Genomic DNA, 71,565 nt, shown 5'->3' with positions numbered 1-71,565 from the left:
CTTAGAAGTCTTCCTTTTTAATCTGTTTCAACTTATCAAGGGGATGGATGTTGGACAGGTATAATTGCCGTCAGTGTATTTTTGTTTATTGGAATTACATGAGGTAGATTTTCAAAAGGAAATGTTAATGTGATTCCAGCATGAAGTCACTTGACACTATATTTTTACACCTAGTGTGTGTGTGAATCATGGGTTGATTGTTGCTGCCTCAAAGATGTGAGAGCCCTTGTATGTTGGGTGGGATTCACTCAGATCTCCTTTTCCCTGGAAGACTGAGGGCACTGTAATACACAATGTATGAAGAAATCTAAATGGAGATGCTGTTTGGTTGACTTAGAACATTGATGTAAGTCACTGTGAGGTAGGTGGTCAGGACATCGTTCTCTGCATTAATGTAAGACAGGAATATTCTGAATTTTAACTAGTTTTTCCAGTTGTTCTTTAAGCAAAATAGGTGGCAGTTCATTAAAACTCTGATGTGTCTTTTAGTTGAGTATTACTTAATGTGGTTGAAATAACGACGTCTTCAGAGATAACTGAGAAAGTACAGACAACTCGCCCCTAAGTGCCTAATTATTGTACATCCATGTTTCCTAAGCAGTGAACCTCAGTCTGCAAACCCATGGAAAACAGAGCTCTAAGATCATTCTATAAGAAGAACCAGAATGCTCCTTAACTGCTTTTATCTATTTTATCCATGGACCGTACAGGTGGTGTGCCATGCTTTATTTAGACTATGTGTGAACTGATATTTTTATAATAAAGGCAGATGCTTTTTAATATACTAACACGATGTGTAATGAATGACTTGTTATCCTGCCACGAATGTTAACCTCTCCCACCTTAGTCATGGTTGTAATCATCAATGCACTATTTGGTGATGCAGTAGAATGACAGCACTAGTAATCCCTTTTCCCTGTGGCCTTCATTCGCAAATAATGTGAGGCTATTTTCCCCATAACTTATATATTGTATCCTCTTTTCCTGATTGCTACTACTGGAGAATTATGATGGTTAAAATAAAGATACAGTAGTGCTATAGAGAGTTTAGCTAAACTACCGTATTGCTGCCTCAGAATCCATGTTGTGTTGCCAGATGTCGCGTCCAGCACAACACAGGCTGGGGGTAGGCGAGAAGAGGCGGCTTTGGGTTAAGCTATAAGAAAGAAGCAGAGACTCAATGCAGTTAAATCTCAGAGGGCCAAGGGTCTCGCAGCCTCGAGAGACTGGAGCCCCTAATCGGGCCAACTGACAGTATTTATTGATTACACACAAGGAAGTTACATTGTTTAAGACACAGTCTGTGAAACTCAACCACTACGTCAGAAAATGACTTCAAACCGAAATTATTTGTCCCCAAAACAGCCGAAGCATATAGTCCCATGATGACTAAGGTGTGGTATGCACCTTCCTACGTGGGAGAGTCTCTCGAGGTAAAACAATGCCAAGAGCTGAGCAGAAAGAGCTTGATCTTATCGCTCTAAAGACTTCTCTCACAATTAGGTGCGAGGGAGCAGCAAGAGTCAGCAGCAGCTTTTCTCAAGCAGGGGGGAAGTAGAGGCAAGGCTCCTTCCCAGATGTTCCAAGGCAGCTCATCAGGGGTCTCAACGGGGTTCCGTCTGGCTTGAGTTGTTCCCCCCGTGGGGAATCGTCTTTGACTGCAAACCCTTCTTTTGGAGACCAAACAGAGAGACACAAGGTGTAACAAACTCAGTCTCAGAGAAGCACAGTCCCACAGACTCTTCTTTCCTTAAGGAAAGGTGCAGGGAGACAAACGGCTAGGCTGTTGTGTGACCACAGTTGCCAAGTTGCTGTGAAGTGACACTGGCCCCTCCCACTAGTGCATACACTACTGTGCAGACAACAGGTCACAGACTCAGAAGTGAATGTAAGTTCCCGTTACTACTTCTCCAGCAGCCCTTGTGAGCATGTCCCCTGCCTGTGAGGGACTTCACCTTGTATACCCCTGGATAGATCCCTGCAGAGCTTACCAAAACCTTGTTATTTTTCGTTTCAATTGACCAATTTAGACCTAGCTGGAGAACCCCAAATCACTTCTCCCATGAACCCTAATAAAGGCATGTGCCCTGGGTCCTGCCCCTGTCTGGTGCATCCTGCCTCTGCCTCCCCATGTGGCCCTTCCAGGCGTGCTTTGTCCTTCCTGCAGGACTGTGAAGATAAGAAACTTGTCTGTTTCAGATTCCCTGTCATTTTGTTGAACTGCGGGCTCAGCATCCAACCAAAGGGGGCTCTACTTAACAAATGCTAATTTATCAAAGTCACAAGAAATATAATTAGAAGCCGTACTTTGGTCCAGGAGGAGGTAACAGTCTGCTCTACATGGGCTTGCAAGGCGGGCATGTCCATGCACCCAACATTCCCCATGTGTACCAGGATTTGTGGGTGTTTATTGGGAAGAAGGGCCCCTAACAACAGGAAAGGAGAACTCTCAGTTTGGTCTCCATGTAGGAGGTCATTGTGACTCTCCTGTGACAGGACAGGGAAGGGCGCCTCTATATTTCAGGGTCCTGCCTGTGGTTGTAATGGTAGCAGATGAATGGTCTCTGCTGGTGCTTTCAACACATATTCACAAGGTACAGTCATGACCCCTCACGTCACTATATGATGAGGAAGAAGAGATACAAATGGCACGTTGTCGGGTGTCATATCTCAATTCAGGGGCTCTTATGTTTTCCCATTACTGTCATGTCTTTAGAAGTTGCAAACCTTTTTTTCTGATACTCCTAGATAACCAATACGTTTTCAACTAGTTTTTTTCCCCTCCTTTTGTTTTCCTGATAGTCAAAGTCAGTCGTTAGATTACGTGTTTCCTGTATCACAGAGCTTCGGTCCACTTCTCCATCCTGACTTCCTACATCTTCCACTAGTGACCTGCAACTATTGAAAGTGTTCCCCTTGTGACAGGACGACATAGGAATGTACTGATAGCCAAGATTCGCATTGGCGTTGGGCTTGGGTCCTGGGATATCAGTGAAGGGGGACAGTGCATTTTTAGGTCCCATCTGGATGCTCCCTCAGCTCTGCTGGAGACCCGGTTTCAGAAAACTCACAAGTAGGATGGAAAGAAAGTCTTGCTGTCTGGAATGCTAAAGAAAGACTTTCTATTCAAAATAAACTAAAGGTTAGCAGATGGGAGCTACCTGTGGATTGAAATGTGTATCGAGTAGGTGTTTCCTTGTGATTAGATCCATATCCTGATTCCCTTTTCCCCAGTGATAACAGGATAGATGATGGGTTCACCCATGTGCATCAGGCGCCCACACGAGCTTGTCCCCTCACAGCTGGTGTTACCTTCATCCACTTGATGCAGGTCCTGTATGCCCCATTCTTCCTCTATAATGGTAACAGTTTTCCTATTTTCACTAATAAGTTTCGGGGGATTTACTGAGTGTTGTGTATAAAGAATGACTCTGGAAACTTCTTTATTCTGAGTTTGTGTTTGCTTTGGAAAATGAAGGCTCTGACCACTGTTTATTACAGATACTGTTTTTACAACTGGAGGTTCTAAATCAGGCCTCAGTCCATTACATTTTCATTTTGTTCTAAAGTCCTGTCTGACATACTCTTCTCCATGATGTCCTTGTAGTATCAGTAGACAATAGAATCAATGTTCACATGTCTTAAAATTCTAAGCTATAACTCAGCACAATAATTTAAAAATTTTTGGGCGGCGGTTACCTCAGTTGGATACAGCGCGTGCTCTTAACAAGAAGGTTGCTGGTTTGATTCTCGCAAGAGATGGTGGGCCGAGCCCCCTGCAACTAGATTGGAAAAAGAAAAACGGTGACTGGACTCGGAGCTGAGCTGTGGCCTCCACAACTAGACTGAAGGACAAAAATTGGAGTTCGAGCTGATGGATCCTGGAAAAACACACTGTTCCCCAATATTCACCAGTGAAAAAATTTTATTTTCGCTGAAGTACACACTCATAAATAATAGTTTTCATGAGTTTATGTCATTGGGTATGTCCATAGTATTTTTTTTAATTAAAGGTTATTGGGGCGACGATGGTTAGTAAAGTTATATAGGTAGGTTTCAGGTATACAATTGTATAATACATTATCTATATATCACATTCTCAGTTCTCCTTCCATCACCATATATTTGATCCCCTTTACCCTCAGCTACCACCTCCATCCCCCATTACCCTTTGGTAACCACTAAACTATTGTCTGTGTCTATGAGTTTTTGTTTCTTTCTTCATTTGTCTTGTTCCTTTGTGGTTTTCAGTATTATATCCTACATATCAGTGAAATCTTATGGTTCTCGACTTTTTCTGTCTGACTTATTTAGCTCAGCATAATAATCTCAAGATCCATCAATGTTGTCACAATGTCACTATTTCATCTGATGGCAGAATAGTTTTTCATTGTGTATATGTACCACAACTTCTTTATCCAATCTGCATTCCCACCAACACTTTCTGAGGGTTCTTTTTTCTCCACAGCTGCTTCAACACTTATTTCTCTTGTTGATGATAGCCATTCTAACTGGTGTAAGGTGATGTCTCATTGTATATTTCAAACAGTGATGTTTGGAAGACATGAAAGCCGTGTAAATGAAGATTTTTCCCTCACAGAAATCCAGAAAAATATGCATGACTTTGCTTGTCAGCAGAGAGAGGAAAAAGAAATGACAAAGAAATGCCTAGAACTCATAAAAAACGTCTTACTGATAGAAGAGATCAACACGGTAGAAAGCCTGCAGGAAACATGCCTATTGAAACCAGACTTAGACGAAGCTTGTAGTCACATCAGCCTAAATTGCAGATATTTTAAATCGAAGTTTCCCTTTATGAAGGTAATGTACCTGAGAAGTCTACCAACAATACTTCCTCCATTTCTCCACTTGAAGGAGTTCCTCCTAGTGTCCAAGCCCACATTTCTAATATATATGTAGGGATAACCTTAGGGATCCTTCAGTACTGACAAATGACCAGAAAACACGCAGGAAAAATTCTTACAAATGTAATGAGTGTGGCAAAGTGTTTAGTGTGTGTTCGGGCCTAACTTACCATCAGCTCAGACTCCTCTATCTTAGAAGTCATCAGAGAATTCATACAGGAGACAAACCACAGAAATGTAACGAGTGTGGCAAAGACTTTAGTGTGGGTTCTTTTCTAATAGCTATCAGTCCATCCACAGTGGAGAGAAACCTTAAAAATATAACGAGTGTGGCAAAGGCTCTAGCGTGACTTCAAGCCTAACATTTTATGGGATATTCCATACTGGTGAGAGACCTTACAAATGTACCGGATGTGGAAGGCTCTTAGGTGGAAGGACTTAAACTCAGGATTCACCTAGTAGTTCATACTTGCAAATGCAGTGAATATGGCAAAAGTTTCAATTAGAGCTCACTCTTTAGTAGATAGAAGAACATACATTCTGGAGAGAAACCGCACAACTTAATAATGTGTGGCAAGGTTTTCAGAGGTGCAATGAGTGTGGCAAAGGCATTACTTTGAGTTCAAGTATTAATCACAGCAGAGACCCCATAGAGAAATTATGGAAATGCATGTGGCAGAGCCTATTTCCAGGTCTCAAATTAACTAGACATCAGAATGCATGTCTTTGAGAGAGCCACACAAAAGTGATGTGTGTGTTAATGCTTTTACCCAAAGATCAAAAGTGTGGGACATCAGAGGATTCATGCTGGAGAGCGACCTTACAAATGTAGTGAATGTCATAGGCTCTTCACTAGGTGTGTCTGCCTTTGGAGTAACAACAGAGTTCATGCAGGAAAGAAACCGCACTAATATTCTGAACATGGAAATACTTCTAAGAAACCATATCTACAGGATTCATTCAGGATTTCATAGTGAGGAAAATTCTTACAAACGTAATGAATGAATGTAGTAAAATTCTAAAACAAGTCTCACAATTGACTACACACTCAAAAATCCATACTAGAAATAACTAAGTGTCTAGTTCTCTGAGGATAACCTGGGACATTCCATACTGCTGAAAAATTACAAATCAAACTGTTTTAAAACTCAGGACATTCTGTATATTACAGGAACAAGGGCGTGTACAAACAGTCCATTATTTTTAGGGTTTGTAATACTTAGTTATTTGAGTTTTCTGGAAAAGACTGCATTACTATTTATGAATTTTAACGTGAAGTTAAAAGTCTGTTGAAGTTAAGCATTTCTTACAGGCCTTTCATGATGATCCCTGGGAAGCAATCAATACAGTGCAAGAGCCTCCTTGATTGGGCATATATCCATGACCCCTGGAAAAACAAGGACACTGAATATCAGATTCATGATTGTAGGAATTTGCATGAGGGAAGGCAGAGAGTAATGTAAAACTACGTTATTGGGCTTCATACTCACTAGGTTCAGGGTGCCCATCTCTGGACAGGCTCCTGTAGGTCACAGGAAAGAATGCTCTACCCCCTGAGCATGAAACAGCAGGCCGGACTTTATGGGGATGGGCTTTCGTTGGAGGAGAGTGATAGTTTAATGGGGGCGATTATGTGGTAGAAATAATGCAGAAGAAATGGTGAGTTTGTCCATTGAATGGCAATAACGGCTCTATATCAAGAGTAATGAAAAATGTGTCTTATTCTCGGAAATGATAGAGAACAGTTATCTGACAGGGGAACTTAATCAAAAGAACCAGAACAGTGTGTGTGATTCACACTGAAATGCTGGCATTACCTTTTGCCCGAGTATTGGGAATGGATCTTAGGGCTCATGTTTTAATGAATAAAGTTAATCATTTTTCATAACCTTGAATGAATCATGTTACTTGTACCGACATTGTTTTATCCCACCTCCGTAGGGTACTCCATAACAAACCAGCAGTGCACCATTAGGCGCTCAAGTTTGAAGGAATTGATAACAATTTCTTTCCATCGTGCGATCAAGGAACATACAATTTAGGGGTCATGTACTCATAAATTGCACTTGAGTTATTCTCTCCACACTCTGGCCCTTGACATTTACGAGGCTATAATAAAAATACATTAGCGGTGCAATTTCAGCTGGTCAACTTCATTGATTTATTAATTTCATTGTTAAAGTCTTCTACGTACTCATTTTCTTTCTAATTGTTCTATGTATTGTTGAGCGAGAGGGCATTAAGTGTGGATTACATTTTTTCTTGTTACATCATGGTCACTTTTTTTCAAAAGTCCTGGAAGTACACACTGTTCCCCAATGAAGTCCTATTCTCCTTCCCCAATAAAATCTTTAACAACAACAACAAAATATATATATATAATGTGGGTGCAAAAGATCTTACCTAAAATAAAGGTAATGAACACAATAGTCTGTAACCAATGAGCGAGGTGCAGAAAAGCCCCGCCCCCCCAACTGTGGCCCCACCCCTTCCCCTGGGTCCGGTCCCTCCCTCCCGCGGGCCTCGCCCACTCCTGGATACAATACCCTCCCCGCCCATAACCTTAGCGCTCAGCGCAGGTCCCGCCTGCAGCCCAGGTTTTCACGTCGCGTCCCCGCAGAGTTTGTTGCACAACCGGAAGCGGCTAAAGCAGAGAGAAGGTCGGGTTGGCGCCGTGACTTTCAGTTTTCGTAGTTTAAACCTGAGCGTCTCAGTCCACGGCCCCGCACACGTGACGCCTGGGGGTCACTACGGACGTTGAAGTCCCCGCACCAGCGCCCCACACAGCGGTGAGTCCGGCGTCCTGGGGAGACGCCCAGACCTTTTCGCTGCCCGGTGGAGGCTCCGCGGGGGTTTCCGGGTAAACTGAGGCCGTCCTCCCTCTGGTCTCTCCGCCTTCGGGCCCTTAGACCCCGCCTGCCGCGTTGTTTTCCTGCTTAAAACCCTCCACCGGGCGGCCCTCCACGCGCGGTGTGAACTCCCGAGATGGACTCGGGAGATGGAGTCCAGCCGTTGGCGCCCCTCCCCCAGCCCCGCCACGCGGCCCCTGGAGCCCCGCCTCCTCCCTGGGCTGGGGTTCTGCAGACCCTCTTCGCCGCCTACAACCCCCCTCACCCCAGTTTAATAAGAGGCCCCGAATCCCAGGAAAAGGACACTGTTCAGGGGGGTGGGATTTAGGAGGGAACACCGCGGGGTGTCACCAGGTCACCCCCTCACGCGGGGAGGGGCTTTGGGTGAGCGGTGACTGTGAAGGGCCGGCCAGGAAAGCGGCAGAACGAGGGTGTGAGGGGGTCCCGAGAAGGAGGCAGAATGAGATGAGTCCACAGGCGAGAGGGCTGAACGATCTGAAGGATCAGTGCGGGGTCGGTAAAGGAGGTAGAACAGAGCACGTGGGAGGGAGTTGTAAAGCGACGGTGAGACAGAACGAGTGACTCGGGGAAGTAGCCAGAGGACAAGGAAAAGGGAGCAATACAGAGGGAAGGGGGAGCTGCAGAGAGATGAAGGGGAACCTAAAGGGAGAGGGGCCCCTGGTTAGCAGCAGTGGGGGCAACAAGGGACAAGGCGCTTTAGAGGAGAGAGGGGTTAGGAGAAGAGTTAGGGGAGCCGAGTGCAGGAACAGAAAGGGGTTGGGGGTTGACAGCACAGCAAGTAGCCTCACTGAGAGCTAAGCTGGGGGTGTCAGTGAGTCCCCGCACAGGGGTGTAACAGGACAGACAGTGTTACAGGGGAAGAGGAGGGGCACATGGTCGGGGAGAAAGGCAGAAATACGCGGAGATTAGAAATACGCGGAGATTGGGGAACAATCAGACAGATTGGGGAGAAAGAGCAACTAAAGGTTAAATAGGTTTCAAGAGTTTCACGGAAAAAGTACAGGGAAGGGAATAGAGAGAATGGAGAAATCAGGAGAGGAGAGAGGAGGCAGGAGAGGACCGCAGTGGAGAGATCCAGGTCGAGAGGGACACACAGACCATAGGCAGGAATACCTAGTAGCAGAGGAAGAAGGGGAGCCCCCAGCTGGTTGAGTCGTGAGCAGGTGGGATGTGGGCGATCAAGTCGTGATATATGACATGTGGCTTTATAATCGATTCAATTTTACACGCGCTGCATTTTCAGTCACACAGATGAAAACAAGAATTACACAACTCCAGTTTTTAAGGCTTGTGAATTTGATAATTAATTTCATCATTGGGTGGCTTTCACGTGGAATCCTTATGCAGCCAGAGAAGGGAAACCTGTGTCAGTCAGTCATGGGTCCCTTCTCATTTCCTGGGATGGCATGAGTGACGTGACCTGGGTAGCGGGGTAATGTGTTGAGGTTGTGGGCACAGGAGTGCACACTGTTCTCACGGCTGTTGGAATTTGTAGACGTCTGTGTGAGGGGAGGGCACTGGAAGACAGGAAAGAAAAAACTCACAGTTCTGTCTTCACGTAGGAGCTCCTTGTCCCTGACTGTGTCCTGGGACATAGGACAGGAGAGGGTGACCATCTCAGCATTTCAAGGTCCTTCTGCCTGTCAGTTGGGAGGAAGCAGATGAAGGGCCTGTGCCCACGCCCTTGAAGGCACATTCTCAAGCTGCAGATGTGATTCCTCCCCAGAACATCACCTGAGGGAACAACCCAGAGCAGGAGGAGGACGAGGACGAAATGGCTGCTTCTCGGGTAAGCGTTCCGTCCTGGGTCACAGGTTATGTCCACTTTTCCTGCTAAAATCCGTGGGTTTAGAACCTGCCACATTTAATTCTCTACTTCTGATATTCCTACCTAACGATGTTCTTCACAACTACTCATTGTTTCCTTTTCTTCTCATGAGAGTCAAGGTCAGCTCTATAGAACATTTGGACTTTCTTCCAGAGCCTTGTCTGCCTTCTGTCCATCCAGGCTCCCTGAGGACATAAGAAATTCTCACCGTGAATTACTGACCCTCAACTACTGAAAACATCCCCTTTATGACAGAGCCACCTGGGAAGGCGGTTGTGTCCAAGGTCCCTGTTGGACGGGTGTCAGATGCCCAGTGTCTTGAAGAAGGGAGGTGTAGGTGTATGTCCTGTGACTGCAGCGTCAGGGCTGTAGAACAGGGGTAAGAATGTGCATGAGCACCCAGGATGCCTCAGTGCACAGAAGAGCCTGGAAAGTTCTGAAATACAAAGAGTATTTGTAAGAGACTTGCTCGCTAGATCGGTAATATTGACTTACGGTTTAAATGCACTGTTAAAGTTACAGAACTGGGGAGTTATATGTGCATTGAAATTTCCATACAACGAAAGTTTTTATGATCAGTATCACATTATGATTTCCTTATTTGTTCGTTTTTGCCAGTAACATCACAGCAGTGATGGTGTGTCCTTCCCTGTGCCTCGGTCAGCTGATACCCATTTGTTCCTTCTTTCCAGGCTTTCTTTCGAGGATACCCATTTGTTCCTTCTTTCCAACTTTCCAGGCTATTCTGTGCACCTGATTCTCACTTGGTTGAGGTCCTATCTTTACTATAAAGTTAACATTTTTTTCTTTATCATTAACAAGGGTCTGGAAGGATTTATAGAGAGATGTGCAAATCATCACATTTCATCTGGAAACTCCCTTTTTTCTTAGTTTCTCTGCTTTGGAAATTGCAGGCCCTCAGCTTTCTTTACTAGAGATAATTGCCTTTGGAGTGGAGGCTTTCATCAGTCAGGCCTTGTTCCTGTAAATTTTCATTGTATGCCACACTCATATCACAGACATTCTCTACTTCATCTCTTTTTGTGTTCTCAAGAAAGTTTACGAGAATCATATTATTAAGGTGTTGAAGTGTGGGAAGTTTGTAATGTATAGCTCAGCACAAAAGATACGCAAACTTTTTTCAAAGAAACAGCAGCTCAAACTTACCTGTTATTGTGTGTTCCTCTCTCTATTGTGTCTGTAAAAGGCAGAGTATCACCCACAGACATTTTTGAGTTTTACAGAATTAAAATAATTGTGATTTCAGTGACATGAAAATTTCCTTCTCTCTCACTTTTCATGTGGGCACAGTTCCCATATGTCTGTCCGTCTGTCTGGGTGCATAAAATCTTAACGCTATTTGAGCCGTTGTTTCTTACTTAAGTTGTTTCTCTCTTCTGAGTTACAGAAAGTGCTATGAATGTTCATTATGGTTGTCTATTCATATTGGTTTCTGTGGTTTAAAAAATTTTAGAGACAGTTTAGAGTAAAACCCAAGCTCTACCATTTACTGGATGCTTCACAAAATATTCTCATAGAAGAGTAAGAATAATATTGTTCTTAGATTACTTATGTGCATTATGAAATAATATATAAAAACAATATTCTCTATTAAGACAGTTTTCAAAAAGGACAGTGTTCTTATACTTCTGTGAAAAGTATAAATTCCATAAAACTCTGTCACGGCAAAGTCATATATGAATTTTTCCGTTTCCTTCCTCTGTGCTATTCAACAGTGTGGCACGTGGACCGGAGACATTGGCGTCACTAGTCAAAAGTGATTTCGTTAAATGTGGAAACTCAGCCTCCCTACCCCGGAACTCCTTAGTTCCTTGCTGTTCACGTGAAAATTTGAAAAGTACTTTACATTTCTAACTCACCATGATATTTCCAGCCGAGAAATGTACACAGTGTATCCTGTATGATACAACACTCAAAAATCCATATGCTTGTGTTGATGCCTGAAAATTTATGTTACAGAAAAGGAAAGTCTGTACAGTTGTTTGTGGATCATAACGTCATCCTCCTATCTCAGAGTTAAAAAATATATTACAGAATATTACTGTCAGTGACCTACCTTACTGTTTAATTCCGGACACTCTCCTATGTCAAAAGCAGTTCTCTTAACTCTGTTTTCATATTGAGTCACGTTATGACCTTGCCTGTGTCCATGTGGTAAATGTGTGTTTTGTTTCAGGGACGGTTGACATTCAGGGATGTGGCCATAGATTTCTCTCAGGAGGAGTGGGAATGTCTGTACACAGCTGAGCGGAAACTGTACACGGACGTGATGCTGGAGAACTACAGGAACCTGTGCTCCCTGGGTGAGGGTGACTTCCTTCCAGAACTCCTACCCCACCGCAGGGTTGTGTTTCCTTCATCAGTACAGCGTCTCCTGGGAGCTTCTGCTTTGTGTGGTAGAGTTTCAGATCCCGGCTCTGAGGAACAAACGAGGGGTTTGGTGGTGTAGAAAAGAAGTCTTCATGATGCCCTTGGAGTGGAAAACAGGATGTGAAAACATTCCAAGTTGTCTGGTAAAGGTGCTGTCACAAAAGAGTGTTTTGGGGAATCATTTTCTAGAATATTCTAACTTTCTGCAATATCCTTTCTTCTCAGCTGAGCACGTGCTGGATAGTAAATTGGAGAATCTCCATCAAAACTCATGTTCCTTTTTCTAATAAACAGGTCTTGCTGTCTCTAAGCCATACCTGGTCATCTTTTTGGAGAGAATGAAGGATACCTGGGATGTGAAGCGAAAAAAGACAGTGTCCATCCACCCAGGTAGGTGGGAATGAAGGAGGCAGATGACACAGGTGACAGGCCCAAGGTCCCGGAGGAGCCAGACCTTAAAATGTGGTTTGGGAAGCTCTGCTTCAGTGGATAGGATGTGAGGAGCCCAGGTTTCTGTCTGTAGCTGTCACAGAGGGACAGTCCTGTCCAACACGTCCCGGGCTCCACATCGTCTAGGGACTGTCCTCCTGCTCAGTGATTTGGGTGCCACTGCAGTGAGGGCAGACGTCCTCCCCCTGGACTGTGGGGTCCGCCCTGGTGTGGCTATTGTTCCATTGCCTCGGGGGCCGGGGGAAGGCTGTGCTCTCTGCTGAGGAATTCTCCCTGAAGCCATATTTAGAGTTCCGTTCTTGCCTCATGTAAGGAGTTTGTGAAGGAAGTGGTGGAGGTTCTGGGATTAGGGTCAGAAATTCCAGGGGCACTGGAGACACATGTCTCATGTTTTCTGCTCTATAATTTCTAATCCTAAAGAGGTTTCAAACGTGACCCTGCAAAGGTTCAGACTGAGTAATTTCATCTCAGCACAAAGCACCTCCCTATAGTGCGAAGCTGTCAATCTCAGTTTCACTTTGCAATATCCTTTTGCTTTGTATTAACTAACATGAGAAATTTCGAGTCTGTACTCTCCAATTCTCCCTGTTAGAATAGTTTAACGTATCTGTTTACCTCACAGGATTCTTAAATGAATTCATGCCTTAGGGGAGCTTAGAACATTGTCCATCATAATAGGAAGGTCTCCATTGTCCCTGATTTCTTAATGACTGTCCTGTTATAAGTCTGTCTTGTTTAGTCCAAAGCTGCCTGGGCCTGTGTCTTGTATGTTTTCACTTTCTGATTAGATGGAGAAGTGCTGATACATGTGCTAGAATGAACTCCCCTGGTAAGAAGTGAGTTGTAAAATTATTAGGTTCCCATATTTCAGGATATATTTACTTCCTTAATTTCAGTTTACTTCAGGCAAAACGTAACCATGAGGTTTGTCATCTGCCTTCCTCAGCATGTCTCTCAGTAATGGTGTACGTTAATCTCAAATATTGATTTTATAGATCACTCATTCTCTGATATTTTACAACTTTTTTGTTATTTATTTAGGAATGAAGGGTTTTTTGTTCTCTATATGACGGATTATATATAGCCTATATATTTCCTGTAAGAATATTAGCAATATATTAATAACCTAACACATTTCTCCAATGTCATTTCCATGCTTGTTTATTAGTAGAGCTGTTTATGAGTGATTCTAATGCATTGTCTGTGAAATTTTCCGGCCCTAAAACACATATTCCAACGATTCAGAATGCTTGCTGTTCATGGGGCCACACTCACGGTGGAAACTGAGTTCTACAGAAGGATTCTCTTCAATAGTACATCTGTGTAGTGTTCAGAATTCGTGGGCTCCATTGCCTCTTATTCTCATTTTGCAATTCCAGAACAGTGTGTTTCCTTTTTTATGGCAGTTCCTCAAATTGAGTTTACTTGCATTTTTGGTTGTTCCATATATATTATGAATGTGAATGAGAGTTTTCAACTCAGTACGCAAGACAATGTGGGGTTTGATTCACATAGGAATGAAGCATATGTCTGTTGCCATTAAAATTATGCCCATGTTTGTCTTGATCAGTTCATCTCAACTTTGTGCATGACTCATCTTGTTTATTTCTTTCCTTAGTTAATGGTCATTGCTTTTCTTACCCTGCATAATTAAGTAGCTGTGGTAATAGTCTCAATTTCACATCTATTTACTGTTGATTTTATATTCTCTTTGTGAGAGAACCGGTTTTTTGAATTCAAGGTAATATTTGAAATGTTTTATAACTGTATGTTTTGTAGATATTTTTCATTTTCAATTTTGGTGAAAATGTGTGACTAAAAATCTACCCTCTTAACTATAGTCCAGTCATATTAAGTATATTCACATTGTTGTGCAACTGATCTCTGGAAATTTCCATCTTGCAAAACTGACCGAGTACCTATTATACAACCACTTCGTCATTTCCCTTCACCCCAAACCCCTGGCTACTATCCTTTTTGTTCTATGAAGAGGACTGTATTAGGTGACTCACAAAAGTGGACTCTTACAGTATCTGTGTCTTTGTGATTCATGAGATTTATGTAAATGTCCTCAAGGTTTGTCTGCGTTGTGTCAGGTGAGAGCATCTGTTTCTTTTTGAAGGATGAATAATATTCCATTGTATGTATATCCTACATTTTCTTCACCCGTTCATCTATGGATGGCCATATGGGTTACTTGCATGTATTACAGGCTTTTGTGAACAATGCTACAGTGTGCATGTGTGTGCACACGGCTCTTGCAGAGCCTCCTTTGAAGTCTCTTGGAAATGTGTCCAGAACTGGGATGGCTGCATCATAGTATGTTTCTAATTTTGTGGGAAGCCTCCATATTGTTTTTCATACTATTTTCATCAATTGCTATTTCATCCATCCGTCCAAAGGGGTCCAGTTCCTCCACATTTTTGCCATCACTTGTATTTTCTGTTTCTTTGATAGTGGTTAGCATAATTCATGTGTGGTGATGTTGTGTTTATTTTAAATAGCGGATACAAATATTCATGTTCTCGTATAAGCATAACGAACTTCTGGAAAGACATGGAACTGAAATCAGTTATTTCGGAGAAGCAGAGGTCTGAGGATGACTGTTATGTTAAACCCAGTTTTAGTTTCACAGCTAAATTGAGTAGAAGTTTGCGGAGAATTCCCACATGCCTCTCCCGTATACACAGCCATCCCTTCCCCATGTCTGCTGAGGGATACATTTGTTACATAGATGAAGCTACATTGACGTCTCATTGTCAGCTCGAGTTCATAGTCCACCTTGGGGTTTACTGTGGGGCTGTCTGTTCTGTGTGTGTGGACACATTTATGATGACATGTGTCGTACAGTGTAGTGTCATGGCCCTGAATAGTCTCTGTGCTCTGCCTGTTTAACCTTCCCTCCCCTAAAACGTGGCAGGTAGTGATTTATTTACTGTTTCCATCATTTTGCCTTTTCTAGAATGTCATAGCTGGAATCATACATTATGTGGCTTTTTCATGTTGGCTTCTTTCACTTAATATGTATCTAGATTTCTTCCACGTCCTGTCATAGCTTGATAGCTTATTTCTTTATAGTGATGAATAATATTCCATTGTCTGTATGCACCACAGTCCACTTAATCCATTCACCTCTTGACAGACATCTTGGTTGCTTCCTAGTTTTGGAAATTATGAACAAAGATGCTGTGGACACACACACGTGAGGGCTATTGGGTGGATAAATGTTTTCAAGTCTGTGGGTAACTACTGAGGAGCACAATTTCTTGATCTTATGGTGAGAGGATGTGTAACTTTGTACGAACCACCAAACTGTACCCCAGACACTGCAGCATTTTGCGTTCCCACCCGCAGTGAGTGAGAGTTCCTGCTGCTCCATGTCCTCACCAGCACTTGGTGTTGTCCGTGTCCTGGGTTCTGGCCCCTCTTAATAGGTATGTACTGGTGTTTAATTTGCTGCGTGTTTAATTCTTGTTGTTTTCATGTGTATTTTCCTGGTGACATATGATGTGGAGCATCTTTTTATATATCAGTTTGCCTCGTGTATCTTGTCTAGTGTGGAGTCTCTTTAGGGCTTTGGCCCAATTTTCAATCTTGTTGATATTAATAGTTTTCTCATGGAGCAGTTTGAAGTGTTCTTTGTATGTTTTGCATAGTAGACCTTTACAGGTGTATCTTTCAAATATTCTTTTCTAGTCTGTGACTTCTCATTTTGTACTGTTGATGAGGATGACTCATTCATTTTTGCTCCTTAATATTTGGTTTCAAACGTGGTAGATCAGAACTTCATATTACAGATTGCAAAAAGAAAAACTTGGTCAAGAATTTGCCTTGATGTAATATGTAGATGATGTGTTGCAGAATTATACACTTGAAACCTATGTAATGTTATTAACTATTGTCACCCCAATAAACTTTATTTTAAAAAAATAATTTGCCTTGGAAACTATCTGAAGTGTATGAAATTAAGTTTACTTTGTATTTAATAACATTTAAATTACAGTTCTAGCTATTTGTTTATTCCTGGAATAAACACATACTGAGTCACGTTCTGATGTTGAAGAATTTACATATAAATTTTCTGATAGCATTGTGTCCCCTCTAATGAAATCCTTTTTTTTAAAATTAAAGTTTATTGGTGTGACCATGGATAGTAAAGTTACATAGATTTCAGATGTACAATTCTGTATTACATCATCTATAAATCACATTGTGTGTTCACCACCCAAAGTCAGTTCTCCTTCCATCACCATATATTTGATCCCCCTTACCCTCATCTCCCACCCCCCCACCCCCATTACCCTCTGGTAACCACTAAACTGTTGTCTGTGTCTATGAGTTTTTGTTTCTAATTTGTTTGTCTTGTCCTTTTGTTGTTTTTGGTTTATATATCACATATCAGTGAAATCATATGGTTCTCTGCTTTTTCTGTCTGACTTATTCGCTTAGCATCATACTCTTCAAGATCCATCCATGTTGTCACAAATGTTCCTATATCATCTTTTCTGACTGCTAAATAGTATTCCATTGTGTATATATGCCACAACTTCTTTATCCATCTATCGAAGGACATTTTGGTTGTTTCCATGTCTTGGCCACCGTAAATAAATTTGCAGTGAACATTGGAGCACACGTGTCTTTATGTATAAATGTTTTCAGGTTTTTTTGGTAGATACCCAGGAGAGGGATTGCTGGGTCATATGGTAATTCTATTCGTAATTTTTTGAGAAACCTCCACACTGCCTTCCATAGCGGCTGCACCAGTCTGCATTCCCACCAATAGTGTATGAGGGTTCCTTTTTCTCCACAGCCTCTCCAACACTTGTTACTATTTGTCTTGTTGATGATAGCCATTCTGACTGGGGTGAGGTGATATCTCATTGTGGTTTTTATTTGCATTTCTCTGATGATTAGTGATGTTGAGCATTTTTTCATGTCTATTTGCCATTTATATGTCCTCTTTGGAGAAATGTCTCTACAGTTCCTCTGCCCATTTTTCAATTGTGTTGTTTGTTTTTTTGTTGTTGAGTTTCATGAGTTCCTTGTATATTTTGGATATTAGCCCCTTATTGGAGGCACTGTTTGCAGAAATCTTCTCCCATTCAGTTGGTTGCCTCTTTATTTTCTTGATGGTTTCTTTTACTGTGCAGAAGCTTTCAAGTTTGATATAGTCCCATTCATTTATTTAAACTTTTGGAGTCAAATTCATAAAATGCTCTTTGAACCCAAGGTCCATAAGTTTAGTACCTATGTTTTATTCTATGCAGTTTATTGTGTCAGGTCTTGTGCTTAAGTCTTTGATCCATTTTGAATTAATTTTGGGACATGGTGACAGATAGCAGTCCAGTTTCATTCTTTTGCACGTGGATTTCCAATTCCCCCAACACCATTTATTGAAGAGGCTGTCTTTTCTCCATTATATGTTTTTTGCTTCTTTGTCAAAACTTATCTGTCCATATTTATGTGGTTTTATTTCTGGGTTCTCAGTTCTATTCCATTGGTCTGTGTGTCTGTTTTTCTGCCAATACCATACAGTTTTGATTATTGTAGCCCTGTAGTACAGGGAAGGCGGGCTTCTCCTCTGTTAACAGTTATCCTGAGTCATAGGGCGCCACCTCTGTGGGGGGATGTGGAGAGCTTTTGAAGTTCCAAAGCTCTTCCTGCACCAGATTCAGAACCCATGTGTTTCAGCAGTTCTGTTTACTCCTGCAGGGATCCGCCCAGATAGGTGCGGCCAGGGGCGGGGTGGGTTGTGAGAGGTGGCCCCGAGCAATGGTAGCAACCACCACCACCACCACGGCCAGTCCTCCTTCCACAGCTGCCTCCCCTTTGCTGGAACTAGTTGGGCTGCGAATCTGTGTCTGAGGACTACACTCAGAACTGCAAATATTCTGTTCTTTTGATCTGACACTTCTACTGTTCCACTTCCAGCACCGGGCAGGTGGGGGCGGGGCGAGCTCTGGGAGGGTGGCTGTCTCAGTGCCTATGGCTTCCCATTCTCTGCTCGGCAGTGAGGGCTTAAACCACCGTTTTCAGCCTCTTCCCTCAGTCTTTTCTCCGAGGTCTCTGCCATGAGCGTTGGGTTCAGCCGTGTTATATGCTGTCCCCTCAGCCCTGTGGGCCATAAACGGAGCCCTAGCAGTCCGAGTTCTTCCCTCTCCCGCAGCTGCGGTAGCTCTGGGATGCAGCGAGCTCGGAGCACTGAGCTAGGTCTGCGTCCTGCGCCCGCGGGGCTCCGTCTCCGCCCTTCTCCCTTCCCTCCTCCCTTCCCTCCTTCCCTGCTCCTGCAATTCGCCCATCTTGAAGTTATTTCTGTTGTGCGCCTCTTAGTCTTCCCTGTCTGCTGTGCAGGCAGTCTTTTGTGGAGTTGTAGTTGTTCAATTTGTTGTAAATTCTAGGGGAGATTTCAAGAGGCTCAACTCAAGCCGCCATTTTTATGATTAATGAAATCTTTTAATTCATTCCTAATTATACAGAACCATCAAAGATGACCCATTGTTTTCCTTTTTTCCCCCACTCTTTTGGTGTTTATTGCATTATAAAATATAATACATGACTGTTATCAAAATTGAAACAGTATAAAGATATTAAAGTTTTCATTGTGGTCCAAAATATCAACTATTTTATTTGTTTACTTCTGTTATTATAGTTGATATAACAATATTACATTAGTTTCAGTTGTATGACATGGTGATTCTTCATTCACATGTCTTACAAAGTGATCACGCTGAGTCAAGGACCCATCTCTCACCTAAGAAATGTGTCACGGTATTGTTGACTGTATTTCATATGGTATATTACATCCCGTGCCTTACTCATTTCATAACAAGACATTTATATCACAATCTTCTTCACCATTTATGCCTTATGGCCCTGTCCCTGTCGTCGCTGGCAAACATCAGTAAATTGTCTGTATCTGTGAATTTTTTTCTGATTATTTTTGTTGTTTTTCTCTTTTAGTTTTTACATTCTATATAAGAGCAAAATTGTGTGGTAGTAGTCTTTCTGTGTCTGACTAATCTCACTTAGCATAGTACCCTCTAGGTCCATCTATGATGTTGCCACTGGCAGGATTTCCTCTTCCTCCTGGCCGAGAAACATTCCGTTGTGGACATTTATCACATCTTCTTCATCCATTGATCTGTCAATGGCCAAGTAAATTGGTTTCATATCTTGTTTATTGTAAATAATGTTGCAGTATACCCCTAAAGGTATATAGGGGTGCATATACCTTTTCAAATTTGTGTTTTGGTATTCCTTGTAATATAAATGCCTGGAAGTAGAATTACTGGGCCATGTGAAAGCTGTGTTTGTCATTTTTTGAGGAAGCTCTCTACTGTTTTGGCTGCACCATTTTTTATGTTAATACAATGTTGTAGCTTCATGTTGAATTCACCCTTTTATCATTGTGTTGTGTCCTTTCTTGTGTTGTAACAGTTTTTTACACGTACTGTATATTTCTCTGATTTAGTATGGTCACCCGTACTTTTTATTGGTAACCGTTTCTATGACATACTTTTTCCCATACTTTTAGTTATGTCCTATGTCCTCACATCTAAAATGAGTTTTTGTAGACAAAACATGTTGGATTTTATTTTATAATCCATTCAGCCAACTTATGTCTTTTTATTGGGGAACTTTTATCTGTTTCTACTTAAACTAATTATTGAGAGGGAGATACTACTATAACCATTTTAGAATTGTTTTCTACACGTTTTGGAGCTTCTTGTCCCACTGTTCCCCTCATAACTTTGTTCCATTTTGTTTCTTTTTTATTTTGTTTTGTGGCAGTGATATGTCTCTGATGTTTTTCTCTTTGTGGGTCTGGTATACCTATTTTTTGGTTACCTGGGTGTAACTTAAAACATTTTAAAGTTATGAGAGTGTATTTTGAGTTCCGTTCAGGTAATTAATAGCTCTGTTAATTTAGGGCCAGTGTCTGGAGATTCAGTTTGTTTCTGTGACTGGGCCGTGTTTTTCTTTTCCTTTCTATGCCTTGTGATCTTCTGTTGAGCTTTGGGAGCAGAAACAGCCACCATCCCAGGCTTTGTACTTGCTTTGTACAGGAGAACACAAATAACAGGCAGCTATGCTTGAAATTGTGAGGCCTATCAATCCTGTTCTAGGGATGTGTGTTCTCTGTGTTTTTTACGTGTAGTTTTCCCTGTAAAATGTTTTCCGTTTCTTCTTCAGAGTATCATCCTATCCTTGATGTTTGTCTTCAATACTGTTGTCTTTGTGGTGTTTGTACAATTACTCACCATTTTTCTTAGTGGCTACCACAATGCATTCAGGTTGCACTGCCATTCCCTGAGCACTTGGTGTCATGCAGAAGATAAATGAGTCCCTCAGGCAGCTCCAATGAAAGGACACCTTTGGACACACGGTATACTCAGCTGTTTCCCTCCTAAGAAGAAACTGGGAATTGGCGTTTCTCACAATATTGCCATGGTGTGCCAGGGAGGATTAACTGTTATTATCAGCAAATGTAAGCAAGTTTTCTTTCCTTTTTGATGTGACTCTCTCCTGGGCATGCTGTGAACTCTGAACTCCCTTGTGAAATTATCAATACTGAACCATGGAGAAGTGAAGTTTTGGTGCTGGATGTTATGCCATCTTCCTAAGTACTATAATAAGTATTAAATTCGTATGGTAGAAATTGCCTGTCTGTCAAAAGAGTGATCGTTTGTTTGGTGTCTTTCAGCTATGTCTTCTGCGGACACCCAGGGCTTGTTGCCAAAACTGAACATAGAAGATTCATTCCACAGAATGCTTCTGGTAAGATATCGAAGGTGTGACCTTGAGTATCTACCTTTGATGAAAAAGTGGGAATGTGAGGTGATTGTCAAGGGTGGAAGGGATATTATGATGGACATAATGAAACTGGCACCATTAATCATAATAAAATCTCTGTGGCCAAAAGCCATCAAATATATAAGACATCTTGGGAAAACCGTCACTTTAAGGCAGTTACCTTTGCAGAACAACGTGTTTCTAAATGTGAAGATAGAAAAGAGTTTTCTAGGTATATATTCTCTGTAAGAAAATGTGGAATATCTGGCAAGTCCCATAACACATGGTGTGAATAATCATTTGAGTCATTTAAAATGTAAGATTGGATTAAACAGTGAGTCAAAATTTCTAAAAACCAGAGATTTGAAAATGAAGATAGAAATTCTGAATATCCTACATCTGACAGTCCCTTAACCAGGGATTCATTATTCTTTCAACAAGAAACAATTCCTCCTTATTTCAAATTCTATTATTTTCATGAATGTGGGAGGGTTTCCATACAAGCATCATGGTTCCATAGGTATCATAAAGTAATTAGGAACACCTTTACATGTTTAATGAAATTGGAGCCCTCACTAGAGATCTTTTTGTCTTTAATGATTACCAGAGTACATGTAATGGAGAGAGAAGTTATCAATTCAATGAATGTTGGAAAAACTTTAAACAAGGGTCAAACCGTAATAAGCATCAGAGAATTCACTTTCCAGAGAATCAATGTAAATGTGGGAGTGTCTTAGCTCAAAGCTTAAATCTTATACATCAGAGTCATCCTATTGTAGAGAAGACAATCAAATATAGTGAATGGGACAAATCTTTGAACCAATCTTTAAATCTTACTGAACTTGAGAATATTCACACTTTGGAGGAACCTTACGAATGTAATCCGTGTTGGAGAGTCTTTCCTCCATTGCCCAGTCTAAAGAGACGTAAGAAAATCCATCCTGGAGAGAAGCCTTACAAGTGTAGAGAATGTGACAAAGCCTTTAACTGGCGTTCAAATCTTACCAGGCATGAGAGAACTCATACTACAGAGAAACCTTACAAGTGTGAGCAATGTGGCAAAGCCTTTACTCAGCGTTCATATTTTACTGTACATGAGAGAATCCATACAGGAGAGAAACCTTATGAATGCAAACAGTGTGGTAAAGCCTTTAATCGACGTTCACATCTTACTGTACATGAGATAATCCATAGTGGAGAGAAGCCTTACAAATGTAGAGAATGTGGTAAAGCCTTCTTTCGGAGTTCAAGTCTTACTCAACATCAGAGAATTCATACAGGAGAGAAGCCTTACAAATGTGGAGAATGTGGTAAAGCCTTCTTTCGGCGTTCATGTCTTACTCAGCATCAGAGAATTCATACGGGACAGATGCCTTACAAATGTGAGGAATGTGGAAAAGCCTTTATTCACTGTTCAGAACTTACTACACACGTGAGAAGTCATACTGGGGAGAAACCTTACAAATGTGAACAGTGTGGCAAAACCTTTTACCGCCGTTCAAATCTTACTGCACATGAGAGAATTCATACTGGAGAGAAGCGTTACAAATGTAGAGAATGTGGAAAAGCCTTTATTCATTATTCACAGCTTACTCAACACATGCGAATTCATAATGGACGGAAACTTGAAAAGTGAAGAATTTGGAAAACCTTATTGCTGGACCTACAGCCTCCCTCAATAACGGAGAATACGTACTGGAGAGAAATTCTCCATTTCTAATACATGATGAAAGCCCTTCATCCAAAATATATACTTCAGAAGATCCCACCAAATTCATGCTACAAAGTGACTTTAAAGATGTAAAAAAATATGGCTAAGTGCGTAATTGAAAATCAACTCTGAAATATCAGAGAATTGATATGAGAAAGTAGTAAGTCAAGGACACTTTTGACAGATAAGTGTAAATAAGAGTACTTATAATAAATAAGCAAATGTTATAAAACTTAGAAATCTTCCTTGACAAAGAAGCAAAAAACATACCATGGAGAAAAGACACCCTCTTCAATAAATGGTGGTGGGAGAATTGGATAGCCACATGCAAAAGAATGAAACTGGACTGCTATCTGTCACCATGTACCAAAATTAATTCAAAATGGATCAAAGACTTAAGCATAAGACCTGACACAATAAACTGCATAGAAGAAAACATAGGTACTAAACTTATGGACCTTGGGTTCAAAGAGCATTTTATGAATTTGACTCCAAAGGCAAGGGAAGTAAAAGCTGAAATAAACTAATGGGACAATATGAAACTTAAAAGCTTCTGCACAGCAAAAGAAACCATCGACAAAATAAAGAGGCAACCAACTGAATGGGAGAAAATTTTTGCAAACAGCGCCTCCGATAAGGGGCTAATATCCAAAATATACAAGGAACTCATGAAACTCAACAACAAAAATACAAACAACCCAATTGAAAAATGGGCAGACAACCTGAAGAGACATTTCTCCAAAGAGGACATACAAATGGCAAATAGACATGAAAAAATGCTCAACATCACTAAGCATCAGAGAAATGCAAATAAAAACCACAATGAGATGTCACCTCACCCCAGTCAGAATGGCTATCATCAACAAGACAAATAGTAACAAGTGTTGGAGAGGCTGTGGAGAAAAAGGATATCTACCAAAAAAATCTGAAAACATTTATCCATAAAGACACTTGTGCTCCAATGTTCATTGCAGCTTTGTTTACGGTGGCCAAGACATGGAAACAACCAAAATGTCCTTCGATAGATGAATGGATAAAGAATTTGTGGTATATATACACAATGGAATACTATTCGGTGGTAAGAAAAGATGATATAGGAACATTTGTGACAACATGGATGGATCTTGATGGTATAATGCTAAGCGAAATAAGTCAGACAGAAAAAGCAGAGAACCATATGATTTCACTGATATGTGGTATATAAACCACAGACAACAAAAGAACAAGACAAACAAATGAGAAACAAAAACTCATAGACACAGACAATAGTTTAGTGGTTTACCAGAGGGTAAGGGGGTGGGGAGTAGGAAATGAGGGTAAAGGGGATCAAATATACGGTGATGGAAGGAGAACTGACTGAGTGAACACCCAATGTGATTTATAGATGATGTAATACAGAATTGTACATCTGAAATCTATGTAATTTTACTAACAGTTGTCACCCCAATAAATTAAAAAAAAAAAAAAAAGAAATCTTCCTTGTTAATCTGTTTCAATTTATCAAGGATGTTGGACAGGTGTAATTGCCATCAGTGTATTTTTGTATATTGGCATTACATGAGGTAGTTATTCAAAAGGAAATATTAATGTGATTCCAGTATGGAGTCACTTGACACTGTAGTTTTACACCTAGTGTGTGTGTGTGAATCATGGGTTGATTGTTGCTGCCTGAAAGATGTGAGAGCCCTTGTATGTTGGGTGGGATTCACTCAGATCTCCTTTACCCTGGAAGACTGAGGGCACTGTAATACACAATATATGAAGAAATCTAAATGGAGATGCTGTTTGGTTGACTTAGAACATTGATGTAAGTCACCACGAGGTAGGTGTTCAGGACATCGTTCTCTGCATTAATGTAAGACAGGAATATTCTGAATTTTAACTAGTTTTTCCAATTGTTCTTTAAGCAAAATAGGTGGCAGTTCATTAAAACTCTGATGAGTCTTTGTAGTTAGTATTAATGTGGTTGAAATAACGACGTCTTCAGAGATAACTGAGAAAGTACAGACAACTCATCCCTAAGTGCCTAATTATTGTACATCCATGTTTCCTAAGCAGTGAACCTCAGTCTGCAAACCCATGGAAAACAGAGCTCTAAGATCATTCTATAAGAAGAACCAGAATGCTCCTTAACTGCTTGTTATCTGTATTTTATCCATGGACCCTCCAGGTGGTGTGCCATGCTTTATTTAGACTATGTGTGAACTGATTTTTTTTATAATAAAGGCAGATGCTTTTTAATATACTAACACTATGTGTAATGAATGACTTGTTATCCTGCCACGAATGTTAACCTCTCCCACCTTAGTCATGGTTGTAATCAACAATGCACTATTTGGTGATGCAGTAGAATGACAGCACTAGTAATCCCTTTTCCCTGTGGTCTTAATCTGCAAATAATGTGAGGCTATTTTCCCCATAACTTATATCCTGTTTTCCTGATTGTTACTACTGGAGAATTACAATGGTTAAAATAAAGTAGTGCTGTAGAGAGTTTAACTAAACTACCATATTGCTGCCTCAGAATCCATGTTGTGTAGCCAAGTTGCCTTGAAGTGACACTGGCCCCTCCCACTAGTGCATACACTATTGTGCAGACAACAGGTCACAGACTCAGAAGTGAATGTAAGTTCACGTTATTACTTCTCCAGCAGCCCTTGTGAGCAAGTGTCCCCTGCCTGTGAGGGACTTCACCTTGTATACCCCTGGATATATCCCTGCAGAGCTTACCAAAATCTTGCTGTTTTTTGTTTCAATTGACCAATCTGGACTTAGCTGGAGAACCCCAAATCACTTGTCCTATGAACCCTAATAAAGGCATGTGCCCTGGGTCGTGCCCTTCGCTGGTGGGTCCTGCCCTTGCCTGATGCATCCTGCCTCGGCCTCCCCATGTGGCCCTTCCAGCCGTGCTGTGTCCTTCCTGCAGGACTGTGAGGATAAGAAACTTGTCTGTTTCAGTTTCCCTGTGCACTTTTGTTGAATTGTGGGCTCAGCATCCAACTGAAGACTCTGTGCTTAACATATGCTAATTTATCTCTCACAGGAAATATAATTAGAAGCCGCACTTTGGTCCCAGGGGAGGTAACAGTCTGCCTTACATGGGCGTGCAAGGCGGGCATGTCCATACATCCCACATTCCCCATCTGTACCAGGATTTGTGGGTGTTTGTGGGAAAGGAGGGCGCCTGACGACAGGATGGAACCCTCCGTTTGATTCCATGTAGGAGCTTATTGTCCCTGACTCTCCTGTGACCGAGGACAGGGAAGGGGGGGCCTCTGCGTTTCAGGGTCCTGCCTGTGGATGTGGTGGTAGCAGATGAATGGGCTCTGCTGGTGCTTTCAACTCAGATTCTCAAGGTGCAGGCATGACTCCCCATGTCACTGTATGAGGAGGAAGAAGAGATAGAAACGACAGGTTCTCAAGTATTATGTCTCAATTCAGGGTTTTTATACACCCATTAATGTCATGCATTTAGAACTTGCAAACCATAACTTCTTACGAAGTTCCTAGCTAACCAATATATTTTCAGCGTTCTTTTTCTTCTTATGATAGTCAAGGTCAGGTCTTTAGATTAATTCTTCCCTATGTCCCAGACCTTCTGTCCACTTCTCCATCCTGACTTCCGACATCTTCAACTACTGACCTGCAACTCTTGAAAGGGTTCCCTCTGTGACAGGACGACATAGGAATGTGTCGATTCGCACTGATGATGGGGTTGGATTCTGGGATATCAGTGAAGAAGGAGAACATTTCGTGTTTAGGTTCCATCTGGATGCTCCCTCAGCTCTACTGGAGACCGGGATTCAGAAAACGCACAAACAGACATGATGGAAAGACTGTCTAGAATGCTAAGGAAAGACTATTTAAACTAAAGGTTAGCAGATATAGGAGTTATATGTGGCTTAAAATGAGCATAAAGCACCTGTTTCCTTGTGATTAGATCCATATCCTGATTCCCTTTTCCCCAGTGATAACAGGATAGAAGATGGGTTCACCCATGTGCATCAGGCGCCCACACGAGCTTGTCCCCTCACAGCTGGTGTTACCTTCATCCACTTGATTCAGGTCCTGTATGCCCCATTCTTCCTCTATAATGGTAACAGTTTTCCTGTTTTCAAACTAAGATATTGGGAAATTTACTGAGTGTTCTGTATAAACCATGATATTTACTCTGGAAACTACTCAGTATGTCTTTGCTTGATTTTGCTTTGGAAAATGAAGGCTCTGACCTTTGTTACAGATACTGGTTTTTCAACTGGAGGTTCTAAGGCAGGCCTCAGTTCTGTAGGTTTCCATTTTATTCCAAAGCCATGTCTGACATACTCTCATGTCTTTGTTGTATTTTCAGAAGAAGTAAGAGTCATAATTAATAGATGTTCAAGTGTCTGCAAATTCTAAGATAGAACTCAGCACAATTTAGAACCCAGCACAATGATAACTAAAATATTTTCAGTGACGTATGCACTCAGAAACAATAGCTTTTATATGAGTTTGCATCATTGGGCGTGTTTGTCCCCATAGTATTTTGTAAACACACAAAAATTCATCCACAAATAGATGCATATATTTAATGGAAAATATTTAATTTCAGTGACATTAAAATTTTTCCACTGTCACTTTGACCATGTACATCATGACTCACCCCTTTTTTGCCTCTCCCCCAGTTCAAGCCATTGTTTCTCAGTCTAGTTGTGTAGGACACAGCTCCCTGGCCCATGTTGGTATTATGAGCCTTGCGCTCCAACACACTCACCCCCCACGAACCCTAGCCCTTCCCACCCCCCAGCTGAGGCAGTCTGTTGCCAGTCATTGGTCGGCCACTCACAGCAGCTCACGGCAGCTCTCGCCGGCTGCTGGCCACTCACACTGGCCACCAGCCAATCATAGCGGCACTTGGTAGCCCACGGCAGCACTCAGCAGCTTACGCCAGCTCCAGCTGCTCAGGGCAGCCCTGCTCCAGAGAGAGCTGTTGTTCACAACCTTAGCTGTAGAGGGCGCAGCTCACTGGCTCATGTGAGAATTGAACCAGTGACCTCGGCATTAGGAGCACGGCGCTCCAACTGCCTGAGCCACCAGGCCGGCCCACATCATGACTTTTTAAAGATATGGGTGTACACATAAAATGTAAAAGTTATTTGATCCATTCCATTTTGGTACATTGTTGTTTCCATTACTCTTTTCACTTGCAAAGTCTGCTATGATGATTTGTTGATGATTTTCTCTGAATATTGGCCTTGTATGTATCTTCCTTGTAGATAAATTCTGTGTCAGAAAAACTAGGTTAAATCCTATGTTCTATTTACTGGATATTGGACAATTTTTTTTTTTAAAGATTTTATTGGGGAAGTGGAAAAGTGCATATTTCCAGGACTTTATTGGGGAACATTGTGTTTTCCCCAGAACCCATCAGCTCCAAGTCAAGTTGTCCTTCGATCTTAGCTGTGGAGGGTGCAGCTCAGCTCCAGTCAACGTTTTCAATCTAGTTGTAGGGGGCGCAGCCAACCATCCCATGTGGGAGTTGAACCGGCAACTTTGTTGTTAAGAGCACGCGCTCTAACCAACTGAGCCATCCGGCCACCCCTGGACAAACATTCTTATTAAAGAATAATAATATTGCTCTCCTAGAGTATTTTTCTAGATTTATGCATTAATATCTGAAAAAGCGAGAATAATGTCTCAAGCTATCCAGTGTTCAGAAAGGAATGATCCCCCATTGTTGCTATTACAGAAGAACCTGTTCTTGCTGTGAAGCCCTTTCCTTCCCAAGTCAGTCATTACATCTTCCCATGCGTTTTACTGCTCTCGTATTAAAAAGTGTAACCCTGATACCTGACGGTAGGTTTGCTAGGGAAACTCCTGTAGAGGAATCTGCTTTTATTGTAAAAAGACAAGTCACCTCAAGGATTGTAGAAAACTAAAATAGGATTTAGAAAAAGAAAGGAAATAGAGGCAAGCATAGAGCTGCTCCCAGGACTGTGAGAGCATTTCACGTTCTTACTAATACTCAGGCTACTTTATCTGTTAACACCACCCAACTAAGTTGCCCTCTCCCATGGAGTAAAGCTTCTGTACAAATGGTAAGGCATCAATCAATGTCTGTTTAACTCAGAACCTATTCCTCTCCAGTTAGGAAATGCTAAGGGGCAACATCTATTTTTACTACTCAAATCTGCCCCAATTCACCTGATAGTATGAGACTTTCTAACCAATGATACTCACATATCCTCCCAGAAGGGTGAAATGTATTTAGGACTAAATGAATCAGATTGGGAAAATAATGATTTTAAAAGAAACTATATGAGAGGAAACTAGTCTTGATACTGATAGAATGTTTGTTACAGGACATTCCAGTACAAGTTTAGGCTTTTTCCAGTACAGATATTGATGCGGAATATTAAGTCAGCCACTCCTAGTAAAATAACTGTTGACAATACTTTGCCTCTACCTAATATTTGCCGATATCCTTTGAGGCCTGATATACCAGCTGGCATTAGCTCATTGTACAAGATTACCTTTAAAAGGGGGGCTTATAATTCCATGTAGGAGCACCTGTAATTCTCCTATCCTTCCCGTAAAGAAACCTGATAGGACAGGATGGAGATTTGCACAGGATCTCAGAGCTATAAATAGATATTCTGTGTTTCCAAATCCACATACCCTATTATCAGCTATTCCTGTGTGTATTACCAATATTTTTCAGTGATAGATTTATGTGGTGCCTTTTTCAGCATTCCTGTAAAAAAAAAAAAAAAAAAGACAGGAAATACCTCTTTGCTTTTCCACCTGGGAAGATCAGAGTTTACTTGGACAGTAATGCCCCAGGGGTATGGAGAGACCCACCTATTTCTCTTAGATACTAAAAGCTGATTTGAATAATGTTGAATTTCCCAGAAATTCTACTCTAATCCAATATGTGGATGATTTATTCTTACGCTCTAGAGATCAGCCCAACAAGCTTAATTAATTGATCTCACAGGAGCTTGTAAATTAGCCAAAGATCAAATAGCCAGTATTTACACTGATAGTTGCTATACCTTTGGTGTAGCTCACAATTTATTGTGGAAGAAGTGAGGCTTCTTAACTTCCTCAGGGCAGCCCATAAGAATGAAAAAAGAGGTTGCAGAATTTAAATTAAATGTCATACAGCAACTGAAACAATTGGCAATTATCAAAATTCCAGGACATTTTAAGGCTGCCATGATAGAAGGAAAAGAAAATAATTTAGCTGATAGTGCAGCTAGCCCGGCAACAATAAACAGCCAAATTATCCAGACTTGAGAATATTTCTTCTCTCTATTAAATCAATAAAAGACTTTTACAGTTCCAATGGGCAGCTGCAGAATAAAAGAAAATATGGCAACAAAGGGGGAAACTTTGACCCAAACAGATATAGCTTAGCATGTACATGAGCTAACACATTGGGGTCTTGGAAAAATGGTTTCATGGAATAAAGAATATTATTAGAATCCTCCTACTGTAGCTCATAAGGTGTATAGCAGATGTTCTATCTGTCCAAAATATACCCCTGGAAAATCGCTCCATGGGTCCCAAGGACATTTCCCATCTCCTTTAGGTCCATTTGAGGTACGGTAATTAGATTTTATCCAAATACCACCATCTCAAGGATACAAATATGTATTAGTCATGATTCGTATGTTGTCTCACTGGGTTGAGACATTCCCTTGCAGGACAGCAACAGCCTTAATGGTAGGCTTAAAATAATAATAAAGAATAAATAATAATAAAGAATCCTCAACTAGAGAATTCCCTGTGAGTTACTTGGTAACTGAGGGACTCATTTCACTGAGCCAATGATACAAGCTATTTGTAATATTTGGCTTATTTTACAGGATTTTCATTGTGTTTATCACCCCAGTCCTCTGAATTGGTAGAATGTACAAATGGTAAATTAAAACTAGGTAAATTTTCAGAAGTTTTCAATCTCCCTTGGCTAAAAGCTCTTCTCAGAGTGTTTCTCAACCTGAGGTATTCCTTTTGGTAAACACAGCCTTTCTCCTCATTAGTCATTGTTCACATTATGCAAAGGGACATATGAACCAACCTTGCTAAAAGGAGACATTCTACATTATTATCAAGGGCTTATCAATTATCTTAAAGAAATTACTAAATTAGTAACTGATACACTTCAGTGTGCTCCTGGGAGACGAAAACTTCAAAGACCATGACTCACCACCAGGAAGTTTTGTCCGTTGGACAAGATAAATTAAAGACTTTCCAACCTTGTCGGAAGGGACCTATCAGTGGGCATCAAAGAGTCCTCAAAGATGAGAAGCCACTGACATCAGGGTTAGACAGCTTTCCAAAGATGTCGAGAAGGCCTGTATACTTGCATAATTGATATTGAACTTAACCATTTATTTGATTGTCTTTACCTGTCTGCTAATATTAGTAATAATGATAGTTATGCTTGTTCTTTAGGCTTTTCTCAAACCCTGTACTTATATAGCCCAACTGTTAATAATTGCTAAAGGCATATAAGGTACGTTTTTTTATCAATAATATTTTTTACGGTTTTGAAATTTAGAAAGAATGTTATTATAGAAGGAAGAAAAGGGCTGTGTATATTTTTGAGAGAAGTTAAAAGGAAGTAGTGTGACCTAGTAAGTTGATTATTTCTGAATAAGGAAGAGGAGACAAACTGAGGATAAGTGAAGGTGTGGACTGGCCAAATAATTCTCCAGGTAATCCACCAAAAGAAACAGAACCACCAAGGAGTGCATATATGCACATCGGCCAGTCTCCAATCCGACTGTCCATGTAGAGAAATGTCCAGGGCCCAGCATGGCTTCCCCCTTTATTTCCATCCTTTCCCCAGAAGTTTCCAGAGTTCAACAGGAAGTAAAGACTACAGAGTTAACGAGGAGCCCAGCTCCACCCATAATCTTCCCAGCTCTGCGGTTAAGCATCTTAAGAGGCCAATTCACTTTTATTATTCCCCCTTCTTGATCAAGATCTTTTCTCTAAAACCATCATTGATGAACAGTCAGGTCTTCTACTCTCAGGTTTTTCAGTGTCCAGCCTTTTGTCCCTCGATGTCTGTTTAGCCTCTAGTCCCTCAATGTCAGAAGGGCCTCTTCTGGGTGTCGTCTATTACATCATGGGGAAGAGTGCATGGATTGGGAAACAGCTGGTGTCCAGTGTCAACCACTATCAGAAGCAGAGCTTAAATAGATCAAAGTTAAAGATAGAACAACATAGCAACCTAGCTTGTGTGGCAGGTGTAAACCAGGAACTCAAGCTCCTTAGAGGTCACCTGTTTTAAATATTGACAGCTTTAGCTTTAGGTTACCAGACTGTATGCTTTTCCAGTCAGGATTTGGTGCCTTCTTTAGGTGTGACACATGTATCCAAGAAGCTACTCACTGCAGTTTAGCTGCACAGGGGTTAATCAACAGTACCTGGTAAGGGCCCTTCCAGCATGGCTGGAGGAAATCCTTTTTGAGGTGTCTTTTTTAATAAACAATCTCCAGGTTGTAAAGTATGAATTTTTAGTTTTTCATTTCTCTGGAGTATATGGTGAAATGATTGTTTGACTAAAGCATGATTATTGTTGATAGAATCAATTAAGCCTTTACAATACTCAAGTATGTCTCCTTTCACCAACTGTGGATCAAGAGAGGCAAGGGCCAGATGCATAGGGCGTCCTATGATTATCTCAAAAGGTGAGAGCTTATGAGTCCCAAAAGGAGTAGATCTGAGATTTAAAAGGACTAATGGCAATACTTTGGGCCAAGGTATTTGAAGAGATTCCAAAGATTTTGCTAATGAGTCTTAATAATACCATTAGTGCGTTCAACCAATCCTGAAGATTGAGGATGGTAAGCACAGTGAAAATGTTGTAGGACTGACCAAACAGCACAGACTTGCTTTAGCACCTGACCAGTGAAATGGGTTCCTCGATCACTATGTAGTTCAAGAAGAGTTCCCCATGTAGGAATAATCTTTTTTAACAGTACTTTAGTCACTGTAGATATATTAGCTTGTATGCAAGGGAAAGCTTCAGTCCAGTGAGAAAATATACATATCATGACTAAAACATAGTTGTATCCACGAGATGGGGGAAGCTGTATGAAGTCTAGTTGTCAGACCTCAAATGGTCCATTTGGCAATTAAAAATGTCCAGGGGCAGTGTGAATAGGCTTCCCTGAGTTATACTTTGGGCAGGTGGGACACCTGAGGTCGACACTTTTTGCAGCCTTATTAATATTTCCACATCAATATTGGTGCAGGAAAGCTACCTTCTTTCAGTTGACCAGTGGTTCAACATATGTATAGTGGTTAAGAGTGGGAATTTTTTAGAGTTTCTGGTAGGACTAGGTGTTATTGGGTCCGAACCAGAGTCTCTTCTCTTTATTAAACCGACAATTGTTGGATTTCCAGTTATGTGTTCCTTCTTCAGAAGCTGATTGTTGGGCTTCTCTGGCCAGTTTTTCTAAGTTATCAACTGGAGAAGCTTCTCTCTAGACCATGACAGAGGTTTTATGGCTGTTGATGCCTTTAAAGGCAGCATTTTTAGCAGAAATATCAGCCAGGTGATTTCCTTTGGCTTCCAAGGAGTCAAGTTTAGAATGCCCCGGAATCTTAATAATGGCTAAAGCATCAGGTAAAAGTATAGCGTCCAAAAAAAAAAAAAAAACCAAACAAAAAAAGCATAGCGTCCAATAACTTCTGTACTTATGGACCATTTTTAATTTTGTCTCCATTGGAGGTAAGGAAACCACATTTCCATAGCATTCCAAAGTCGTGGGCGACCCCAAAGGCATATCTGCTGTCAGCATAAACATTGACAGTTTTGCCCTTTTTTAAAATGCAGGCTCGAGTGAGGGCATATGATTCAGCCTGCTGTGCTGAAAAAGCCATGGGCAAAGGTGCTACCTCAGTGACTTCAGAAGGAGTTACAACAGCATAACCACCACAGTACTCACCATTGTCGTTTTTTAAGTAAGAACCATTGGTAAACCATAAAAAAATTAGCTTTACCCAGAGTTGTTTTCTGCAAATCCTCACGAGGAGTCAGGAAGTGATCATTTAACGTCAGATAGTCATGAGGAGCTTCCTCACTCTCGGAAGGAAGAAAAGTAGCTGGATTAAGGTTGTTACAATGTGAAAGGGTTATATGGGAAGCAGTTAAAAGGATTTCATAGGAAGTAAGGCGGCTGACAGATGCTGGGTGTCACGAGAATTCAGGAGAACTTTAACTGCATGAGGCACAAAAATGGTTAAAGGGGATCCTGCAACAGTCTTCTCTGTTGCCTTAACCAGGAGGGCAGTGGCAGCAATGGCTCTGAGGCAAGGAGGGTACACCTGAGCCATAGGGTCCAGTTGTTGGCTATAGTATCCTAAGGGTTTATGTTGATCCCCATGTTTCTGAGTGAGCACCCCAAGGGCATTTCCTTCCTTTTCATGCACAAAAAAGAAGGAAACCTGGTGGTTAGGATGTCCAAGAGCAGGTGGGTTTATTAAACTCTCCTTTAAGGTCTTGAAGGCCACATCATCCTGTTCTTCCCATGAAATTGGGTCAGGACTGTCATTCTTTAATAGGACACATAGAGGTTTTGCCAGAAGAGAAAGACTGGGGATCCAATTCCAGCAATAGTTGACTAGTCCAAGAAAACCTCATAACTGACGCTCAGTTTTGGGCCTCGGAAAACTTAGGATGCCATGGAGCCTGACTGGATCCAGGCGCAGACCATGTTCCGATAGCAGATGTCCCAAGTATTGAACCTGAGCTTGGGCAAGTGTAATTTCTCTTTAGAGACCTTATGTCCCTAAGGTCAATAGTGTCAACAAATGGATGCCATTATCCTTTGACGAAACCTGAGAAGAACAAAGAAGTAAGCCATCCACATATTGTAACAAAGTAGAACCTTTAGGGAAAATTATATCATCCAAATCGGTCTTCAGAATATGTGAAAAGTAAGAAGGGCTGTCAGTAAATCCCTGAGGCATTCCAGTCCAGGTAAATTGCTTTCCTTCCCAAGTGAAAGCAAAAAAGTATTGGTTATCTTCATCAACTGAGATGCGAGCGAATGCACTGCATAAATCAATAACTGTAAAGAATTTACTTCCTGCTGGAATAGATGCCAGCAGTGTATGAGGGTCAGGAATGATAGGATGTTGAGGGATAACAATGTGGTTTATCGCTCGGAGGTCCTAGACAAACCCCTACCCTTGTCCACCACAGGTAAGATAGGAGCGTCACAAGGGCTAGTGCAAGGAATAATAAGACCCTGAGTTATGTCAGCTTCTATTATGGGCTTTATATCTTAGCCTCTTTACTTATCTGATATTAATTGTGGGCAGAGGCTTTAAGGGATAAATTTGAACCTTGATAGGAGGTGCACTGTGAATCCTGCCAATATCAATTGAAGATTTTGTTCATAAAGAAAATGGTAGTTGGTCCAATAGGGACCATTGATCAGTTCTCTCAGATTCAGTTACTTTACTATCAGAGACAGCAGAAATAAAAGATGCTGAAATGTCATGTAATTCACCTGATTGATGATTCTGATGGTTACCATCAAACTCTAACCTTATTTCTCCTGTTGTTTAATATTTTCTGTTAAAAAAAATTTTTTTTATTGGGGAATAATGGGGGACAGTGTGTTTCTCCAGGGCCCATCAGCTCCAAGTAGTTGTCCTTCATTCTAGTTGTGGAGGGTGAAGCTCAATTCCAAGTCCAGTCGCCGTTTTCAATCTTTAATTGCAGGAGGCGCAGCCCACCATCCCATGCGGGAGTTGAACTGGCAACCTTGTTGTTGAGAGCTCGTACTCTAACCAACTGAGCCATCCTGCCACCACTCTGGAAGCTCAGCAGCAGCTCGTTGTCTTCAAAGTTGTAGAGGGCACAGCTCACTTGCCCATGTCGGAATCGAACTTGCAATCCTGTTGTTCAGAGCTCGTGCTGTAACCAACTGAGCCATCCAGCTGCCTCTATTTTTCCTTTTTTGAGAAAAGGATATTCCAGCATGATAGTTCTCTAAGAAGTCTCTGCCTAATAAATGGGTAGGGGCAGAAGAACTAAGGAGAAAAACAATGTTCATCTCTTAAGGGACCTAGACAAAAGGGAATAGGTTCAGATAATGTGAACCTGTTGAGGTTTATTTGAAATCCCCACTATGTGAAATGTCGTATTATGCTGAGGCAGGAGCCGGTTTATAACAGTGGGGTTGAACACTGAAAGTGTAGCACCGGTGTCAATAAGAACAGAAATTGTTTCCTCCCCAATTTGAAGAGAAGTCTCTTTGAGGACTGGAAAAATCCCCTGTAGTTCTTCAGAGCCCTGTCACTGGGAATTAGGAAGGCCTGAAAGAGGTTGGTCAGGAGGCAGAGAGCATCTTGTATGCTTAAACTTATGGCAATCCGTTTTCCACCGTTCTTGCTCCTTGCACTGATGGCAAAAAGTTGGAGTTCTCTGGTTTCCCACAGGACCTCCCATTTGCCTTTGCTGAACCAACTGAGACAGTCAAATGTCTTGGCAATTTTACTTCTAGGTGGCCTGCCTAGGGTATGAGTGAGCTCATCTGCCAAATTTACCAAGTCTAAGGTAGGCATTCTTCCCCATCCCATCCTGGATCTCTTAACCAAGTCGGAAAGGTCTTCATTCAGCCCATTGACAAACAAAGAATGAAAAGCTGTCCATGTGTGGCCAGTATCCGAAAGAAGACCTGAATTTTCCTTAACAATGACCTGGACTATTTCATAATAGTCATTTACAGATTCCTCAGGCCTTTGTGAACAATCCTGAATTTTGTTCCAATCAATAGCCTTTGGAAAAGCCTCGGAATTGCTCGATGTAGTTTCCTAGCAAGTTCCCTGGCTTCCTCCCAATAATGGGAGGTTTGCTTTTTTAAATCCCTTTCAGGATGTACCCATCCAGCAATTCTCATCCAATGTCTGGCTTGGACTTCACCAACCAACATATTAATTAGCTGATATAAATCAGAAAATCCAGGCCGATAAGCTTGAATAGTAATATCAAATTCCTTAGCAAAATTATTAGAATCCTTAGTTACCTTAGGAAATTTCTGTACTATAGCTCATAACTCAGCTTTGGTCCACGGAATGTAGGAGATGTGGGGTTTACTAGGATCCCCAGAGGGTTTAATCTTAAATGGAAAAGTACTGATAGGTTCCAAGGAAGAAGAGAGAGAAGATTCCGGAGAAGATGCTGCCGGGGGGGTGAATTGAAAGTGGAGGAGGTGGCAATGAAGAACAAGATGGCTTCAGAGGTAGAGTTTGAGACAAAGGAGGAGTGGGGGAAGGGCAAGGCAGTGTAGAAGAGGGAGGACAGGAGGTTTCAGGTACCATTTTATTTCTTTTTAAATTTTTAACAGTCTCTGTTAACTTTGAGACTTTATTTTGTAAAAAGGTAACTTTAGATTCACAGTCTTCTTCAGAGGCCTCCATATACCACTCCAAATGGGCCTTTCCATTCCTCTTTCTTAGTTTCAGTGCTGTTAGTATACAATCTAGCATTTAGAAACTCAAGTTTGGGAATCTCAAAAGTTCCCCAAAGTGACCACTGATATTTATAATTATCCATAGTCAGATCTGTCCCTTTAGTTAAATATATGCATGAAGATTCCCCAGGGGTTTTAAACATACACTGGACCAGTGTCCCGGGAGGAGGGACAGTTATAGAAGGCTTAGACATCAGAGATCCCATTTTTTTTTTAACATTGGGCCCCAAACAATTCACTACTCAAATAATCTGCAGGTTCTTTAGCTCACCTCTAGAACAGTCTGGTCACTGAACTAGGCCGAAGGCTTAAAGCCAGTTCCAGGAAAATAACCAACTCTTAGGGAGTTAAGTTACAGGCTGAGCTGGCACTGGGCCGAAGTCAGTTCACAACTCAAGCAAACCGGGAATATTCAGCTCACCTCACTCTCACCTTCTGGAACAGTCTGACCACTGCAAATCAGACAGAAGGCTAGAGCCAGTTCCAGGCAAATAACCAACTCTCTCAAGGAGTTCAGTTCTTGGTGAGCTGGGTGGCACTCCGTCAACTTTCTCAATGAGACAGCATGATCTAATACTGGCTAAAACTGACCAATTTCAGTAGAAATAACCTTACCCCCCAAGGGGCATTAGGCAAAGGCCAGCTTTTATCTCAAAGGACAGCCTGCTTTCTGAAGAAATCAAGCCAACATGCCATGAGTAGACAAAGAAATAAGCCTTAAAACTTACACACACACACGCACGCATGCACAGCAAGAAACGAAAACAAAAACAAAAATACCTTTAAAATAATTCCTGAAATAAAGCCTGGAGAACACCAGATGCAAAAAAAACCGGTTGGCTCAACCCAGGAGAGAAACCCACCTCAGGCTTCTAAGCCAGGGAACGAAGGTCGAGCCAACACAGCTCATTTAGGCACCATAGCTTCACTCACCGGTCAGAAAGCCCTCGGAGTTCCATTCCTCTCTGGGCCCCATGTTGGGTGCCATTAATGTCAACTGGCCAAATAATTCTCCAGGTTATCCACCAAAATAAATGGTTTACTCAAGAAAAGAAAAAGAAACAGAACCACCAAGAAGTGCATGCATGCACACTCGCCAGCTGGTCTGTCCATTGGCCTCCCACATGGGAAAAAGGTTGAAGGGCCCAACATGGCTTCCCCTTTTATTGGCATCCCTTCCCCGGAAGTTACCACAGAGTTCAACAGGAAGTCAAGACTAGAGCATTGTGGGGACAGAGCCCCAAAAAGCAGTTTCCAGGCTCTCAGCCTCACATAGAAAGGTGCTGGTTCAGGTAGTAAATGGCCATCAACTGTGATCAAATGGCCAGCAGCTGTGGCTAGTTGGCCGTCAGCTGTGACCAGTGAGCCATTGGCCATGAATATAACTGCCGTGGCTACACTAGCAAAAAAAAGGGGGGAGCTAACAAGAAGATGGTGGCTGAGTCTGCAAGCGGCACAGTAAGGGTTGAGAATTGTGTTGCTCCTGGTTCCTGTGTTTCCAACCCAGCCGCCAGTGAGAGTATAGTGGTGTGACTCCCTACCTATGGTTCCGTGGGTGTTCCTTTTTGGCCTTGCCGTGTCCTGCGTTCTTGTGTGGGGAGTGGGAGCTGAGACCCCGCAGGACGCTCCGCATGACACTTGGCGTAGTCGGCAGGATCCCCGAGCAGGCCACCCTGCACGACACATGGCGCAGCGAGCAGGGTACGGTGTCGGCCAAAGCTCTCCGAAGGACGGTGGAGCAGTTTGTACCTATGAACACTCAGCCTCAGGAAAACCAGGAGGAGCAGCTGCCGGAGAGCTGGACCCCGTGGAGGGGTGGGAAGATGTGGACGGTTCCCCAACCAGCAAAGGCGGAGAAAGCGAAGGTCCTTGCAGCCCTGTGAGCTGGGAAGTGCTTGCTGAGGCAGCCCGGATGCAGGACTTGTAGTCCCAGGAGGAAAGGCTTGCTGAGTCCTCCGTGGGAGCTGAGGGTGAGGTCAAGGTCATCCCTCACCCCCAGGACAGCCCTGGCAAATGACTATGGACTATGGGGAATTGCCTTCCATCCCTAATTTAATGGACAGCTTGACTGTTTGGGAACATCCCACCATGTAGTGGAACTGGCGGATGTTTGCTTTTGTGTCTTGACCGGCCACCATTGAGAATATATAAGCACCTTGACTGTGAGCCGCTGTTGTTCCAGCACAGTGCCATGAGAGGCCCAGAGAGAGTGGTAGTGCCCTGAGAGCCCTGGCTGTGTCCAGGAAGTCTGGCTGAGCCCAGAGAGAGTGGCAGTGCCCTGAGAGCCCTGGCTGAGTCCAGGAAGTCTGGCTGTGTCCAGAGAGAGTGGCAGTGCCCTGAGAGCCCTGGCTGAGTCCAGGAAGTCTGGTTGTGTCCAGAGAGAGTGGCAGTGCCCTGAGAGGCCCTCGTGTGCCCGGGGAGACTAGTGGTACCCTAAGAAGTCCAGGAAGTCTGGCTGTGCCCAGAAGTACTGGTGGTGCCCTGAGAAACCCTGGCTGTACCCGGGGAGACTAGTGGTACCCTAAGAAGTCCAGGAAGTCTGGCTGTGCCCAGAAGTACTGGTGGTGCCCTGAAAAACCCTGGCTGTGCCCGGGGAGACTAGTGGTACCCTAAGAAGTCCAGGAAGTCTGGCTGTGCCCAGAAGTACTGGTGGCGCCCTGAGAAACCCTGGCTGTGACCAGAGAGCTTGGCTGTGTCCAGGAAATAGCATTCACCTCCAGGCTCCTCGTACAGGGCCCCTCGCGGAAGACGCTTGTTGCGTAGATTGTGAGGCGAGAGCCTGTAGGGGTGGAGTGTGGGGACAGAGCCCCAAAAAGCAGTTTCCAGGCTCTCAGCCTCACATAGAAAGGTGCTGGCTCAGGTAGTAAATGGCCGTCGACTGTGATCAAATGGCCATCAGCTGTAACCAGTGAGCCATTAGCCGTGAATATAACTGCCGTGGCTAGGCTAGCAAAAAAAAGGGGGGGAGCTAGCAAGAAGATGGTGGCTGAGTCTGCAAGCGGCACAGTGAGGGTTGAGAATTGTGTTGCTTCTGGTTCCTGTGTCTCCAACCCAGCCGCCTGTGAGAGTATAGTGGTGTGACACCCCTACCTATGGCTCTGTGGGTGTTCCTTTTTGGCCTAGCCATATCCTGCTTTCTTGTAGAGGGAGTGGGACCAGAGACCCCGCCTGACACCCCGCACGACAAGCATTAACGAGGGTCCCAGCTACACCCACAGTCCTCCCAACTCTATGATTAAGCATTTTAAGATGCCAGTTCACTTTTATCAAAGTTAGTGGAAAAGAAATATTGAGAAAGGAATTTTATATATGTAAATATTAGAACCCAATTATGCTTACCTCCTAAGTCAATATAAACTAACTATTAATATATTAATTCTGATAGAAGCGGAAGTGGATGTGTATTTAAAAAGGGGGGGGGGCAGCCGGTTAGTTCAGTTGGTTAGAGCACAGTGCCTTTAACAAGGTTGTCAGTTCGATCCCCATATGGACTGCTGTGAGCTCTGCCCTCCACAACTAGATTGAAACAACTACTTGACTTGGAGCTGATGGGTCCTGGAAAAACACACTTAAATACCGTAAATAAAAGTTTTTTTAAAAAATGGCCCTTTATAATGGCTGCTGAGGCACAGAAAATTTATTTACGAAACTCTTGCTCTCCTCCTGGTCTCTAGAAATTTTTAGGTAGTAATTATAATTTACACCATTGTGTTCTTATAGCTTTAGCCCCTATTTAACCTTAAAGTTACATTTCCCAGTTATACAACTAGCAGAAATCAGGTTAATAAATGCCACTGAGTGCTTCCAATGTAAATTAGATAGGCCATATTAAATAAAAAAGGTGAATGGTTATGTCCCCAATCTATATGGAATTCTGAATTCACCCAATTCTGGCCTATCGTATGCACCCCTGTTGCAGAATCCAAGACCGGAAAGAACCCAAGCGGCCTCAGAGAGTTAGGAGAGTCAGCTTTATTACGCTGGTGGGCTCAGCGGAATCCTTCCCAAAAGACTGAGCCTCTAGCAAGGTTTTGAGCAGGTTTTTATGGGTTAGGGACTTCCTTTGTTAAGGTCCGGAATTGTCCCCCTCAGACAGACAGAGAACACGCACAATAATGCAAGTCACACAGCGAGGTTTATTTCCAGCCGGCTGGGGTCCGAGTCTCTGCCCGACGCAGCGGGTTTTAACAAGGACCCCAAACACTTAAAGCCAAGGGTTTATATAGCATTTTCAAGGCTTTCCATAGCTTGAGAGAGTACTAGATAAACTTACAGGACTTACATAGCTTCAAAGAGTATAAGATTTACTACAGGACAAGGAGACCAGGAGTATAAGATAAGCTACAGAACTTGCATAGCTATAAGGCGTATAAGATAAGCTACAGAACTTCTAGTCTCCATGCTGCAACTGCCCACATCCTGGAATTTTATAATTATGTTGTTTCAGGCTAGGGGCTGTTAACCCTGACCTTAAGATAGCAGTTCTCATGCTAACAGTCTCTTATACCTTGAGTCAGGGAAGGGGTAAGTGTCCTCTGGTGATTGGCTCAAGGTGTGGCTCGGAGGGGGTTATGCGGAAGTGGGCTGGGGCTTCGGCTGGGGACTTGTCTCTCCGCTCGGGCCACCACTTTAGGTCGGTTCCATGTGGCAGGGAACCATTTTAAGATCAGTTTCCCCATCACCCGAACAAACAGCAACATACGGAATATGGGAAGAGGACATTTTTATTGGGAAGGGTTAGAAAATTCTTGTCATACTGATTTCTACTGTAATGACACCAGGTTTGTAGTAAATACTCTGGGACTAAGTGTAATACTAAAATCATAGGCAAATTAACTTTGCCTGAAGTTAAAAAACCCATGATAATATTGATACTGAAAATCCAATGTATTGGGAAATTGAACTTAATTCTCCCCATGAAGTCCTTTCTATGGAAACTAATTGGCCAAAAGAAAAATGTGTACTTCTAGGTCCTGAAATAATCGAGTCTTCATAGGTGTTTGCTTCCCTCAGACTCATACTTGTCTAATGTTGGACATTTTCTGCTCCTAATCGGTGTTACTGGTTTAATACCATTGCTCTTGGTCCTAGTTTGTACATGTTGTACTAGATGCAAAAAACAATGGTCCAACCTTCAGCAAGACAAAGGCTGACACTTGCTAGGAATGAGCCTTCCTAATACCGTGGGACCACACTATCCAACCAAAGGTTGGTCATCAATGCATCCTTCAGATTGATTTATGACCAAAAGGGGAACTGAGGATGGAAAAGAGTTCACCAGTTTAATCCTGACAAGGTCGGGAGACTGAAAACAAACACATAACATGGCGTGAACCTAAAAAAAAAATCATAACTAAGGTGGCTCATGGCGGGAAGTCACATCTTCAGCCTGAGGCTCCCTTCATAAAGTCTTCACTTTAAGGGAAGTGTCACCTTAAGTGTCTATTGTTGTTTTGCACCTAAGATGACATCCTTGGAATGTCAGTGATCCCTTTTTCCAGACCAGAGCAGGAAACTACAGAATCCCTCATTATTATTCTTGTCCCTTGATTAACATCTCTATGAGAACTATTAACTGTCCTGTACCCACCTAAAAGATAGTTTTTACTAAGAAGTACCTATCTCTCCAATTTACTTTTATCCAATCCCAGAGATTTCCCCACTTTGTATCCTCCCACCCCCTTAATCTACCACCAGTGGATTTCATGTAACCCTCCTCCTTTGATTCTATGTATAAAATAAGCTGCAAACCATAATTTTGCGGAGCATTTTCTCTGTTGAGATTTTACTTCTTGGCAAATCTCATGAGTTTCACTCAAATAAAATCTTATAAGCTTTCTTTGAGGCTGGATCTTTTTCCTCGACAGGAGAAATCAGGCGAGGACAGAGGGGGACAGGAGAGGACAGCAGTGGAGATAATTCAGGACAAGAGGGACACACAGATCCATGGACAGGAATACGTAATAGCAGAGGAAGAAGGGGAGTCCCCACCTGGATGAGCAGTGAGCTGATGGAATGTGGCTGATGAAGTCATGATATATGACTTGTGGCTTTATAGTTGATTTCATTTAAGTCACACAGATGAGAATGAGAATTACAAAACTCCAGTTTAATAATACTGTACATTTAATAATTAATTTCATCACCCAACGGCTTCCATGTGAAACCCTCATACAGCCAGAGGGGAGAGACCTATGTCCGTCAGTCATGGGTCCCTTCTCATTTCCTGGGGTGCATGAGGGACGTGACCTGGGACGAGAAATGACTACTCTGTCACCACACAATGACTTTTCAAGGAATATTGAAAGCATTGCATCCTCTTTTCTTTTACATGGAATTTACTTTTTCCTTTCTACCTCTCCTACATTTGATTCACTGTTTTAATAAAAAAAGCAAATTGAGATAAATCTTAGTCTGCCTAATTTCTCCTATTTTGTAATAGTCATTAACTTCTGAAATAAGCTCTGGTGACATTGCATTACCTGCTCTTATTTTTTTCTAAATATGAGGTAATCTCAATTTTCTTTTAAACTTTGACCCTAGAAGTAATTACAGTAAAAAAAAAAAATCTCAAATTGATTTCCCTTCTAATAACATTGTGTCTAGTTTAGATGAGAAGCCCTGCATTCTTTCTACTCTTTATCATGTTGAAACATCCACTGGTACTTGTTAATAATATTAGGCTTCTTCAGTGTGTAGCTGGTGAGGATGTTTGTGTGAGAACCTAGTTCGGTGAGTTAGTCTGATATTCAGCAGCTTTTGTTTTCCCTTAACGGGATTTGTTAAATTAGTGAGCTGGGAGCTACCAAGTAGCTGTCCCCTCAAGTCCCTCTTGTCCATTCTCTGATTGTGGAGTGATGGACGGGACAGACCTGAAAGTTGGTTCCCATGGAGCCCATCTATTCGTGGTGAAGTAATTTGATCAGTGTATTTCCATAGTTAACCCTTTTTTCTAGTTTTCAGCACCAAAATGTGTGTTCATTATTTTATAGTTTTTAACTAATTCTCTGTGATTTCCTGGAAAAGAGGAAGGAAATCCACCTAGGTAGCCAGCCCTTGTAGAAGTTTCCTCCCCAACCCCTCACACTCCCTAAAGCTCTCAGGTGTGCAGAGTCTGAGATCTGTAGCCCAGTGTGACAGGAAACAGGTCCCGGAGGCAAGTCAGCTCCCCCAGGGAGACTTAAAGATGCCATTTCCTGGGCCCCCTGCAGACCTGCAGAACCATAACTGCTTAGAATGGGCCCTGATCCCCCGGGACCTGCATATTCGTTGCAGCTAAAAGATTCCCATCTGGTTCCTCCTATGTCACCTGGGAATTTCAAGGAGTGATGTGACCTGTGCCCTCTCCTTGGGAGTAGGACAAATCGTCTGAGTGGAGCATTGTTGTTATTTTAGTGAGGTTTCATGTGACTCTCAGGTGAGGACAAAGATTAACTGTGGGCTCCTGGACAGGGTTCTGAGTTGAGAGCAGGCTTTGGCCAGGGGAGGTAATGTGGTGCTATGTTCGGTGTGTGGGGTCCAAGAGAGAAGCCCACATTCTCATTGCTGTGGGAATTTGTAGACGTCTGTGTGAGGGGAGGGCACCGGAAGACAGGAAAGAAAAAACTCACAGTTCTGTCTTCAAATAGGAGCTCCTTGTCCCTGACTGTCCTGGGACATAGGACAGGAGAGGGCGGCATTTTCAGCTTTACAAAGTCTTTCTGCCTGTGAGTGTGGCGGAAGTACATAAATGGGCCTGTGCCACTCCCTGGAAGGCACATTCTCAAGATGCAGATGTGATTCCTCCCCAGAAAATCTCTTGAGGAAACAACCCAGAGCAGGAGGAGGACGAGGAGGAAATGGCTGCTTCTCGGGTAAGCGTTCCGTCCTGGGTCACAGGCCATATCCACTTTTCCTCCTAAAATATGTGGGTTTGGAACCTGTCACCTTTAATTCTCTACTTGTGATGTTCCTGCCTAGCAAGGTTCTTTTCAACTACTTACTTTTTCCTTTTCTTCTCAGGAGAGTCAAGGTCAGCTCTGTAGAACACTCTGCCCTTTTCCCAGAGCCTTCTCTGCCTTCTGTCCATTAGGCTCCCCGAGGACTTGAGGAATTCCCACTGTGAGTTACTGACCCTCAACTACTGAAAACATCTCCTTTGTGACAAATCCACCTGGTAATGTGGTTGTGTCCAAGGTCCCTGTTAAGTAGGGTCAGATGCTCAGTGTCCTGATGAAGGGAGGTGTAGGTGTATGTCCTGTGACTGCAGCGTCAGGGCTGTAGAACGGGGGTAAGAATATGCACAATGACCCAGGTTGCCTCAGTGCTCAGAATAGCCCGGAAAGTTATTTAAAAAAAAAAAAGGGTAATTGCAAGCGTCTTGCTCACTAGATTGGTAAGAAAGACTTACTGTTTAAATGCACTATTAGAGTCTCAGAACTGGGGAGCTATATCTGCATTGACATTTCCATAAAACTAAAGTTTTTATGATCAGATTCACATTATGATTTCCTTATTTGTTCATTTGTGCCAGTAACGTCACAGCAGTGATGGTGTGTCCTTCCGTGTGCCTTGGTCAGCTGATACCCATTTGTTCCTGCCACCTGATTTTCACTCGGTTGAGGTCCTGTCTCACTATGAAGTTAACATTTTTATCTTTATCATTAATAAGGGTCTGGAGGGATTTATAGAGAGATGTGCAAAAACCATCACATTTCTTGAAACTCCCTTTTCTTAGTTTCTCTGCTTTGGAAATTGCAGGCCCTCAGCTTTCTTTACTAGAGATAATTTGCTTTTGGAGTGGAGGCTTTCATCAGTCAGGCCTTGTCCCTGTAAATTTTCATTGTATTCCAGACTCAGGTCACAGACATTCTCTACTGCATCACTTTTTGTGTTTTTAAGTAAGTTTACAGAATCATATTAGTAAGGTGTTGGAGTGGTACATCTGTAATGTATACCTCAGCATAAATGATACAAAATTTTTTTCAAAGAAAATTGTGTGTTCTTCTCCCTATTGTGTTTATAAAATACAAAGAGTATCATCCACGGAGAAATTTATGAGATGTACACAATTAAAATAATTGTGATTTCAGTGACGTGAAAATTTCTTTCTGTCACTTTTAATGTGTACGCAGTTCCCGTATGTCTGTGTGCCTGTGTGCATAAAATCTTAATGCTATTTGAGCTATTCTTTCTTCTTACTTGCTTAACTTGTTTCTCTTCTTCTGAGTTACAGAAATTGCTATGAATGTTCCCGAGGTTTGTCTATGCATATTGGTCTGGACCTTTTTGATAAATTCTAGAGATAGTTTGGAATAAAACCCAACCTCTACCATTTACTGGATGCTTCACATACAAGAGGAAGAATAATATCTTTCTCAGATTACTTATGTTCATTATGAATTAATATCTAAAAAACAAAACGCTCTCTAGTATACAATAAGTTTTCAAAAAGGACTGTGTTGCTATGCTTCTATGAGAAGTGTAAATTCCATAAAACTCTCAATTCTATCATGTATGAATTTTTCCGTTTCCTTCCTCTGTGCTATTGAATAATGTGAAACGTGGGCCAGAGATATTGGTGTCACTAATCAAAAGTGATTTATTTTTATTTTAAAATATAATTTAATGTAGAGTATATAATATACAAATAATTACCAAGTTAACTTAATGACAGTTCACTACTGTAGTATACTGCCTGGAAGTAATTAAGCAGAGGTCATTATTACCATCTTCCAACAACACAAATAATGGGAGAGTTAAGAGGTATCAAATTAGGACAAGCTCTCTCTCTCCACATTATGGTGAAGCTGGTCTGATTCTCTGGAAGACTTGCTTAAGAATGAATCTACTATGGTTTCATTTTTCTCATTTTTTGTCACTGCGGACTTCTTGATGTGCAGACACACTGTCCATCTTTGGCCACCATGGAACAGCCGTCCACATCCGGCTCAACTTCTTCAAAAATAGCAGTTGTTGATCTTCAATGATCTTTGTTGCTTCTTTAGTTACTGCACCTTTCAAAACACTGTTAGTGTTCCCTGTGGGCTGGGCAGGAGATACTTTTGCCAATGACACCACACTGGTTATAACTGGCGTTGTATTTGTCCTTGCAGAAGGCAACGCCACTGAAACAGTTGGTGCCTTAGAAATATTTACTTTTCTTTGTGAAACAGGGTCATTCGTAATTTGCTGATGACAAAACTCCAAGACACAAAATAGGTTACAGAAATGTTTGATGTTTCCTTGCCATTTTTTATGGGCTCACTTAGTTTACCCTGTCGTTTACAAGCATCACATTTGGCCATCTGATAAAACAGAACTGTAAATTTGGACATGCAATCTTCACAACAAAACTCTTCTAACTTGCCCTCTAATCGATTTTCTACCAAATCAGGGGATGTCTGGGAACAATAACTACACACCCTTCAGTAGTTTCCCAACTGTTCTCCAAAGTCACGGGCAGACAGGTACTTGGAAACTTCACTACAGAAAGGCTTATCAACCCCCAAGAACCGTACAGTCTCCTTTATAATTTTCTGTAGTTTACAGTAGTCACACATTGCTATAGCTTTTTCTTTTTGTGGTCAACAGAGCAACTCTTGCCACAAAACAGAAACATTTTACTCTTGTAGAAAAGAAGTTCAGATTTTGTGGCAAACAGATGGTTGCAGTGCTGACACTTGAATTTAACAACTGCATGGGCAGGAGCAACTTGCTGGGCCTCTGCGGCAGGAGACGGGAGGCCCGCTGCTTCAGAGCCACTGATGACACTGGCGGAAGTGGCAGAGGTGCTACCTCCTCCTGCTGACACCGCCGACCCAGAGGGCGGGCTTCCTTGGCCCTGAGACAGGGGCACTGCTGAAGAGTTTGTTCCTTTTGGCTTGTTAAATACATTCTGGAAAGCCACCACACAACTGGAGCTGCAGAAGCTGTATATAGTTCCATTGGACATGGCTAGGTGATACTGAGGGATTGCGGAGGTTTTACAACTATGACACGAAACCTGGACTCCTGAAGAAATAACTGTCTTAACTCTGTAAGCAGATAAACAATTAACAGAGCAGAAAAGTTCTGTTTTTCCTGAGTCATTCGTAGTCTCAATCATGTCAGCTGAGGGCCTCAATGATTTCCCCAAGGCATATGGAGGAGTCTGCGCTGAATTCTGCTTATACGCTGTGACACTGGTTGAAGTGAAAACCTTCTGGGATTGCAGGGACCAGAGCTACTATAGCAATAACTCCCACAGTTCTCACATTTCATGATAAGGTTGTTGGTAGAGTGAAATTTTGGAAACAAGCATCACTACAGAGACCTTGTACCACACTTTGATATTTAATTTCAAATCGAATATCAGCATTCTTCTGACACATGCTGCACTTAGTTGAAATGCTATTGGTATATATGGTAACAACAGGTTTTTTCTTTAGCTCATAAGAAGAAAGGCATGACTGGCTGCAGAAATCTTTGTTGGGAGAAGAATTTTCAAATTGGGTTGTGATCACATCCTTTGAATTTAAAATGTCTCAAGAGGACTGTCATTAACTGAAAACACAGCACTAATTTTCAGTTCACTTTCTTGAGTTTTTGGCTTTGGGGCATGTCCATACTCTTGAGCATTGTCAGGTTCTTCTTTAATTTTGTCCGGAAGCCCCTGTTGTGGTGCCATTGCTTTGCTGCATTCACCATCCAAAGGTTCTTTCATTCTAATTTTTTATGTAAAGGAATTCCCCAGTCTACACTAATAGAGTTCTTCTTGGTAATGGACAGCTGGGCTCTGAAAGCGGACCACCTGCCCCTCTCAGGGTCTCCACGGGAGCCATGCCCAGGAAGGAGCCCCGTTGAGCTCTGCTCCACCTTCGCCTTCAATCGCCTGCCAGTGCGCCCCCGCCCGATATCTGCACCACGTCAGCCACGCTCAAAAGTGATTTTGTTCAATGTGGAAACTCAGGCCCCACCCCAAAACTCCTCAGTCGGAATCTGCATTTTTACAACAGTCCAGTTTCTTGTTGTCCACGTGAAAATTTGAGAGGTATTTTGCATTTCTAACTCACCAAGACATTTCCAACCACGAAATGTACACAATGTATCCTGTATGATACAAGTACAACACTAAAAAATCCATATGCCTGTGTTGATGCCTGAAAATTTATCTTCCAGAAAAGGGAAAGTCTGTACAGTTGTTTGTGGATCATAGGTCATCCTCCTTTCTCAGAGTTGGAAAATATGCTAGAGAATATTACTGTCAGTGACCTTACCGTTTAGTTCTAGATACTCTCTTAGATCAAAACGAGGTCTCTTAACTCTGTTCTCATATTGAGTCAAGTTATGACCTTTTCTGTGACCATGTGGTAAATGTGTCTTTTGTTTCAGGGACGGTTGACATTCAGGGATGTGGCCATAGATTTCTCTCAGGAGGAGTGGAAATGTCTGCACCCAGCTGAGCGGAAACTGTACATGGACGTGATGCTGGAGAACTACAGGAACCTGTGCTCCCTGGGTGAGGGTGACTTCCTTCCAGAATTCCTACCCCACCGCAGGGTTGTGTTTCCTTCATCAGTACAGCGTCTCCTGGGAGCTTCTGCTTTGTGTGGTAGAGTTTCAGATCCCGGCTCTGAGGAACAAACGGGGGGTTTGCTGGTGTAGAAAAGAAGTCTTCATGATGCTCTTGGAGTGGAACTCAGGATCTGAAAAGTTTCTATGTTGTCCAGTAAAGGTGCTGTCACAAAAGAGTGTTTTGGGGAATCATTTTCTACAATATTCTAATTTTCTGCAATGTCCTTTCTTCTCAGCTGAGCACGTACTGGATTGGAAATTGGAAAATCTCCATCAAAACTCATGTTCCTTTTTCTAATAAACAGGTCTTGCTGTCTCTAAGCCAGACCTGGTCATCTTTTTGGAGAGAATGAAGTTGGCCTGGGCTGTGAAGCGAAAAAAGACAGTGTCCATCCACCCAGGTAGGTGGGAATGAAGGAGGCAGATGACACAGGTGACAGGGCCCAAGGTCCCGGAGGAGCCAGACCTTAAGATGTAGTTGGGGAAGCTCCGCTTCAGTGGATAGGATATGAGGAGCCCAGGTTTCTGTCTGTTGCTGTCACAGAGGGACAGTCCTGTCCAACATGTCCTGGGCTCCATATCCTCCTGCTCAGTGATCTGAGTCCCATTGCAGTGAGGGCCCACGTCCTCCCCCTGGACTGTGGGGTCCGCCCTGGTGTGGCTATTGTTCCATTGCCTCGGGGGCCGGGGAAAATCTGTGCTCTCTGCTGAGGAATTCTCCCTGAAGCCGTTTTTAAAGTTCCGTTCTTGTCTCATGTAAGGAGTTTGTGAATCAAATGGTGGAGGTCCTGGAATTTGGAACAGAAATCCCAGGGGCACTGGAGAGCATATCTCATGTTTTCTGCTTTATAATTTCTAATCCTAAGAAGGTTTCAAACATGACCCTACAAAATTTAGACTCAGTAATTTTATCATAGCACAAGGCACTGCCTTACAGGGAAGGGAGAACATCTCAATCTCGGTTTCATCTCAAAATGTCCTTTCACTTTGTGTGAACTAACATTATACATTTTGAGTATCTGCTCTCCAATTCCTCCATGTTAGAATAGTTTAATGTATCCTTTTACCTCACAGAATTCTTAAATGAATTCATGCCGTGGGGTAGCTTAGAATATTGCCCACCATATAGGAAGGTCTCCATTGTTCCCTGATTTCTTAATGACTGTCATGTTATAATTCTGTCTTTTTCAGTCCAAAGCTTACTGGGCTTGTCTTGTATGTTTTCACTTTCTGATTAGATCTTTGTCAGATTAGTGGTTTTAGTTTTAGAAGTGCTGATAACAAGGTGCTGAAATGAACTCCTTCAATAAGACGTTAGTTGTAGAATTGTTAGGTTCTCATAGTTCGGAAAGTATTTGCTTTCTCAATTTCCATTTACTTCAGGCAAAAAGTAATCATGAGGTTTGTCATCTGCCTTCCTCAGCATGTTTCTCAATATTGCTGCACTTTAATATCAAATGTTGATTTATGGATCACTGATTCTGTGATGTTTTACATTTTTGTTATTCCTTTATTTAGAAATGAAGGGATATTTTGTTCTATATAATGCATTACAGCCTATATATTTTCTGTAAGAATAGTAGCAATATATTAATAACCTAATAATTTCTCCAATGTAATTTACATGCTTATTGATTAAAATTTTTCCTCAGAGCTATTTATGAATGATTCTAATGCATTGTCTGTGAAAATTCCTGCCCTACAACACATTCAAATGACTCAGAACGCTTGCTCTTCACGGGGCGACACTTACAGTGGAGGCTGAGGTCTATACAAGGATTCTCTTCAATAGTACATGTGTGTAGTGTTAAGAATTCGTGGAACCCATTGCTTCTTATTCTCATTCTTCAATTCCATAACAATGCATTTCCTTTTTTATGGTAGTTTCCTCAAATTTAGTTACTTGCATTTTGGTTGTTACTTACATATTATGAATGTCAATGACAGTATTCAGCTCAGCATACTTAAGACAATGTGGGGTTTGATTCGCATAAGAATCGGGTGTATGTGTATTGCCATTAAAATTATGTGCATGTTGGTCTCTATCATTTTACCCCGACTTTGTACATAACTCATCTTGTTTATTTCCTTTGTTAGTTTGTGGTCAGTGCTTTTCTTACCCTGTGTAGTGAAGTAGTTGTGGTAATAGTCTTAATTTCACATCTATTTACTGTTGATTTTATATTCTCTATGAGAGAACCACTTTTTTAAATTGAAGGTGATTTTTGAAATGTTTCATAACTATATCTCTTCTAGATATTTTTATTCATTTTCAATTTTGGTAAAGACATGTGACTAAAACTCTACCCTCTGTAACTGTACAGTCCAGTCATGTTAAGTATATTTACGTTGTTGTACAACTGACCTCTGGAAATTTCCATCTTGGAAAATAGACTCAATACCCATTAAACAACCACTTCCTCATTTCCCTTCACCCCCCGCCTTCCTTTTGTTCTGTGAGGAGGACTGCATTAGGTGACTCACAGAAGTGGACTCTCATAGTGTCTGTGTCTTTGTGATTCATGAATTTTACTGAAATGTCCTCAAGGTTTCTCTGTTTTGTATCAGATTAGAGAATCTGTTTCTACTTCAAGGTAGAATAATATTCTGTTGTATGTATATGCTACATTTTCTTCACCCGTTCATCTATCGATGGCCAATTGTGTTGTTTCCACCTATAACAGGCTTTTATGAACAATGCTACAGTGTACATGTTTGTGCACATGGCTCTTGCAGAGCCTCCTTTGAAGTCTCTTGGAAATGTACCCAGAAGTGGGATGGCTGCATCATAGCACGATTCTGTTTTTAAGTTTTTCAGACACCTTTATATTGTTTTTCTTCTATTTTTTTTTTTTTTAAAGATTTTATTGGGGATGGGGAACAGGACTTTATTGGAGAACAGTGTGTACTTCCAGGATTTTTTCCAATTTAAATTGTCCTTTCAATCGTAGTTGTGGAGGGCGCAGCTCAGCTCCAGGTCCAGTTGCCATTGTTAGTTGTAAGGGGGCGCAGCCCACCATCCCTTGTGGGAGTCGAGGAGTCGAACTGGCTACCTTGTGGTTGAGAGCCCACTGGCCCATGTGGGAATTGAACCAGCAGCCTTTGGTGTTAGGAGCACGGAGTTCCAACCACCTGAGCCACCGGGTTGGCCATATGGTTTTTCATAGTGTTTGTATCAATTTTTATTTCATCCAACTGTGCATAAGGTCCAAGTTTCCACATTTTTGCCAATACTTGATATTTTGTGTATCCCTGATAGTGATCATTTTAATTGGTGTGCGGTGCTATTGTGTTTGTTAAGCAGTGGATACAAACATTTATGTTCTTGTATGAACGTAACGAACCACTCAAGTCCCATGGACCCGAGATCACATATTTCAGAGAAGCAGAAGTCTGAGGATGACTTTTATGCTAAGAGGAGATTTAGGTCACAGCAAAATTGAGTAGAAGTTACAGAGAATTCCCATAGGCCCCTCCCACAAGCAAACCTTCCCCTTTTCCATGCCCCAGAAGTGTTTTCTTTGTTCCATAGAGGTAGCTACATTGACATGCAATTGTCAGCCAGAGTTTATAGTTCACCTTGGGGTTCACTGTGGGGCTATCCATTCTGTGGGTGTGGACACATTTATGATGACACGTATCTACCACTATAGTGTCATACAGACTAGTGTCACAACCCTGAATATTCTCTGTGCTCTGCCTGTTCATCACTCTGTCCCATAAACCCTGACAACCAGTGATTTTTCAACTGTCTCCATCAGTTTGCGTTTTCTATAATGCCATAGCTGGAATCATAGAGTATGTGTCCTTTTCAGATTGGCTTCTTTCACTTAATATGTGTCTAGGTTTCCTGCACGTCTTTTCGTGGTTTGATAGCTTATTTCTTTGTAGTGATGAATAATATTCCCTTCTCTGTATGCACCACGTTCACTCATCCATTCATTCAGGTCTTGACAGACATCTTGGTTGCTTCCTAGTTTTGGAAATTATGAATAAAGCTGCTATGAACATGCATGTGGGGACTCTTGTGTAGATAAACGTTTTCAACTTTTCGGTAACAAGTAAGGAGCACAGTTGCTGGCCAGTATGGTTAGTGCATGTGTAGTTTTGAAAAAAGCAGCAAACTGTACCCAAAAGGCTGCAGCATTTTGCGTTCCCACCCGCAGTGAGTGACAGTTCCTGCTGCTCCACGTCCTCACCAGAACTTGATGTTGTCTGTGTTCTGGGTTCTGGCCCCTCCTAGTAGGTGTGTAGTGGTGTTTAATTTGCTGTGTGTTTCATTCTCGTTGTTTTCATGTGCATTTCCCCGGTGACATATGATGTGGAGCATCGTTTTACATATCATTTTGCCTTCTGTATCTCTTGTCTAGTGTGCTGTCTGTTTAGGGCTTTGGCTCATTTTCCAATCGGGTTGGTAGTTTTCTCATCAATCAGTTTTAAGACTTCTTTGTATGTTTTGCATAGCAGACCTTTACAGGTATGTCTTTGCAAATATTCTTTCCCAGTCTGCGGCTTCTCATCTTCTACTCTTGATGAGGATGACTTGTTCATTTTTGCTCCTTAATAATTGGTATCAAACATGGGAGATCAGAACTTAATATTATGGACTGCAAAAACAAAAATTTGTTTAAGAATTTGCCTTGGGAAAAATCTGGAGAGTATAAAATTAAGTTTACTTTACATTTAATGACATTTAAATTATAATTCCAGCTGTGTGTTTATTCCTGGAATAAACACATAATGAGTCACGTGCTAGATGGAGAAGAGTTTACATACCGTATTTTGCCATGTATAATGACACTTTTGCCCAAATTTGTGAGGAAAAATAAGGATGCATATTATATATGGGTAGTACTAATCCTGTATCTACCTGTATCTACCTGTAACCACTTTCAGCAACTCTTGTAATTGCAGAAGTCAAACGTGACTTGTATTCACCTTTTGTTATCAGTATATGTTGAGTATTACAATTTTAATACAGTTTTCCTTTCTTAAAATGTGTATACAGTTTTTTGGCACCCTCTGTATAAATGTTTTTAATTCATTTATTTATGCTTATGAGTTAAAATTGTAAGTCTAGAAATCAATAACCATATCTATATGCAAACTAATACCCTGGAATATGATAATCAGTTTTGTTGAACTTACAATGAACTTGCAAGGAGGAAGAATTCTGGGCCTTCTATGATGGGTAAATATCATAAATTTGCACATAAACTTTCTTGTGCCTTGTATCTGTTCTTGTGTTTTGTAATTATTTGTTACATAAAATTTCTTGTACCATAATATGTTAAAAAAGAAATGCTAAATTCCTTTTTAATACAAAAAACCCCACAAGAACACAAATGTAAACAAATAAAAATTTGAATTAAAAAATTAAAAAGACAGATATTTTCCCCTGAAAGTTTGGGCCAAAAAACATGGGTGCGCATTATACATGGAAGCACATTATACACAGCAAAATACGGTATAAATTTTCTGACAATGTTATGCCAACTCTAATGAAATCTTTTAATTCATTCTTAATTGTACAGCCATCAAAGATGGCCTTTTTCCTCAGTTTATTTTTCATTATTGGTGTTTTTTACATTATAAAAATAATACATGATTGTTACAAATATTGAAACAGTTGAAAGATATTAAAATTTTATTGTGGTCCAAACTGTGATAAACCATTGTATTTGTTTACTTTTATTGTTAAAGTATAGTTGACATGCAATATTATATTAGTTTCAGTCGTACAACATGGTGATTCTTCATTTACATATCTTACGAAGTGATCACCACAGTGAGTCAAGTATCCATCTGTCACCTGACAAAGGTATCACAATATCATTGACTATATTCTGTATGCTACCTTACATCCCTTGCCTTACTCATTTCATAATTAGACATTTATACCTCTCAATACCCTTCACCTTTTTTTGCCTTTATGGCCCTCTTTTCTCTAGCCTCTATCGGTAAATTGTATCTGTGAATATTTTTCTGATTGGTTTTGTTGTTTTCACTTTTAGTTTTTAGATTCCACATGTCAGCAAAATTGTATGGTATTGGTCTTTCTGTGTCTGACTAATCTCACTTAGCATAGTACCCTCTAGGTTCATCCTTGATGTTGCCACTGGCAGGATTTCCGTCTTCCTCCTAGCTGAGAAACATTCCATTGTGGACATTTATCACATCTTCTTCATCCATTGATCTATCGATGGACATGTAAAATGGTTCCACATCTTGTTTATTGTAAATAATGTTGGGGTGGATGTATGGGTGTATATATCTTTTCAAATTTGTGATTTGGTATTCCTTGTATAAATGCCTGGAAGTAGAATTACTGGATCACGTGGTAGCTGTGTTTATAATTTTTTTGAGGAATCTTCATACTGTTTTTTGTTTGTTTTCTTTTTGTTTTACTTCCGTACTGTTTTTGCTGCACCGATTTTTACATGAGTAAAATGTTATAGCTTCATGTTGAATTCACGCTTGCATCATTATATCATTCTTTGGGTTGTGACAGTTTTTGACATTTACTGTGTATTTCTCTGATTAGTATGGCCACTCCTACTTTTTATTGGTAACCGTTTGTATGGAATACCTTTTCCCATCCGTTTAGTTATGTCCTATAGCCTCACATCTAAAATGAGTCTCTTGCAGACAAAAGGTGTTGGATTTTATTTTTTAATCCATTCAGCCAACATATATCTTTTGATCGGGGGAGTTTTATCTGTTTCTATCTAAAGTAATTAACGAGAGGGAGGGACTACTACAACCATTTGAGATTGTTTTTTGCAATTTTTTTAAAGCTCTTTGGTCCCACTTTTCCCCTCTTACCTCTGTTCCATTTTGTGCTTTTGATTTTTATTTGGTATTGACACGCTTCCGACTTTTTTCTCACTTTTTGTGTGTCTGGTATAGCTATTTTATTGTGTTTACCATGGGGGTAACTTAAAACATTTTAAAGTTATGACAAAGTATTTTGAATTCTTGGTCAGGTTATTAATAGCTCTGTTAATTCAGGGCCAATGTCTGGAGATTTAGTTTGTTCCTGTGATTGGACCGTGTTTTTCTGTTCTTTCTATGCCTTGTGATCTTTTGTTGAGCTTTGGGAGCAGAAACAGCCACCATCTCAGGCTTTTTACTAGCTTTGTACAGGAGAACACAAATAATAGGGAGTTATGCTTGAAATTCTGAGGCCTGTCAATCCTATTCTAGGGATGTGTGTTCTCTGTGTTTTTCGTGCGTAATTTTCCACTGTAAAATGTTTTCCGTTTCTTCTTTAGAGGCAGTGGTACCTTCCTATTCTTGATGTTTGTCTTCAGTACTGCAGTCTTTGTGGTGTTTGAACAATTACTCACCGTTTTTCTTTGTGGCCACCACAATGCATTCACATTGCACCTCCATTCCCTGAGCACTTGGTGTCATGCAGAAGATAAATGAGTCCCTCAGGCAGCTGTGATGAGGGGAGACCATTGGACACACAGTATACTCAACTGTTTCCCTCCTGAGAAGAAACTGGGAATTGGCGTTTTCTTGCAATATTGCCATGGTGTGCCAGGGAAGGTTAGCAGCTATTATCAGCAAATGTAAGCAAGTTTTCTTTCCTTTTTGATGTGACTCTCTCCTGGGCATGCTGTGAACTCTGAACTCCCTTGTGAAATTATCAGTACTCAACCATGGAGGAGCGAAGTTTTGGTGCTCTTATGCCGTCTTCCTAAGTCCTATAATAAGTATTAAATTCATATGGTAGAATTTACCTGACTGTTGAAAGAGTGATAATTTGTTTGGTGCCTTTCAGCTATGTCTTCTGCGGACACCCAGGGCTTGTTGCCAAAACTGGACATAGACGATTCATTCCACAGAATGCTTCTGGTAAGATATCGAAGGTGTGACCTTGAGTATCTACCTTTAATGAAAAAGTGGGAATGTGAGGGGAGTGTCAAGGGCGGTAGGGATATTATGGATATAACGAAACTGGCACTGTTAATCATAATAAAATCCCTGTGGCCAAAAGCTATCAAATATATAAGACATCTTGGGAAAACCATCAGTTTAAGGCAGTTACATTTGCAGAACAACGTGTTTCTAAATGTAAAGATAGAAAAGAGTTTTGTAAAGGTATATATTCTCTGTAAGAAAATGTGAAATAACTGGCAAGTCCCATAACACATGGTGTGAATAATCATTTGAGTCATTTAAAAAGTAGGATTGGATTAAACATTGAGTCAAAATTTCTAAAAACCAGAGATTTGAAAATGAAGATAGAAATTCTGAATCTCCTTTGTCTGACAGTCCCTTAACCAGGGATTCATTATTCTTTCACCAAGAAACAATTCCTCCTTATTCCAAATTCTATTATTTTCATGAATGTGGGAGGGTTTGTATACAAGCATCATGGTTTCATAGGTATCATGAAGTAATTGGGAACACCTTTACATGTGTAATGAAATTGGAGCCCTCACTAAGGTCTTTCTGTCTTCAATGATTACCAGAGTACATGTAATGGAGAGAGAAGCAATCAATTCAATGAATCTTGGAAAAGCTTTAAACAAGGGTCAAACCGTAATAAGCATCAGAAAACTCACTTTCCATTGAACCATTGTAAATATCGGAGTGTCTTAGATCAAAGCTTAAATCTTATACATCAGAGTCGCCCTATTGTAGAGAAGACAATCAAATGTAGTGAATGGGACAAATCTTTGAACCAATCTTTAAATCTTACTGAACTTGAGAATATTCACACTTTGGAGAAACCTTACGAATGTAATCCATGTTGGAGCATCTTTACTCCATTACCCAGTCTAAAGAGACGTAAGAAAATCCATACTGGAGAGAAGCCTTACAGATGTAGAGAATGTGACAAAACCTTTAATTGGCGTTCAAATCTTACCAGGCATGAGAGAACTCATACTGCAGAGAAACCTTACAAATGTGAGCAATATGGCAAAGCCTTTACTCGGTGTTCACGTCTTGCTGTACATGAGAGAATTCATACAGGAGAGAAGCTTTACAAATGCAAACAGTGTGGTAAAGCCTTTAATCAGCGTTCATATATTAGTGTACATGAGAGAATTCATACAGGAGAGAAGCCTTACAAATGCAAACAGTGTGGTAAAGCCTTTACTTGGCGTTCATATATTAGTGTACATGAGAGAATTCATACAGGAGAGAAGCCTTACAAATGCAAACAGTGTGGTAAAGCCTTTAATCAGCATTCACATCGTACTAGACATGAGATAATCCATTGTGGAGAGAAGCCTTAGAAATGTAGAGAATGTGGTAAAGCCTTCTTTCGGCGTTCATGTCTTACTCAGCATCAGATAATTCATACGGGACAGATGCCTTACAAATGTGAGGAATGTGGAAAAGCCTTTATTCACTGTTCACATCTTACTCTACACATGCGATTCATAATAGATGGAAACTTGAAAAGTGAAGAATTTGGAAAACCTTATGGCTGGACCTACAGCCTCCCTCAGTAACTGAGAATATGTACTGGAGAGAAATTCTCCATTTCTAATACATGATGAAAGAACTTCATCCAAAATATATACTTCAGAATACCCCACCGAATTCATGCTACAAAGTGACTGGATGTAAAAAAATATGGGGAAGTGCTTAATTGAAAATCAACTCTGAAATATCAGAGAATTGATATCAGAATGTAGTAAATCAAGAACACTTTTGACAGATTACTGTAAATAAGAGTACTTATAATAAATAAGCAAATATTAAAAAACTTAGAAATCTTCCTTGTTAATCTGTTTCAACTTATTAAGGGGATGGATGTTGGACAGGTGTAATTACCGTCAATGTTTTTTTGTATATTGGCATTACATGAGGTAGTTTTTCAAAAAGGAAATATTAATGTGATTCCAGTATGGAGTCACTTAACATTATATTTTTACACCTAGTATGTCTGTGTTTGAATCATGGGTTGATTGTTGCTGCCTCAAAGATGTGAGAGCCCTTGTATGTTGGGTGGGATTCACTGAGATCTCCTTTTCCCTGGAAGACTGAGGGCACTGTAATACACAATGTATGAAGAAATCTAAATGGAGATGCTGTTTGGTTGACTTAGAACATTGATGTAAGTCACCACGAGGTAGGTGTTCATGACATCGTTCTCTGCATTAATGTAAGACAGGAATATTCTGAATTTTAACTAGTTTTTCCAATTGTTCTTTAAGCAAAATAGGTGGCAGTTCATTAAAACTCTGATGTGTCTTTGTAGTTAGTATTAATGTGGTTGAGATAACGACGTCTTCAGAGATAACTGAGAAAGTACAGACAACTCATCCCTAAGTGCCTAATTATTGTACATCCATGTTTCCTAAGCAGTGAACCTCAGTCTGCAAACCCATGGAAAACAGAACTCTAAGATCATTATATAAGAAGAACCAGAATGTCTCTTACTACTTTTTACCTGTATTTTATCCATGGACCGTACAGGTGGTGTGCCATGCTTTTTAGACTATGTGTGAACTTATATTTTTATAATAAAGGCAGATGCCTTTAAATATACTAACACTATGTGTAATGAATGACTTGTTATCCTGCCACAAATGTTAACCTCTCCCACCTTAGTCATGGTTGTAATCAACAATGCACTATTTGGTGATGCAGTAGAATGACAGCACTAGTAATCCCTTTTCCCTGTGGCCTTAATCCGCAAATAATGTGAGGCTATTTTCCCCATAACTTACATATTGTATCCTGTTTTCCTGATGGTTACTACTGCAGAATTACAACGGTTAAAATAAAGAATTAGTGCTGTAGAGAGTTTAACTAAACTACCGTATTGCTGGCTTAGAATCCATGATGTGTACCCAAGTTGCCTTGAAGTGACACTGGCCCCTCCCACTAGTGCATACACTATTGTGCAGACAACAGGTCAGACTCAGAAGTGAATGTAAGTTCCCGTTATTACTTCTCCAGCAGCCCTTGTGAGCAAGTGTCCCCCGCCTCTGAGGGACTTCACCTTGTATACCCCTGGATAGATCCCTGCAGAGCTTACCAAAACCTTGCTGTTTTTTGTTTCAATTGACCAATCTGGACTTAGCTGGAGAACCCCAAATCACTTGTCCTATAAACCCTAATAAAGGCATGTGCCCTGGGTCCTGCCCTTTTCTGGTAGGTCCTGCCCTTCCCTGGTGCATCCTGCCTCAGCCTCCCCATTGGGGCCCTTCCAGGCATGCTGTGTCCTTCCTGCAGGACTGTGAGGATAAGAAACTTGTCTATTTCAGTTTCCCTGTGCTCTTTTGTTGAACTGTGGGCTCAGCATCCAACAGAAGACTCTCTGCTTAACAAATGCTAATTTATCTCTCACAGGAAATATAATTAGAAGCCGCACTTTGGTCCCAGGGGAGGTAACAGTCTGCCTTACATGGGCTTGCAAGGCGGGCATGTCCTTACATCCCACATTCCCCATCTGTACCAAAATATGTGGGTGTTTGTGGGAAAGGAGGGCGCCTGACGACAGAATGGAACTCTCCATTTGATTCCATGTAGGAAGTCATTGTCCCTGACTCTCCTGTGACCGAGGACAGGGAAGGGGGGGCCTCTGCATTTCAGGGTCCTGCCTGTGGATGTGGTGGTAGCAGATGAATGGGCTCTGCTGGTGCTTTCAACTCAGATTCTCAAGGTGCAGGCATGACTCCCCATGTCACTGTATGAGGAGGAAGAAGAGATAGAAACGACAGGTTCTCAAGTATTATGTCTCAATTCAGGGTTTTTATACACATTAATGTCATGCATTTAGAACTTGCAAACCATAACTTCTTACGATGTTCCTAGCTAACCAATATATTTTCAGCGTTCTTTTTCTTCTTATGATAGTCAAGGTCAGGTCTTTAGATTAATTCTTCCCTATGTCCCAGACCTTCTGTCCACTTCTCCATCCTGACTTCCGACATCTTCAACTACTGACCTGCAACTCTTGAAAGGGTTCCCTCTGTGACAGGACGACATAGGAATGTGTTGATAGCCAAGATTCGCATTGATGATGGGGTTGGATTATAGGATATCAGTGAAGGAGAACATTTCGTGTTTAGGTTCCATCTGGATGCTCCCTCAGCTCTACTGGAGACAGGGATTCAGAAAATGCACAAACAGACATAATGGAAAGACTGTCTAGAATGCTAAGGAAAGACTATTTAAACTAAAGGTTAGCAGATATAGGAGTTATATGTGGCTTAAAATGAGCATAAAGCACCTGTTTCCTTGTGATTAGATCCATATCCTGATTCCCTTTTCCCCAGTGATAACAGGATAGAAGATGGGTTCACCCATGTGCATCAGGCAGCCCACACGAGCTTGTCCCCTCACAGCTGGTGTTACCTTCATCCACTTGATTCAGGTCCTGTATGCCCCATTCTTCCTCTATAATGGTAACAGTTTTCCTATTTTCACTAATAACATTATGGGGGATTTATTGAGTGTTCTGTATTAACCATGATATTTACTCTGGAAACTCCTGAGTTTGTCTTTGCTTGATTTTGCTTTGGAAAATGAAGGCTCTGACCTTTGTTACAGATACTGGTTTTTCAACTGGAGGTTCTAAGGCAGGCCTCAGTTCTGTAGGTTTCCATTTTATTCCAAAGCCATGTCTGACATACTCTTTTTCATGTCTTTGTTGTATTTTCAGAAGAGTCACAATTAATAGATGTTCAAGTGTCTGCAAATTCTAAGATAGAACTCAGCACAATTTAGAATCCAGCACAATGATAACTAAAAAATTTTCAGTGACGTATGCACTCAGAAACAATAGCTTTTATATGAGTTTGCATCATTGGGCGTGTTTGTCCCCATAGTATTTTGTAAACACACAAAAATTCATCCACAAATAGATGCATATATTTAATGGAAAATATTTAATTTCAGTGACATTAAAATTTTTCCACTGTCACTTTGACCATGTATATCATGACTCACCCCTTTTTTGCCTCTCCCCCAGTTCAAGCCATTGTTTCTCAGTCTAGTTGTGTAGGACACAGCTCCCTGGCCCATGTTGGTATTATGAGCCTTGCGCTCCAACACACTCACCCCCCACGAACCCTAGCCCTTCCCACCCCCCAGCTGAGGCAGTCTGTTGCCAGTCATTGGTCGGCCACTCACAGCAGCTCACGGCAGCTCTCGCCGGCTGCCGGCCACTCACACTGGCCACCAGCCAATCATAGCGGCACTTGGTAGCCCACGGCAGCACTCAGCAGCTTACGCCAGCTCCAGCTGCTCAGGGCAGCCCTGCTCCAGAGAGAGCTGTTGTTCACAACCTTAGCTGTAGAGGCGCAGCTCACTGGCTCATGTGAGAATTGAACCAGTGACCTCGGCATTAGGAGCACGGAGCTCCAACTGCCTGAGCCACCAGGCCGGCCCACATCATGACTTTTTAAAGATATGGGTGTACACATAAAATGTAAAAGTTATTTGATCCTTTCCATTTTGGTACATTGTTGTTTCCATTACTCTTTTCACTTGCAAAATCTGCTTTAATTATTTGTTGATGATTTTCTCTAAATATTGGCCTTGCATGTATCTTCCTTGTAGATAAATTCTAGGTCAGAAAAACTAGGTTAAATCCCAGGTTCTACTATTTACTGGATATTGGACAAATATTCTATTTTTAAAAAAAAGATTGTATTGGGGAAGCAGAACAATGTATATTTCCAGGACTTTATTGGGGAACAGTGTGTTTTCCCCAGAACCCATCAGCTCCAAGTCAAGTTGTTGTCCTTCAATCTTAGCTGTGGACAGCACAGCTCAGCTCCAAGTCCAGTCAGTGTTTTCAATCTAGTTGCAGGGGGCGCAGCCCACCGTTCCATGTGGGAGTCGAACCGTCAACCTTGCTGTTAAGAGCACGTGCTCTAATCAACTGGCCATCCGGCCGCCCCTGGACAAACATTCTTATTAAAGAAAAATAATACTGCTCTCCTAGAGTATTTCTCTAGTTTTATGCATTAATATCTGAAAAAGCGAGAATAATGTCTCAGGCTATCCAGTGTTCAGGAAGAAATGAGGGACTCGAACGGAAGTTCAGGCGGGGGAGGCCAAAGGGGAAGAGAGTGTCTGTTTGGGAGAAAGAGGAGAATCGCCCGAGAGGTCTCGAAACCCCCAGGGAGTGGAGGCCCTAGCCTGGAGCCCCACAGTGTATGTGTGGTAACACCATGTCTGTGCCCCTGCTCACCGATGCTGCCACTGTGTCTGGAGCTGAGCGGGAAACGGCCGCAGTTATTTTTTTATATGGACTTGGAGACACAGGGTACAGCTGGGCTGTTGCCCTCTCCACCATCCAGCTTCCTCATGTCAAGTATATCTGTCCCCATGCGCCTCGGATCCCTGTGACACTCAACATGAAGATGGTGATGCCCTCCTGGTTTGACCTCATGGGGCTGAGTCCAGATGCCCCAGAGGATGAGGCTGGCATCAAGAAGGCAGCAGAGAACATAAAGGCCTTGATTGAGCACGAGATGAAGAATGGGATCCCTGCCAATCGTATCGTCCTGGGAGGCTTTTCACAGGGTGGGGCCCTGTCCCTCTACATGGCCCTCACCTGCCCACCCTCTGGCTGGCATTGTGGCATTGAGCTGCTGGCTGACTCTGCACCGGGCATTTCCCCAGGCAGCCAATGGCAGTGCCAAGGACCTGGCCATCCTTCAGTGCCATGGGGAGCTGGACTCCATGGTTCCTGTACGGTTTGGGGCTCTTACGGCAGAGAAGCTCTGGTCTGTTGTCACACCCGCCAGGGTCCAGTTTAGGACTTACCCAGGAGTCATGCATAGCTCCTGTCCTCAGGAGATGGCAGCTGTGAAGGAGTTTCTTGAGAAGCTGCTGCCTCCTGTCTAACCAGTTGCTGGCCCCCAGCGCAGTCCCCCAGCTCATAGGGGACCCAGCACACATGGCACCATCTTGGATCTGAGCCGGTCGAGCCGCTGCCCCCACCCTCCCTGACCCATCCTCTTCCCAAAGGCCGCTGGAGCAGGCGGGCCAAGGCCTAGCCAGGCCTTCCTTCTTGGCTTCAGCCACCCGGATGTCTGCAGCGGGGGGTGGGCAGCTTTCTTCTCCCATTTCCCTGGAGGTGCCCCCCCCCGCCCGCAGCAGTATTGGAGGCGCTGTAGGCAGCGGGAGAAAGGGCCCAGCTGCTGACCCACTCACTCAGGACCTCACTCACTAGCCCCACTTTGGGCCCCCTCCTGTGACCTCAGGGTTTGGCCCAAGGGGCCCTCCCAGGGCCCACTTATACCCTACCCCCAACTGATTCTGCCCAGATAATCGTGTGTCTCTCCTGCCTCCACTCCAGCTGCTTCTATCATGAATGTGCGCATGACCCCCGGCCCCCTTGCTGCTGTGGGCTACGTGTCCCGGGCAGAAATGGTGAGGGGGACTTCCCTCAGCCCTTTCCAACTTGGGGGCTGGGCCCTGCCTCCCCATTACCTTCCTTCCCCACAGGCCTGGAGCCTGCAGGGCTGGACTGAGTGAGGCTCAAGGTCTCCCCCAGCTGTCTCACCCCCACATTGTCCCCACTCTAGGGCCAAGGGGAAGTGGGGGAGGAGTTGTGTCTCGTCTTCTGTCTCCAATGTGGATTTGGGTGTTTTTCTTGTTGTGTCCTGGATTCCAATGAAATTAAAGAAATTGCTTCAAAAAAAAAAAAAAAAAAAAGGAATGATCCCCCATTGTTGCTATTACAGAAGAACCTGTTCTTGCTGTGAACCCTTTCCTTTCCAAGTCAGTCATTACATCTTCCCGTGCGTTTTACTGCTCTCGTATTAAAAAGTGTAACCCTGATACCTGAGGCATCAGCATGAATGGCCAGCATGTTAGAAATGCAGACCCTGCCCAAGAATTACACGGAACCTGCAGTGTAGTAAGACCTCCAGTTCATTGCTGTGCACATTAGGAGAAATATGCTTCAAACCCACCATGAGTTGCCCACATGGGGTATACACACTCAAAAACGTGTATGTGCCTGTATTGAAGCCCTAATTACATATTTTATCTTCCCCAAAGTGTATTATCTATAGTTGGTTTTTACATCCATGTCATTCATTGTGTTTCAGTTAGAGAAAATAGTAGAGAATTTTACCGTGTTTGAAAAATCTAATTTTATACTTCAGGTAACTCACCTGAGTCAGAACCATTTCTCTTAACTCTGTGTTTTCATCTTTGGTAAAGTTATGAACTGTGTTCATGGCCACTTGGTAAATGTGTTATTTACTTCAGGGACTTGATATTCAGGGCTGTGGCCTTAGAATTCTCTTAGGAGCAGTAGGAATGTCTGGGCCTCTCAGTGGGATTTGTACATGGACGTGATGTTGGAGAACTCCAGGAACTTTGTCTCCCTGTGTGAGGAGAGCTTCCTTCCAGAACTCCTACCCTTCCTTCCAGAACTGAAACACAGGTTTCAGTTTCTTTTACTTGTCCAGTTTCTCTTGGAGTTTCTGCTTCGCACGACTGAATTTGTGACCCTCTGTGAAGAAAGCTACTTGGGGTTTGTTGGTGTAAAATCTTGATGTTTCATCTTGACCTTCACCTTCCCCTTTTGTGAGGTTATCTGCATCCTTCACTTTACGTTAGGGACAATCATAGAAATTCAGTGCCGTAAAGTATTGTTGCCTACATCTTACACCCCAATTTCCACCCCCCTATTTTTGAGTGCATATTAGTACTTAGATGTGGAGTTCAGATCTGTAAATTGAATATGCTGTCTAAGCGTCATAAAAGGGCTGTTAGGAAACTGGGGAAATAATCTTCTATATCCTTTTATAATGTCCTCTCTACCGAGCACAATACTGGGTGGAAATTGTAGAGTCCACAGAGAGACACATTCCTTTTTATAATAAATAAGTGTCATTGCCTCAGATCCACACTTGGCCAAATATTTGGAACAAAGGAAAAAGCCCTGAGAAGTGAACACAGGAGACACTAGTCTTCCACCCTGGTAGCTGCGAATAAACAAAGCAGGTGACACAGGTGAGAGAGTTAAAAGGTCAAGGAGGAAACCCCCTTAAAGTGTGGTTTGGGAAAATGTGCTTCAATGGCAATGATTGTTAGAAAGCCCAGAATCCTTTCTCTTGTCTCAGAGGAACATATTCTGTCCCACTCTGATCCTGTTCCTACATCCTCTAATGCCTCTCCTTGTGCCCCAGAGACCTTCTAGCACGTTCCCAGTGAGCCAAAGGCCTCCCCATGGCCAGTGAGGGTCTGCATGGTTTCACTGTACTTCCACTGCTATTGGGCCTGAAAAAAATCTGTGCACATCTGGAATTCATACATGGAGGCCAAAATGTCAGTGTCCCCTCCCCAGTATTTGGGTGCCCTTGGCTGCTAGAGACACCTACAAATTTGCTACATCCTAGGGCATGGGGGATAAAATGATGCTCCCCCACCCAAAACATAAGCAGGGCAGGATCCCCCATGGACACTTCCCTAAGGCCCAGACCCTGTAATCAGTTCTCAGAAATGTCCCTGGCGTCCTCCCCGTGTTGAACTGGCCTCACGTTAGAATATCCTGGGCTACTCCATGAAGACATCGATGCAGGGCCCCGCCACAAACTGAAAATCCTTGGGGGTGGACACAGGAGATGGTAGTTCTGAAACCACACAGGAGATGCCCTCAGGCATTATATCTCCCAGGTCTGAGGTGAGGCTGTTTAATTTACCATTTTAACAACCACTGAGGTTGCTCTCCCGAGAACCCATTTCCAGAAGCACAAAGCCTGAGAAAGCAAGCTCATCTGAGTACCTTACACCCAACTCTCCATCTCAACACAAATACCCGTTCCCAGTGAGTGTCACCTAGCAGCTCCTCGGGAGAGGACATTCTCTGCTCACTGTGTTCCTGTTGAGAGGGGACAGAGCAGGCAGTAATGTCTGAGTAAGGTGTGTAGGAAAAAGCATTCACTCGTTCATGAAAGCAGTGTTAATTGAGTTCGACTTCCTCTGAGAGCTCCCCAGAAACAAACTTATTTCCCAAGAACTTTCCCATTTCATGAGACCTTCCCCACCAGCAGTGGAGCGGCTGACTCTGTGCCCGTCTGTGCTCTTACTTGTGTTCACAGCTCCATTCATTCCCACCTGATTCGATTTATCTCTCACTTTAAAGGTCCAGGGGTTTCCCCCTTATTTCAAAGTGCAGATCATATTTAGCTCAAAAGAGATTTCCATTTATAAAGAAAAACGGAACATGATACAGAATGCTACTCCAGAGCACATTCCCACCTCTTTGTTCAGCTATGAAGAGAGAATATTAGAGAGGGGTCTAGGAAAGCATTTCAGAAATTGTTGAACTGACTGCTTCCTTCTGAACGCTGAGGGGTTGTTAAGTTTGCAGAGGGCTGGTCTCTTCCACAACTACTGAATCAAAAGCATGAGGGAAAAACACAGAATCAGGCGGTCTTAAAAGTTTCCATAAGTTTTCCTGACTCCTAACGGTGCACATCCAGCAGTAATCAAGCGTGAAATGGGCAGAACTTGGGAGGAGAAGGCTATAGAGTTCATATGCCCCATGAGGAAGCCTTTCCTCCTGAATCAAAACAGCTTCAGTAACTCTCTCAAGAACAGGGATGTGGAACTCAGACAAGCAAGTCGACCTCCCAAGAGACTCACAGAGGAAAACATAGAGACCCACAGATAGTCACCGATTTTTAGAGAGAAGCAGGTTCCTGCATTTCTCCAACATCATGTACCTGGAAAAAGGTCCTCTGAGCAGGTTCCAAGCATTCTCACTGCTCCTGAAAGAATTCGATGGCTACATCCTCGAATATCAACCATCCCTGGAAGCAAACCACAGTTCATCCAGTGGACAGGGAGGGAGTCATTTTGATTGAAAATGAGAGAATCAGTGATACGCAAAAATTAAGTGGGCTAGAGTGAGTATTCTGACTGAGGCATGTTAGATAATTTAAAGGAATTTATATATCTTTATTTGTTATGAACTGGAATTCAAGTAATATAAGCTTGGCCATGTTAAATAAAGCAAAATTCATATTGTACTAAAGAATGTAGTACAAATATCATTCCCAGTTCTAATATATTTTTATCAGCTGCACAGGAAACCCTTTACCTATGAAGCAGTTGCTTCCCATCACCTCTTCCCCTACTCTTCTGAAATCCACTACTATGTTTTGTGTATCTATGGATTTTCCTATTCTGGACCTTGCATAGACATGGACTCGTGTACAATGTTGAGTCTTAGCCTCCATAGTGAATGAGGAATAGAAAAGGACATGCTGTTCTGTTGGTGTCAGTATGAAATTGCCTGTTCTACCCAGGGAGAGTTTTATATTTCACATTCGAGTTCGTAATCCCCATAGACAACTGCAGTTCTTGTTTAATTAAACCGCTTACATTAATTGTAACTGCGGAAATGTTCCTGGGTACCATCCCTTTCCCACACCCACGCGCTCACGGAGATCCTAGTTCCCTCCGAGTTGCTGCAGCTTCATTAGCAGGACCTCCGTGCAACCCGCTGGCAAAAACAGCCTTTGACTTAAAACAGTTTCAACTTAGGAAAACATCTTAGTCTCCAACACAAGTGTCTAATACAACTCTTACCTTTTATCCGAAAACTGCTAGACATAGTATAGACATACTAACTTAAAGTGGGCAGGAAGCAACTCGGATGCACGAGACACATTCCAAAACTCGAAGAGACATCTTGGTAGCGAAGGGCGGGGACGCTAACTCGCAGCACCGCCCCGCTTCTCCGCCAGCTTTTGGTTTCCCTCTTCGCAGTCCAGACGCGGAAGTGGCCTCTCACCAGATCCCGCCCCCTTGCCGCTCGCGCCCCTCTCAGGTCCTGCCATTAGGCCAGTTTCATTCCGCGATCTCCCCGTCCGCGCAGGCCCCGCCCCCTGCCGCTCGGGCTCCGTCCCGGCTCCGCCCCCCACGCGTCGTCCGGCCCGCCCCCGCCCACTCGCCCGCGCGCTTCCCTGCGTCAGTGCGCTGGTCCGACCTCTGGCCTAGCCCCGCCCCCAGGGTCCCCGTCGTTTTCCTGCAGACGGCTTTGAGGACAGGCCCGGAAGCGAAGGTCACGGTGCTGAGCTTGAGTTTCGTTTTTCTCATTTTAACCCGCGTTTCCCAACCCTTCAGGGTTCTAAGGTCGCCACGGACTCGGTAGTCTCCGCAGCCAGCTTTTCCCTCTTTAAGTTGAGGTGTCTCCGTAGGGAACCGGACGCCTCCTTTGGGGTTTGAAATGGCTCGGGAGCTGCTTGCTGCCCTCGACTTCCTGTCTTTGGACCTGGTAGGCCCCGCCTTGCACCTCCTTTTCCCTCTTAAAGTCTACTGGGCAGCCCGTTGGCGGAGTGTTTGGAGCGCAGAGCTCATAACACCAAGGTGGTTGGTTCGATTCCCACATGGTTCAGTGAGCTGCGCCCTCCACAGCTAGATTGAAAACAAGGACTTGAAATTTAGCTCATGGGTCCTGGGAAAACACACTGTTCCCCAATAAAAATAAAAAACAGAAAAAAACCCGGAACGCTTTACTGACCTCTAAGCCTGTCAGGTGCCAGTAAAGCACTGGGTGAGGTGGGTTTAGGGTGGTAAAGATGAACTGGGACTTCAAGGAGACTGATCGTGCGGGGAGATCTGTGGAAGGAGCTGGACTCAGGGAAGTGCATGAGAATACCTCGTGGACCTCGATGGTTCTAACTTCCTGTCGCCTCGCCTGAAGGACCCTCCATCTTAGCACACACCAGAATGCACGTGCTGCCCTGTGTGCACGTGCTGGGTTGCAGCCCTTTGTCCGTTTCTCCTTTTCCTTTTCCCGAATGAATCCTTTTAACACCTAGTCGATATTATTTTTCCGTTGACAGTTCAGAGCACATTTCTACTGAAATGAGTCAGTTTGTCCCAGTGTTAGACTGTCTTCTCATGGAGAGGAATGCCGCTCCTCTCAGCCTACACTCGGATTCTCCGCCCGTCGGTTACTTTCCTAGAACTGGCTTTTAGTCTTAAGCCTGGTCTGTATTGGCATAGAATTCAACCCTGGCCATGCATAGAAGGTGAGGGAATTCACAAGTCTCAAAAGTAGGAAAGCGAGGAAAGTTGTATTGGCGGTTTGGCAGAGAGAGAATGCCCACGGCAGTGACTGAAGAAGATGACTGCCCCAAGGTAAGGGAATGTAGGGTTTTATATTTTTTTATGCGGATGCAGGGGACTAGGCATCTTGCAGTTGTTTACAGTTGCGGCTGGCCCCTTCTTAGAACGGTTGTCAAGGTTGGCTTCCTTCAAAAATTCTCTGGGTGTTTCTCAGACCGCAGGTGTAGTGTCAGCAGGGGACTCAGATCTTATGTGATTAATCTTTAAACCTATTCTTGCTAGCTCCCAGACTCATTAACTCTTTCTGAATCATCATGGTCCTCTGTGATCAGACCGATCTAGAGTGAGGCTGGCTGGCATCTGACCTGCAGGTTGCTCGAGCGCTTGTAAATTCTCTCAGGCCCTTTGTTCTAGAGAAAATTCTCTGAAAAGTGGGATCTCAGCTACCTAAATATTTAAGACCGTCCATCCTCTACCAGGGACACAGGCCGAATACTAGGTTAAAGGCTTTGTGCCATTTTCATGCTCATATTTCACTAAATGGACAGATCTAGCTAAAAGTTATTCAGAAAATGGTTTGCCACTTCCTAGGAACATATGAGATTCCCAGGCATCA

General features: G+C 42.3%; 4 protein-coding genes and 1 pseudogene across 5 annotated transcripts in view; 4 read left to right on the top strand and 1 right to left on the bottom strand.

Moving 5' to 3' along the window:
- The window catches only part of LOC117034668 (zinc finger protein 91-like), a 52,431-nt gene extending 29,208 nt beyond the window's left edge, over positions 1-23,223 (top strand). The window contains exons 4-5 of one of the 2 annotated variants that reach the window (XM_033127890.1): positions 21,109-21,182; positions 21,805-23,223. In XM_033127890.1, the coding sequence (XP_032983781.1) occupies positions 21,109-21,182; positions 21,805-22,833 (1,103 nt within the window). In that variant the 3' untranslated portion in view covers positions 22,834-23,223. Of the gene's footprint in view, positions 369-21,108; positions 21,183-21,804 lie in introns of those variants that run through there. The other variant, XM_033127889.1, reaches the window with a different exon arrangement.
- Positions 7,486-12,358, top strand: LOC117034684 (putative protein ZNF720). Its single transcript, XM_033127923.1, has 4 exons — positions 7,486-7,654; positions 9,298-9,524; positions 11,761-11,887; positions 12,249-12,358. Exons 2-4 carry the CDS (start codon positions 9,510-9,512, stop codon positions 12,356-12,358), a joined length of 252 nt encoding a protein of 83 aa, XP_032983814.1. The 5' UTR covers positions 7,486-7,654; positions 9,298-9,509.
- Positions 23,224-47,237: 24,014 nt separating the features above from the next.
- Positions 47,238-48,989, bottom strand: LOC117035419 (zinc finger MYM-type protein 6-like; annotated as a pseudogene).
- Positions 48,990-49,131: 142 nt separating this feature from the next.
- Positions 49,132-61,138, top strand: LOC117035418 (putative protein ZNF720). The gene is made up of 6 exons (XM_033129285.1): positions 49,132-49,248; positions 49,743-49,869; positions 50,231-50,326; positions 57,715-57,788; positions 58,409-58,478; positions 61,131-61,138. Exons 1-6 carry the CDS (start codon positions 49,132-49,134, stop codon positions 61,136-61,138), a joined length of 492 nt encoding a protein of 163 aa, XP_032985176.1.
- Positions 61,139-64,032: 2,894 nt separating this feature from the next.
- LOC117034681 (acyl-protein thioesterase 2-like) lies at positions 64,033-64,870 on the top strand. Its single transcript, XM_033127920.1, is given in 2 exon segments — positions 64,033-64,464; positions 64,466-64,870. Coding segments are annotated over 2 exon segments (693 nt in total). The 5' UTR covers positions 64,033-64,063; the 3' UTR covers positions 64,758-64,870.
- Positions 64,871-71,565: the final 6,695 nt, after the last annotated feature.

Source organism: Rhinolophus ferrumequinum, chromosome 15, assembly GCF_004115265.2.
Source record: "Rhinolophus ferrumequinum isolate MPI-CBG mRhiFer1 chromosome 15, mRhiFer1_v1.p, whole genome shotgun sequence".
NCBI classification, from domain to species: domain Eukaryota; kingdom Metazoa; phylum Chordata; class Mammalia; order Chiroptera; family Rhinolophidae; genus Rhinolophus; species Rhinolophus ferrumequinum.
Note: the sequence above shows the minus strand (reverse complement) of the source record. Positions and strands in the feature narration are given on the sequence as shown.

What these genes read in the sequence shown, in the direction of transcription:
- LOC117034684 (XM_033127923.1), top strand. An exon ending in CAGGAACCTGTGCTCCCTGG is followed by an intron (nt 11,888 to 12,248) that starts GTGAGGGTGACT and finishes TCTAATAAACAG; the next exon opens with GTCTTGCTGTCTCTAAGCCA.
- LOC117035418 (XM_033129285.1), top strand. Translation starts at nt 49,132, where the DNA reads ATGGACAGCTGGGCTCTGAAAGCGGACCACCTGCCCCTCTCAGGGTCT. An exon ending in TCGCCTTCAATCGCCTGCCA is followed by an intron (nt 49,249 to 49,742) that starts GTGCGCCCCCGC and finishes CTTTTGTTTCAG; the next exon opens with GGACGGTTGACATTCAGGGA. An exon ending in CATTCCACAGAATGCTTCTG is followed by an intron (nt 57,789 to 58,408) that starts GTAAGATATCGA and finishes AATGATTACCAG; the next exon opens with AGTACATGTAATGGAGAGAG.